The sequence below is a fragment of the Neoarius graeffei genome, chromosome 18, assembly GCF_027579695.1.
Source record: "Neoarius graeffei isolate fNeoGra1 chromosome 18, fNeoGra1.pri, whole genome shotgun sequence".
NCBI lineage: Eukaryota > Metazoa > Chordata > Actinopteri > Siluriformes > Ariidae > Neoarius > Neoarius graeffei.
In genome coordinates, this window is record NC_083586.1 from 33,619,088 (window position 1) to 33,691,176 (window position 72,089).

A 72,089-nucleotide genomic window follows, 5' to 3' on the forward strand; every position below is an offset into this window, starting at 1 on the left:
TATAGCAAAATGGAAAGAATACGGCACCACTCCAAACCTGACAAGAGAAGGCCGCCCACCAAAACTCACAGACCGGGCAAGGAGGGCATTAATCAGAGATGCAACAAAGACACCAAAGAAAACACTGAAGGAGCTGCAAAGATCCATAACGGAGATGGGAGTATCTGTCCATAGGACCACTTTAAGCCGTAAGATAATTATATTTTAAGAACACTATATTTTTAACATAAACGATTATTGTGTGGTAATTTGTGTTTACAGATACCCTTTTTTGAAGAAGCAAATATTTAATTTTCTTAATTATTAGATGGATATACAAAAATTCTTCAGTGATGATTTATTACTTGTGCATGGAGTTTTAGATTATCTGTTTGTTCTAATAGCAGCAGAGAGAGAGAGAGAGAGAGAGAATGAAAGAGGAAGGGAGAGAGAATGAGAGAGAGACATACAGACAGAGAGAATGACAGAAAATGGGAGAGAGAGAGCGAGAGAGAGAGGGAGAGAGGCTGGCAGCAGGTGAATGGTTTATAGCTTTCAATTGAGACGACTTTTGTCATTTAATGAATATTTTATGAACAATACATTGAAAATGTCAGTTTTATTACAGCTTATAAATCCTGCTCTTTCTGACTAAACCAACTAAGTTTGAACAAATCTGTCAGCTGAATAAAATGAATAACATTCGTAGGACCAGTAACTTGCATAAGAAAAGAAATATAAATATTCTTAGGTCACAAAGTCATTGCTCTGTGACTGCTGTAAGCTGATAGACAGCAATGATAAGAGTAGATCCGTGCTCAATAGAAATTATGATGAGATTATGCTCTTTACGCTTAAGCTTAATTTATATCCATAAGGGGTAAGCATTCCCTCAGCCCCCCACCCAGTAATGGCTCAACCCCCAATCATTAATGTCTAGTGCTGTCCTTGAATGTCAGTGTAGTCTATTAGCTTACAAAGCAGTTACAACAATCTTTTTCCCCTTTCTTTTTTGTATTGTATCAGAGATTACAGTGTCTTGCAAAAGTATTCATCCCCCTTTGTGTTTGTCCTGTTTTGTTGCATTACAAACTGAAATTAAAATGGATTTTTGGAGGGTTAGCACCATTTGATTTACACAAAGTACCTACCACTTTAAAGGTGAAAATTGGTGTTTTATTGTGACACAAACAATAATTAAGATGAAAAAACAGAACCGTGGAGTGTGCATAGGTATTCACCCCCTTTCGTATGAAACCCCTAAATAAGAGCTGATCCAACCAATTCACTTCATAAGTCACATAATTAGTTGATTAAGATCCACCTGTGTGCAATCAAAGCGTCACATGATCTGTCACATGATGTCTGTATAAATCAACCTGTTCTGGAAGGACCCTGACTCTGCAACACCACTAAGCAAGCAATATGAAAACCAAGGAGCACTCTAAACAGGTCAAAGTTATGGAGAAGTATAGATCAGGGTTGGGTTATAAAAAAATATCCCAAACTTTGAATATCCCCCAGATCACCATTAAATCCATTATAGCAAAATGGAAAGAATACGGCACCACTACAAACCTGACAAGAGAAGGCCACCCACCAAAACTCACAGACCGGGCAAGGAGGGCATTAATCAGAGATGCAACAAAGACACCAAAGAAAACACTAAAGGAGGTGCAATTTTTATATATATATATATATATATATATATATATATATATATATTTTTTTTTTTTTTTTTTTTTACTTGTGTGACTTGATATGTCCTCTTCTGCTGCTATCCACTGTCCTGCTGCAAACAGGAAATTTCCCCATTATGGGATAATAAAGGTCTTCTTATCTTATCCACAACCGAGATGGGAGTATCTGTCCATAGGAACACTTTAAGCCGTACACTCCACAGAGTGGGGCTTTATGGAAGAGTGGCCAGAAAAAGTCAGCGCTTAAGAAAACGTTTGGAGTTTGCCCAACAGCATGTGGCAGATTCCCCAAACACATGGAAGAAGGTTCTCTGCTCAAATGAGACTAAAATTGACCTTTTTGGCCATCATGGGAAATGCAATTTGTGGCGCAAACCCTGAGAACACCATTCCTACAGTGTAGCATGGTGGTGGTAGCATCATGCTGTGGGGATATTTTTTTACCTGCAGGTACAGTAAAGCTGGTCAGGACTGAAGCAAAAATGGATGGCACTAAATACAGGGCAATTCTGGAGGAAAACCTGTTTGAGTCAGCCAGAGGTTTGAGACTGGGACGAACATTCACATTCCAGCAGGACAATGACCTGAAACATCGTGCTAAAGCTACACTGGAGTGGTTTAAAGGGAAACATTTAAATGTCTTGAAATGGCCTAATCAAAGCCCAGACTGCAATCCAGTTGAGAATATGTGGCATAACTTGAAGATTGCTGTACACCAATAAAACAACTGTGTCACAATAAAACAGTAATTTGCAACTTTAAAATTGTAGGCATGTTGTGTAAATCAAATGGTGCCAACCTCCCAAAAATCCATCTTAATTCCAGCTTGTAATGCAACAAAACAGGACAAACACCAAGGGAGATGAATACTTTTGCAAGACACTGTACATAAACATGAGACATGTGAGAACATTCTCCTTCCTTTCTAACAAATGTCCTGGATCGAAGGAGCACTTTACAACAATTTACTGACTGTAACTTGACTGCAACGGCATACTACTGAAATCTATGAATAGTACAGCGTGTGTTAAAGTGTACCATTCCAAGTTACATGGAACGACCTGCTTGTGAAAAACCTGAATGAACGATCTGACTACTAATATTCCTGCTATATACAATTCAAACCAAAATGGAGTTATCCATTTATATGTATTAACCCCTGCAACACAGTCATCTTTCCCCATTGTTGTTCACTCCTTGCAGCTGTTGTGCCTTTAGGCTCTGAAGGCTCTGAAGTTCTGTCCTGAACTGCTCTTCAAGATCCTTGTGGCTGTTCAGGAATCTACAGATGTTCTGCAGTTTCTCCTAAACGGGAGGAAAATAAATAAATAAATAAATAAATAAATAAATGTCACGGGACTCTAGCTTCAGTGAATTTGCCAACAAGATAAAGAATTTCTTGGAAAAAACACTAGATTTGTATCAAAACTATATAATCAATTAAAAAAAAAAACCACAGGAAGCGCTCATTTTGTTTTAATTTAGTTTGCTGGCACAGAGGTGGTCACTGAGAGGAAGTCACTGTCGTTATAATATACTATAATTATAACTATTATAATATTGATGATTTTTGGTTTTGTAGGTTATGTAGACCTTACCAGAGGTATGAGATCCCCCTGGAGTTCACGGTTGTTTAATAGGTCTCTCAGGGATTCCCTGAGCAATTCCGTCTCACACTGGCTGAGAGATTCAATCAATACTCCTTCCATTTTGGCTCCATCCACACTGTCCACCCCAGGGATGTGCAACGACAGATCAACAGACAACATCTGAAAAACAAAATAAGTTACTAAATGATTTATACTCGAGCTGTCGAAGTTAACATGATAATCACACATTAACGCAAATTCATTTTAACGCCACTAATTTTTTTTGATGCGCGATTAACACATGCATGTTCTGTGCCCCTCCCCCGTAGTTTGGGAAATCAGGAAGTGATGTAGTATGAGTGAGCGATGTAGCAAGTAGCTGGTCGGCACAAGTCGTGATAAAGTGCACTTATATACATACAGAATCAACTTATATTGATGCATTCTGACTGTTTACATAATGTATTTTTTTAGGAGCTTTTGATGGTCCAGAGGGAAGAAAAGAAGACGTGTGAAGGTCCAGGTGTGTGTGTGTGTCTAAGCACGTAGGCTGCACACTGGAGTGAGAGAGTTTATTTTATTCTGAGAAATTTGTGAGTGATGTAAAAGTGTTTATAAATGCAGTTTTTGCTCATGAACATACTGTATATTTAACAGTGAGTTTTTGCATTTTACTGGAAAACATCTTTATGAGCTGTGTGCCTTAAATGTATTTATTTGGGGTTTTGTATTTTGATTTTCTTTATTTAAAGATAGCCACTGCTGTTGTCCAGAGTCCACATCACCGAGTTTGTTTAGTTCATTTTATTGCATAGCTTGAGGCTGGAAGTTAAGTCCGGAACTCGAGGAAAATACTGTATTGTTTTGTTCACACTGAATTATGCTAAAGCCTCAAAATTATACAGTTGAAGCGACTTTGTTTTTTTAAAATGCAGTAGTGGAATAAAATACCCACAAAAATAATTTTTGCTGTGTCCAGCATTATCTTTCCTGACCTGGCCACATACATTTACATAAAGCAAGCAGATTTGTCCACTCTCACTCCCCAAAAACTTGAAAAATATCCCTTTAAGGTACATTTAGAACAGATTTTTAAAAAGTGTGATTAATTTGCGATCAATCGTGAGTTAACTACAGATAATAATCAAAACCAAAGTCCTTCCCACGCCATGTGGTGCATAGGGCGGCGCCGATCTCCGTTTCCGTAGCCCTCTGCCTTTCGCCTATTACATAGCTAGGGTTACAGTGGGGGATGGGTCCTCTGGTAACCGCGAGAGTTTGACTCCCCACTCACATCTGTATTGCAGCGTACCTTGCCAGACAGCAATAGGTACCATTTTTATGATGGTCTTTGGTATGACCTGACTGTGAGTAGAACTCGCTATCTCCCGATCGAGAGGCGGACATGCTAACCTCTAGGCCAATTCGTGGTACAGATAATAATATTAAATATTTTAATCGATTGACAGCCCTAATTTATACACATGACCTCATTGTAAATTAGCCTGGTCAGTTAAACAATTTAAAGTGCATATTCTGGACCAATTTCAGTTTTTTTTTTTATCTGAAAGTATGTCCCTTTACACATTCATCCAGAAGGGTAATTTTGCACAAGGCCATCTGTCTACGGCAGAAAAAAATAAAATAACAAAACGCATCTGGAAAAATCCCAAGGAAGTCTGGAGCCAGATTCGTGACGTTACCTGCGGAAGCGCCAGCAGGCTGCGTGAGCTTTGCACGGTTTAAGTACACAGTCTGTGTAGACCAAGCGCTCCCATTTCTCTCTCATTGTCCGGTCTTTTGGAAAACGATGAATACTAATCCCATCATGATTGGTGTTGCTACACCCTCCTACGATACATCTGTTAACCATTTTAATAATTACGCGATAACGTTGAAGAAATTTGCAGAAAACCACCAGGTCGTTTTCTCATAAACAAACCAGCGCTGACATAGGATTCAGAGGGAGGCGTCCTGCAGATGACGTCATGAAATTCAATGTTTCCCTGGAAATTCAAATGCAAAGTTTTTTCAGAGGCGGACCAATTCGCCTCAAATGGCTTGATTTCAACTGAATTTTTCTGGTATTGCGCAGGGTAAAAAACTGCAGAGAATGCAGAATGTTACAGATATTTGACCAAAGTTTAATATAAAATAGGAGAATTGCATTGATATTGCTCCTGAATTTTCCCATGATATGCACTTTAAAACTTCATCCACCATCATCAGTGAAGTGTGTGTAAGCGCTCTTCTGTGTTTTGAGGAAGACGTGACAACACGGGAGCACCACAGACATTTTGAAAATCTTTATCTGATCACAAGCTAATTTTATTAGGCTTATACCCATTATGCTATGTATGTTCTGTTATGTCCCTGTAGCTATCCAAAAGCTTGAGCATGAGCTAATCTCATTTAGCTAGTGACATTTTAGACATTTGTTGGAGGAGGTTATGTTTTCGCTTCCGTTTGTTAGCCTGTTCCCAGCATAACTCAAAAAGCAGTAAACGGATTTTGATGAAATTTGGAGGAAAGGTGGGCCATGGGCCAAGACATTTATTAGATTTTGATGCAAATGTAGATATGTATGCAAATCCAAGATTTTCTTTTGTCTGTTCCCAACGTAACTCAAAAAGTAGTGAACAGATTTGGATGAAATTTGGTGGACAGCTTTAGTATTATCCAGGCTTGTCGTACTCGAGTCCAGGACTTGGACTTGAGTCTGACTCGTGCCCTAATTTTAAGGACTCGTGACTTGACTTAGACTTGAGCACTGATGACTCGGACTCGTGCATTAACTGCATTCGGACTCGTAAATTGGAGACGAGGATTCTGATTTTTTCTTTAATTTTTGTAACATGCCGTAATAATTTGGCATAAGATATTGATATCTACATTAATTTTTATGCTAATGTTGTGCAAGAGAATGCACATTCACCTGTTCATACATCATGTTCAGGAACAAACTAACGTTAATGGTGCTAAAATGCCTGGAGAGAAGCCCCTAGGATTGTCCGCTTTGCTTATACAGACTTCTCGTGCAGTGGGAGAAAATGCACTGCTGTGTGTTCAATATGTAGAAGAACTATCAAGGAGACGACGGGGACAACCTCGAACTTCGATCGTCATTTGGTAAGACTCCACCCAGAGAAGTGAGTGACACGCTATGTTCATTGCTCTATTGATAGCAGGGCTTGCTGACTGATGAACTAGCTCGTGTTAACCCTCTCTCATGTTATTTGCCCTGTTGATAGTGGGCGGGGCTTGCTGAGTGATGAACAAGCTTTTTATCTGTAGCCTGTTAACTAAAATGGGGCAGTCAAACAGTAACGTAGTCCAACACAGTAGCAGAGACGCTTTCACATAAAGGCAGCAACAGCCACCGTCAAATGGTGCGGTTGGAGTCTTATTCTCGGACTCGACTCGGATCAATAGTGGACTTGACTAGAAATTTTCTTTAATGACTTGGACTTGAACACTGGACTTGAGTCTGGACTCGGACTCGAGGTTTAGTGACTCGACTACAACATTGGCATTACGCGTACATGTTCAAGTGATTTGATGTTGATAATATGTGGCCTGATGGAGGTATGCACTCTGCCAAGTGCCCTTCTCGTTATCACCGTTTCTTAAGTTGGCTTCTTGCCCAAGATGATTTTTGCAGGCATCATTTACTATTGTAATTAACAACATACTTTTTAGTTGACCAGTTATACTTTATCAAGAGTCTGACACTGCCAGTTCATTAGCAGTATAATAGTATGGATGATAACACTCCAACATGTACACATAAATGGACGATTATTTCAAAGGGCACTGCAGTGTTATTTTACAGCACCTTTGAAAATGAGCTGTAAGCAGATACTATATGACAGTGGTTTTCAAAGTGGGGGCCGCGGCCCCCTGGGGAGGCGCCAGGGGGCGCTAGGGGGGGCCTCAGAAAGTTGGAGGGACGATAACAAAAAAATTGCGAAAAAAATATATCCTTTTTTTTAAATAATTATTATTAAATATATTGTAATTAGTTTTTTAATCATTATTATAAAATATAATTATTAATAATAATACATCATATCGAAACGTTGTTTGCCATGCTCATCTCTCTGATTGCCTGTGATGTTGCGGTTTGTGCCATTTATCAAGCTGCTTTGCTCATCAAGCTAGCGTATTGCTAGCGCAAAATGGACAGGTTTTTGAAGAAGAGACCGAAGGAACAAACCAACAGCCCTGCTGTGGAGGACACTGCTGCGAAAAAAACTAAGTAGTCCTGGCCAACTAAAATCCGAAAATATGAGGCAGCATACATTAAGTATGGCTTTACAGCTATACAGAAAAATGGCCATGATTGCCCGAAAAGCGTCCTCTGTCTGGAGACCCTGTCAAACGAGTGCTTAAAACCTTCGAAACTTCAGCATCACTTGGTACAAAAACATCCGACAGATGCCGAAAAAACAGTAGATTTCTTCAGACGCAAAGAAGAGCATTTGGTCAGGCAATCTTCTGCATTCACCCAGCAAGCTACTGTCCCCAAGCGGGCCTTGAAGGCATCATTTTTAGCCTCGTACCACATTGCTCGTGCTAAAAAAACCTCACTCAATTGGAGATGATTTGATTTTACCAGCCACCAAGGACATTGTCCGAGAATTGCTTGGTGAGGATGCTGCCAAAAAAAAATCGATGCTGTCCCACTCTCTGATAACACCGTGAGGCGATGGATTGGTGACATGACTCAAGACGTATCTGCTCAGCTGTTGGAGCAGGTGAGAGCCAGCGAATACTTCGCACTTCAGCTGGATGAGAGCAGAGATTTATCCAATGAGGCCCAACTGCTTGTGTACATCAGATTTATTTCACAGGAAAGATTTGTGGAGGAAATGCTATTTTGTAAAGCACTTGAAAGAAGAACTACTGGGAAAGACATTTTTCAAGTTTTGGACGATTACATTGAGTCTAACGGATTGGACTGGACCCGTTGTGTGGGGGCGTGTTCGGACGGAGCCGCGGCAATGACTGGGAAGATCAGTGGAGTGACCGCTCTCATTAAGCAGAAGGCCCCGCATGTAGTGGCCACACACTGCATGCTCCATCGCGGGGCACTGGTCGCAAAAAGGATGGATAACGAGTTGAATCAGGTACTACAGGAGGTTATACAGTTTATTGTTCAGTGCGAAAATATTTGTGTTGAAAACGTTAGTTAATAATATTCTTATGCTAAACAAATGTAACAATTATTGACTATTGAATAAAAGTAAGAGAAAACATTCTAAAAGTTGATGTTTCTTTACATATTTTGTAGCATTGTCTGTGGGTTTGCAAAGGGGGTCCCCAGCCAGAAGCTAATGCTGTTTGGGGGGCCTTGGCATGGAAAAGTTTGGGAACCCCTGCTATATGATACTGGATTGGACTGTAGACTTTTCATACTGATCCATCTTAAACTTTTATTTATGCTGTGTTGTTTTGTCTTATACCTCCTGGATCTGTTGGCCTGCTGCAGCCACTTCAGGGACGTGGCGTAGAGTTAGTAACAACTGTTCCAGGCTCTTCTGAAAATGTGTCATCCACTCATTTGTGACCTGCATCTCACACGAGTGCATTAACTCATTCCTACAGCGTATGACCTGGGGGGGAACAGAGGGATGAAATGTGTACGTCAGCTAAATGGATGAACTGTGTTCGCATGTCTCCACTACAGATAAATGAACTCTCTTTGGTCTGACTTGGAAAAGATGGTTTTTAAATACAGCTTCTCACATCTGGAATAAATTTTACACTAGCTTCAAACTGCAAACCTTGAGGATTTCTTCAGCCATCCTGTTCTCCTGTCATCCTCAGGGTCATTCAAAATCGGCAATTAATTTTAGCCCTAAAATGGACCTCAAATGATCAAAAACAATCAGAAGAGAATTACGAAAGCTTTTTTTGGTGTAAAGTTTTGAAAAACAAAAACAATGAGCACCATGTACACAGACGTTTGCTTTGGACTTTCAATTATATGTCAATTAGGATCTCTCGCCTTTTTTTTTCCTTCGAACTCAGCATCACAGCAAATGAGGCCTTTTCTTCAACATGGTTCCTTATTCTTTAAATAAAGTACATATAATCTGACTTTGCTCACTCTTATTTGTGTGACTAGACGAGTGTCTCGAGCATTGCTTGGGAGTATGTAATACGATGTGCAACAGCGTTTCACCTCTGTGATGAGCCTCTGGTTGATGAAGCTGAAATGGTCACAGAAGTGGAGGAGGTTCAGCAGTGCTGCTGCATCACATTGGTCTGCTCTGGATAAATCTGCCAATCCTCGTGGCATGAAAGCCTACACAATGTAAGCAGAACCAGTAAACACATTAAAAACCAAACGTCCTCGGCTGCTGAATGTGATAAGAGAAGCCACTCCATTTAACAAACAAAGTGCAGTCATACTGGGTCATTTCTGCCAACCTGCTGTATTTCTACAACGGCCTTCTTTAGGTTACCAATTTTTCTATAAACAGACAGACAGACAGACCTACACATAAGGTATAATGCAAACATTAACTTTTGACACCTTAAATGGCCTCAAAAATGTTTTTTTGCCCCCCTTGAATTTCCTTTTGCCCTAAAATTTTGCTGTATTTCAGCAAGTTTTCAAGTACATGGTTCAAGGCAATACGGATACATTTTCTAGGGGTATAATTGAGTTATTTAGACAAAAATACATGTTTTTTAAAAAAAAACATTTAAACAACATTTATTTCTGCAACAGAAGAACAAGACAAGCCCTGAAAACATGAAACAGAAATCAATATCATATATGTAAGACTTCCGTATGGTACTAGTACATAATACGTCTTTTTATTATAGAGTTTAGGACACAAAACACACTTTGTTTTGCCTATAACAATGACTAGCAATATCGCAAAGATGAATTATAAAACTAAAAACATTATAAAACAGGAGTCTGTATTGCAGTACCATCTTATCATTCAGTTTGCCATTGCATTTAGGAGGAAATTAAACAACCTTTATAGTGTGGTTTACTATTCGAGACACAAAAGCATGTCTTAGCATTCACTGAATGTACTTACTACGAGCTTTTTTACATATATATGTGGACGTCCTGAAGTAAACCTGGGAAAACATAGAGGGCACCAGCGACCACTCATAGTGATGAAAAGCACAAATGTGCACGTGCGCCTGAAGTGAGCCAATCAGAATCGCCGTTACAAATCAGGAAGAAAAAAACCAAAATGATGATCACAGGGGAGGCGAGGATGCTGATTAATACGTCTTGTTTTCTGTAATGTACTCGCTCGAAAATCATTTTTGTGCTTAAAGAAGGTGACCATAGGTGCGCCCGAACGGGTCTAACTCACTAAAATATTTCTGCTCGAATGTCTTGGTCGGGCAAATTGGGCATTCGGGCAATACCTGGCGTTGAGGCTTGTAATGTACAGCAAGCCAGTCATTATCATGAAAAGTAAATTCTCACAGAGTGATGCAGGACTGAAGGGGTTTATTTTGTGTTATTATATGGCATGAGCTACTTCTGATAAAATCGTGTTCTCTGATTGGTTCCTTGGCAGGCAGAATTTTCCTGTAATGCCCGTGGGTGATTACGGACTTTCTTTCTAAGGCTCCGGCTTTGAATGTTGTAAAAAATAAACAAAAACAAAATGACAAAGATGACCTGGAAATCAAAACGGAATTAAAAATGGCTGAAACACAAAAGAGTCACCGAGTTATTCAAGAAGTGAGCAACAAAGAGCATTTAGAAACTGCTAACCGCTAACAGAAATTCAGTTTTGAAACTGCTAGCCATTTATTCTGCATGCGTGAGTCAACAACGTTACAAATATGACGTGACTAAAAGCAGCGTCATGCCTCATTATAATGACCGTCTATTTTAATCTTAGAAATAAAAAAGCCTGATAATAAACTCCTTATTAACCTAGCTTGCTTGGTCTTTACAGGGAACTATCAGACTGTGGTCTTGACAGTACGGACCGAGCCCGTACAAAAAGACAGAGGTCTGATATTTTCCCATAAAGACCTCATGCTCAGTTAATAAGTAGTTAATGATGACCAGCTCGCTGTACATTATTCCAACTTATAACACGGCTATAAAGAAATAAACAATTTCACAGAGAATATTGATTTAAAATGATTTTATTGATTAAAAATTATTTTACTGCTTCCAAGAATGTCATGGTCCATAGCAATGGTCTATTATTTATAGCAACGGTCTGTTACACAAAATTAACAGACCATAGAATGCTCTAACTGACCAATCAGAATTAAGTATCCAACGAAGCTGTGTAATAATGAATTATTATTAATAAAAAGAGGAATTGGTGGAAAATAAGTAAAAAAAAACCCAGATTTCTTCTTAATCCATGTAGCTTCCTGTTTGAAGTCACAATTGTAATTTTGACTGAACATTTATTGCAGTCAGTGAGCGAGCCAATCAGTGAGTGAGCGAGCCAGTCATTCAGTGAGCCAGCGAGCGAGCCAGCCAGTCAGTCAGTGAGCCAGCGAGAGAGCCAGCCAATCAGTCAGTGAGCCAGCGAGAGAGCCAGCCAGTCAGTCAGTGAGCCAGCGAGCCAGCCAGTCAGTCAGTCAGTGAGCCAGCGAGCGAGCGAGAGAGCAAGCCAGTCAGTCAGTGAGCCAGCAAGCGAGCGAGCCAGTCAGTCAGTCAGTGAGCCAGCGAGCGAGCGAGCCAGTCAGTGAGCCAGTGAGTGAGCGAGCCAGTGAGCAAGCCAGTCAGTCAGTGAGCTAGCCAGCGAGCGAGCCAATCAGTCAGTGAGCGAGCGAGCCAGTCAGTCAGTGAGCGAGCGAGCCAGTCAGTCAGTGAGCCAGCAAGCGAGCCAGTGAGCAAGCCAGTCAGTCAGTGAGCTAGCCAGTGAGCGAGCCAGTCAGTGAGTGAGCAAGCCAGTTAGTGAGCGAGCGAGTGAGCCAGTCAGTGAGTGAGCCAGTTAGTGAGTGAATGAGTGAGTCAGTCAGTCCCAAAAGAAACTTCAGTGCAGGACTGGAATGCTGCAATACAGGTATACTAACTGTCTTTTTAGATCAAGCTCATCCATGATTATCACCACGGTCAAGTGACCTGTGATACAAAGTGAGTTTGACAAAGAGAGGTGTGAAAACAGAAATATGGGTCACTAATGGGACCAACTCGTCATCTTATAATGATCTTTGAGATTTCTGTAACATTCACTCAAGATCTACAACAATATACAGCTACTTCACACACCTGTAACCTGCTGTAACCTACCTTTGCCAGTTCCCAGTGTTCAGTAGGCCACAGCCAGGGCCTGCAGTTTCCCCAGTTAATGACACCAGATGGTTTTGTGTGGTGTCTCAATATTTCCCTCCTCCACTCATTACAGAGAGGACAAGCAAACTCGAACTGGAAAAGAATATCATGAATAGACAAGTTTCTACATTTACATTTACTGGACAAATCACATGCAGAGCTCTTCCAGTGTTTACTGGTTTAAAAAATATAGTGAGTTTTACTAGCTGTAAATTATTAATTCATATAAAGCCAGAAATGTTTGGGGGATTCTATTTATTTCTATACAGTTTATCAGGGCATAGGGTATTATTATTATTATTATTATTATATTAGGGGAAAGCGGGGAGACTTGGGACAAGTTTTCAGTTTTTGTAGATTGTGTGAAATTCTTTGCAGGTAGCATAACATTCATATTGCATTAGAGAGTATTTATTATACCCTCTTACCACAACATTAGTTTCTCAGTTTGTTACATATCCCGGCTTTCAGGTTTCACTTTTTCTGTCATTATTTTTTGCTGGGAGACATGAGACATTGAGGGGAGACATGGGACATTATGTTGAGAGACATGGAACAAAAATAAAATACCCAGGCCTACATGTTTAATTTTTATTTATTAGTAAAACTTGTAACATACAGGGCTCAATATTAACTTTTTAATCTGCTTGTCCAATTGGACAAACAGCAAGACAAACAGTTGTCATGACTATAACCTTTTTATTACCATGTATTTACTAGTTCAATGAAAGGAAAGTGATAAAGTTTATCAAAAAGCAGGTATAGTTATGATAATCACTATGCTTTCATGATTTATATTTTTTCAATAAAATTCAAACTTTAACTGTAACAATAAACTAAAACTATCCAGTGTCCCCTTATGGTGCGTGTGTTGTTCTAACCCATTACCTGATCTGCAGTTTTAAGAGATAGACTCCCTCAAATTCGAAGCTTTTGGAGGAAATAAAGTTAAATCTTGATTAATCCAGTAAAACTTTAGGTATAAATTAATTTAAAGAAATAAAACTAAAAGAAAACAAGTTGGACATGATAAGGGGGACAGAATCGCATTGTGAATGAAAACAAACCATAAGTGAGTTCGGCACCGTCATAAAATTCCCACAAAATATTTTACGATAATGTGTTAATGTGAACCATACAAAAGAAAAATACAATAAATGTCCAAATGAAATAAAGATTCACCACAGATATTTATTTTATTGAGGTATTTGATTGCCATTTATCCGATTTCGGTGAATTAAAAGTCTGATAACATGGCCGGATCACTGAGGGGACTGAACTACATTTGTTGGAACTTTATTGATGTAACTCTTGAATAATCATCATTAAAAATGGTGATTTTCAACAATCCCTAAAAGATGTGGTCCCAAAGTATAAGGTATCATTACTATATTGCCTGGGGCGGTGATATGTAATACTCTGTTAAGTAATTTTCTCTTGTTTGCAAACCAAATTAGATCAGCCTAGATGTAGAAAATGAGACAAAATACGTAGACTACTTATACTATTTATGTAAACTGATTATTACTATTATAAAACGCATATTTTATATTCTACTGCAACTTTAAGCAAGTCTTCAAGGACTTCAGCCTTATCATGTAGCCTTAACAGCGAGCCAGCTCGTATAAATAATCTGCACATGAACAAATGACACTGTTAAAACTCGTTTCAACGTGTCTTTACAATCGTTTACCCCGCTATAGGCAATGCTGAATTCACTCAGTGCGTTTACATGCACATACAGAAAATCGAATTTCTGCCGTTGCTCGACTGAAATCGAAGTTCTAAATGGCATGTAAACACCTTAGCTAGGCTGAAGTTGAACCGAACTTGATTTCTCGCAATCGAGCTACACGACCTAGATTATGTGATTTCTGCCGAGCTACTTAGTGCATGTAAACCCTATCGAGCTACGTAGTCGAGCTACTTACTTCAGCACTGCCCCTTCCGGGAGTGACGAGACCACAAGCGGGAAACACAACAGCCTCGGTCGGCATGACAACGAATCATGACAACAGCATGAATCTTTTCTTTTTGTGGCATTGTTTGCACTGTTAAAATTTAGCTCACTTATTGTATCACCAAATACATCTGTACAGCTGTTGCATAGCTGTGAACATAAACAAGTCATTGTATTTGTGTGTGTGTGTGTGTGTGTGTGTGTGTGTGTGTGTGTGTGTATATATATATATCTCCAACATCTGAAGAATGTCAATAAAAACAAAACAATTGAACTGTGTGTTTATTAAGACATAAGTTAAATTGTAAGCAAAAAAATGGACTTTAGAAAAATATACAATTGTGCAAAATAAGTTGTCTTACAAAACAGTGGTCTGCGCCGGACAGTTTGTAGCCATACAGTCTGTTAGAGCAAGCCTAACAGCTTGAGCACGGAACTGCCAGTGTTGCCAGATTGGGAGGTTTTAAGTGCATTTTGGCGGATTTGAACATGTTTTGGGCTGGAAAACATCAGCAGTATCTGGCAACACTTTAGCTCTTCTTCATGACGACAACCGGAAGTGTACCAACACGATGGGGCGTTTAGCGCCACCTGTGTCTCAGGTGCACAATGTACCTTACACAATAGCTCGATTTCACAGTTGCATGTAGGATTGGATTTCTCTGGCACCCCTGCTGGGACCCTTTGCTCGATTACCGACAGTAGCTCGATTTGGATGTGCATGTAAACGTACTGACTGTTACAAACAGTACAGCACGCAACACCGGCATTATTTTTATCCCCATTAGGTAAGGGGACACTTTCATGTAGTCTGAGGTGAAGTAGGTTTTGTATTTTTGTTTTTTTTCAGGATGCTCTGCCATGACAGTCCTGGATACACTGAACTGATGGATTCTCGGTCCAGAAAAGAGGCATAAGGCCCGCCCACACAGAACACTGATTGGTCTACTGAGCAAGACAGAGCAATCAGGATGCTCTCTCTCTCTCTAGATTCCGGGATATTGTATCTAATTTGGAGGTATCAGGGAGCTGCGATCCAAGAGACTCCCGGAACTTACGGGAGAGTTGGGAATAATTCAACTTGTCCTGTCAGACAAGCAGATGTGGATTTGCCTTGTTTGCACCAAACATTTGGTTGTCCCGTCCAGTTGGACTAGCGTTAATGTCGAGCCCTGACATATGAACTATATGAACACACAATGCTGGTAGAGCGAGAGAAAAATGTCCATTTACCCAAAACCTGACTCGACAAAACAGTTCCATTCTCAAGAAGGAATAAAATAAGCTTCATCATCATGCAGGTACACTCCCACATTTTTAACAAATATGTTTAAACAATTTTATTGTAAACCACAAGAAAAAAACTAACATGATGAACTGTCCCAACTCTCCCCATCTAGCCATTTTGGGGAAAAAAAATCCTTAAAATGTGTTTTTTTGCCCCCAGAATTTAAGTTTAATAGATACTAGTATATATGGTAACTAAGTTATAAACTTTAATACTAAACAAATTCCAACTTCACCAGCGTACATTACACCATACAGTGGCGCTTGAAAGTTTGTGAACCCTTTAGAATTTTCTATATTTCTGCATAAATATGACCTAAAACATCATCAGATTTTCACACCAGTCCTAAAAGTAGATAAAGAGAACCCAGTTAAACAAATGAGACAAAAATATTACACTTAGTCGTTTATTTATTGAGGAAAGTGATCCAATATTACATATCTGTGAGTGGCAAAAGTATGTGAACCTCTAGGATTAGCAGTTAATTTGAAGGTGAAATTAGAGTCAGGTGTTTTCAATCAATGGGATGACAATCAGGTGTGAGTGGGCACCCTGTTTTATTTAAAGAACAGGGATCTATCAAAGTCTGATCTTCACAACACATGCTTGTAGAAGTGTATCATGGCACGAACAAAGGAGATTTCTGAGGATCTCAGAAAAAGCGTTGTTGATGCTCATCAGGCTGGAAAAGGTTACAAAACCATCTCTAAAGAGTTTGGACTCCACCAATCCACAATCAGACAGATTGTGTATAAATGGAGGAAATTCAAGACTGTTGTTACCTCCCCCCCAAGAGTGGTCGACCAACAAAGATCACTCCAAGCGCAAGGCGTGTAATAGTCAGTGAGGTCACAAAGGACCCCAGGGTAACTTCTAAGCAACTGAAGGCCTCTCTCACATTGGCTAATGTTAATGTTCATGAGTCCACCATTAGGAGAACACTGAACAACAATGGTGTGCATGGCAGGTTTGCAAGGAGAAAGCCACTGTTCTCCAAATGAACATTGCTGCTCGTCTGCAGTTTGCTAAAGATCATGTGGACAAGCCAGAAGGCTATTGGAAAAATGCTTTGTGGATGGATGAGACCAAAATAGAACTTTTTGGTTTAAATGAGAAGCGTCATGTTTGGAGAAAGGAAAACACTGCATTCCAGCATAAGAACCTTATCCCATCTGTGAAACATGGTGGTGGTAGCATCATGGTTTGGGCCTGTTTTTGCTGCATCTGGGCCAGGACGGCTTGCCATCATTGATGGAACAATGAATTCTGAATTACACCAGCGAATTCTAAAGGAAAATATCAGGACATCTGTCCATGAACTGAATCTCAAGACAAGGTGGGTCATGTAGCAAGACAACGACCCTGAGCACACAAGTCGTTCTACCAAAGAATGGTTAAAGAAGAATAAAGTGAATGTTTTGGAATGGCTAAGTCAAAGTCCTGACCTGAATCCAATCGAAATGTTGTGGAAGGACCTGAAGCGAGCAGTTCATGTGAGGAAACCCACCAACATCCCAGAGTTGAAGCTGTTCTGTACAGAGGAATGGGCTAAAATTCCTCCAAGCCGGTGTGCAGGACTGATCAGCAGTTACCAGAAATGTTTAGTTGCAGTTATTGCTGCACATACTTTTGCCACTCAGATATGTAATATTGGATCTTTTTCCTCAATAAATAAATGACCAAGTGTAATATTTTTGTCTCATTTGTTTAACTGGGTTCTCTTTATCTACTTTTAGGACTTGTGTGAAAATCTGATGTTGTTTTAGGTCATATTTATGCAGAAATATAGAAAATTCTAAAGGGTTCACAAACTTTCAAGCACCACTGTAGAATGGAGGCGGAGGCAAAGTAAAAAATACAAGTTTTGGTTGATAAAAATATTAAACTGCACAGATCTTACTGCAATGTCCAGCTTCATGGCTCCAAAGGAAGTAGATTACTCTAAAGGCCTCTGCATGCTCTTGCGACAAGGCTTTCGCAGATAGCTTTTCGCAGACAGTTGTAATTTATCGTTGAGCGGGGAGTAATAGGCGTGCGCGATGTTATTCACCGGCACAATGCAAGGGGGCGCAAAGTTGCTAGGAGTAGTTGGTGGGTGTGGTTAGTGGAGTGTTTATCTTCCGGTTACTTATAATGACTAGAACTTTTTTTTTATAATGACTAGAACTGGAGTCGTATACATGTACGTACTTCCTCAATCAACCGCTCTTCATGCTGCTCCATCTTCGCTCGTGTTTAAAAATGACGGTCGTGAAAACAAAACAAACCGGGAAAGTAGGGAAGCGGAAGTGCGTGTACAGTGGATGTAGAGTGGACCAATCAGAGCCCTCTTGTCTGCGACGCTGTCTGCGGTGGTCACAATTTTTGGGAGGTGCGCGCAGAGTGTCTGCGAAGGGGGGGCTACGCAGACACTGTCTGCGACGCTATCTGCGAGGACTGGGTTGTCAGCATAAATTGGCCTTAAGGGGCAACATCTGATGTCATGTAAAACCTCATCTCATCATCTCTAGCCGCTTTATCCTTCTACAGGGTCGCAGGCAAGCTGGAGCCTATCCCAGCTGACTATGGGCGAAAGGCGGGGTACACCCTGGACAAGTCGCCAGGTCATCACAGGGCTGACACATAGACACAGACAACCATTCACACTCACATTCACACCTACGGTCAATTTAGAGTCACCAGTTAACCTAATCTGCATGTCTTTGGACTGTGGGGGAAACCGGAGCACCCGGAGGAAACCCACGCGGACACGGGGAGAACATGCAAAGTCCACACAGAAAGGCCCTCGCCGGCCCCGGGGCTCAAACCCAGGACCTTCTTGCTGTGAGGCGACAGCGCTAACCACTACACCACCGTGCCGCCCATGTAAAACCTGATTGGTTGAAATTAATTTTTGGGAATACAAACTGTCCCAGGGTGGCACGGTGGTGTAGTGGTTAGCACTGTCGCCTCACGGTAAGAAGGTCCGGGTTCGAGCCCCGTGGCCAGCGAGGGCCTTTCTGTGCGGAGTTTGCATGTTGTCCGCGTGGGTCTGCTCTGGGTGCTCCGGTTTCCCCCAAAGACATGCAGGTTAGGTTAACTGGTGACTCTAAATTGACCGTAGGTGTGAGTGTGAATGGTTGTCTGTGTCTATGTGTCAGCCCTGTGATGACCTGGCGACTTGTCCAGGGTGTACCCCGCCTTTCGCCCGTAGTCAGCTGGGATAGGCTCCAGCTTGCCTGCGACCCTGTAGAACAGGATAAAGCGGCTAGAGATGATGAGATGAGACAAACTGTCCCAAGTCTCCCCGTCCCAACTTTCCCCGCTCTCCCCTATTATTATTATTATTATTATAAATAACCAAGTGGTACCTGATTTCCTCTCGGTCTACAGCTGCTTCTGCACCTCTGTCCTCTCTGTAACACGAAGTTGTTATTGATGACTGTGTTGTGAAACTCCTGCATTTCACTGTCTGCAAATCCACACAATCCATCTTTAACTTTCAGGAGGCAGAAACCTGCTTTTAGCCAGTTCTTATAGCCAGCTTCATTAAGACGGGCAAATAAATCTTCATGAACCATGTCGGTGGGGTAATAAGAAAAAATGTTCTAGAAATGTTTATTTTTTAGTTTAAAAAAACAACCACTCAGGGTTTTTCTCTGTCCTGTGCGTAGAAGGTTTTTGTGTAAACAGAAAGCACTTCCGCGTTAGTAGGAGTGCATTGTGGGAAATGAAGGCAGGACGACTTTTTCCTTTCTGCATTTCACGCGTTCATTGGTTCTGTGGCTCTGGGGTCATGTGACGATATGCTAATTTGCATATGCGTTACGTTATGGTGCTCATTTGCATTTCAAAAGTCTTATATGAGGCTTTTCTGAAGACACTTAATAGAATAGAAGTTTCTTGTTTTTTTTTTGTTTGTTTGTTTGTTTGTTTAATCAGAGTAGAAAATAAAGAATTTACATTATTTCTGATAGAAAGGCACAGGCTCCAACTTGGGAAATTGCAAAGAGGGAGATTCTCCCTCTCTGCGAGTAGCTCGGAGGGAGACAAGTTTGAGCGCCATAGGCACGAAGGCGAGTTTGTTACCTCCACCAAGGAGGTTATGTTTTTGGTAGCGTTGGTTTGTTTGTTTGTTGGTTTGTTAGCAACATTACGGAAAAAGTTATGAACGGATTGCTCTGAAATTTTTTTCCAGAGGTGTGACTGGGCACAAGTAACAATCCATTAAATTTTAGCGGTGATCCGGATCATCTTCTGGATCCCGGAATTTTTGAAAGGATTCTTGGTGGAGGTCTGTGCTGTCCGAGTGCTATATTGCCAAAAGTATTTGCTCACCTGCCTTGACTCACATATGAGCTTAAGTGACATCCCATTCCTAATCCATAGGGTTCAATATGACGTCGGTCCACCCTTTGCAGCGAGAACAGCTTCAACTCTTCTGGGAAGGCTGTCCACAAGGTTTAGGAGTGTGTTTATGGGAATTTTTGACCATTCTTCCAGAAGCGCATTTGTGAGGTCACACGCTGATGTTGGACGAGAAGGCCTGGCGCTCAGTCTCTGCTCTAATTCATCCCAAAGGTGTTCTATCGGGTTGAGGTCAGGACTCTGTGCAGGCCAATCAAGTTCATCCACACCAGACTCTGTCATCCATGTCTTTATGGACCTTGCTTTGTGCACTGGTGCGCAGTCATGTTGGAAGAGGAAGGGGCCAGCTCCAAACTGTAAAAACAGTCTGCATGCCTAGGTGGTTGATTTTATACACCTGTGGCCATGGAAGTGATTGGAACACCTGATTCCGATAATTTGGATGGGTGAGCAAATACTTTTGGCAATATATATATATATATATAGGGGCGGCACGGTGGTGTAGTGGTTAGCACTGTCGCCTCACAGCAAGAAGGTCCGGGTTCGAGCCCCGTGGCCGGCGAGGGCCTTTCTGTGCGGAGTTTGCATGTTCTCCCCGTGTCCGCGTGGGTTTACTCCGGGTGCTCCGGTTTCCCCCACAGTCCAAAGACATGCAGGTTAGGTTAACTGGTGACTCTAAATTGACCGTAGGTGTGAGTGTGAATGGTTGTCTGTGTCTATGTGTCAGCCCTGTGATGATCTGCCAACTTGTCCAGGGTGTACCCCGCCTTTCGCCCGTAGTCAGCTGGGATAGGCTCCAGCTTGCCTGCGACCCTGTAGGACAGGATAAAGCGGCTAGAGGAGATTTTATATTTATATATATATATATATATATATATATATATATATATATATATATACTACCGTTCAAAAGTTTGGGGTCACTTTGAAATGCCCTTATTTTTGAAAGAAAAGCACTGTTCTTTTCAATGAAGATCACTTTAAACTAATCAGAAATACACTCTATACATTGCTAATGTGGTAAATGACTATTCTAGCTAAATTCTACTAAATGTCTGGTTTTTGGTGCAATATCTACATACAGTAGGTGTATAGAGGCCCATTTCCAGCAACTATCAGTCCAGTGTGCTAATGGTACAATGTGTTTGCTCATTGCCTCAGAAGGCTAATGGATGATTAGAAAACCCTTGTACAATCATGTTAGCACAGCTGAAAACAGTTGAGCTCTTTAGAGAAGCTATAAAACTGACCTTCCTTTGAGCAGATTGAGTTTCTGGAGCATCACATTTGTGGGGTCGATTAAATGCTCAAAATGGCCAGAAAAATGTCTTGACTATATTTTCTATTCATTTTACAGCTTATGGTGGTAAATAAAAGTGTGACTTTTCATGGAAAACACAAAATTGTCTGTGTGACCCCAAACTTTTGAACGGTAGTATATATATATATATATATATATATATATATATATATATATATATATATATGAATGATTCACCACATTTCGTGTCAATTAAATATTATTAATAGTAACAGATCTAGATAAATCCAGTGACTACAGACCAAACTTTAATATGCCTAAAGTCAATGTTAATGTCAATTATGACTATTATAAATTGCCTATGGTAGACCCTCTGATGATAATGTTCTCCTAATAATATTCTATTTCTAAGTCTAAGTTAGTAAAAGTCAGACAAACAAAAGTCAGACAAGTTCATTAGAATCTAACGTCTGGTCTGGTGATCTAACCTTGTCAGATGTAGGGTCGTCTTGCTGCTGTCCAAAATAGTCCGCCATTCTTCCCTGGCGACCATCGCGACAGGCAATCCCAACTTTATCTTGGTGATTTTCTGATATTTTTTCTTCGTAGTTTGGCTTTCACCATTTCCACCAACGGAACTTCGTTTCATTATCTCATTCAAGAGAACATAAAGTTAAAGACGAGCAGGTGATAAATGCAGACAAATTGCAGACGCAAAAAAACAAACAAAATGGTTGAGTGTCGTGGGTTTTCTCGTTCTCTCACGCATATCATTAATAGCGCCATCTGTATGCTTTATCGGTAACTGCTAAGACATTGGGTGGGCTCAAGTGTGTAGCCCGTGGCATACCAAATTCCGCTCTATTCATATGCGTGCTTGATCTGCGCGCACATGCCTCTGGCATTCACTCCAATCCCCCCGTTACGCCGATCGGTGTACTGACTGGGGAATCGTCATATACTGTGGGCTACACACTTGAGTCCACCCATACAATATCAGACACACGAAAAGCGGAAAGTCAACTATTAATTTTCGTCAACATAAACATATCAAGTTATATATATTTTTAACTAATCATGTGTAGTAAGTAAGGGCGGGCGGGAGATTTTTATGTTGTCAGCAGGAGGTCGGGAGGATTTTCTAAATGTTCCCTAAAGTGGGAGGTCTCCCGCCCATGGTGGGAGAGTTGGAGCCTCGGGGGGGGGGCTTTGGTCATGGCACCACCAGTGGCGGTTCTAGACCAAAATTACTAGGGGGGCCGAGGTGGGGCCAGTATTTTTTCAGGGGGGCACATATGGGCAAAACATGGCAATATTTAAGCATTCAAAATGTTTTGTTTAGTTTATTTAAAACCAAAACAAAATACATTGAGCATAAATACAATGAGATAAACATTGTCTCCATAGCCTAAACATAAAATAAATTGTGCTTAGTAAATCTTAAAACCATGTTTCTCTTTTTTGTAAAATAAGATTTCTATTTTTGCATACAATGAACCTTTTCTTCAGACGTGGCTGCACTGGAGTGTTGTCCAAGCACTTGCTGATATCTGGAGAAAGATGAATACAGTAAATATGAGAGTGCGACTGAGAACAACATTTATTTATCATTATTCATTTATTAATTTATTATTATATCTCTTATTTGTATTTTATATTTATTAATTATTATTCAGACTTCACACTTTCAGGGTAGGCTATATGAATTGTAGGTCGACACTGCTCACACACATACATTTGTTCAACATCACAAACCTGATGGTGCTGTACTTGATATGCATGGTGAATCTGGTTGTCCCAATGACTTGTTGGGTTGTCCCTCATTCTGTCCCTCAATCTGATCCTGAATGTCTTCATCCTCACTCTCCCCCTGGCCCCTGTTTAAAACCGCCTATGGGCACCACAAAATAACTATTTATGTAGGCTATTAATGAAACACTATGATATAACAAACCAAAATAATGAAGTGTAGTGGTTAGCACTGTTGCCTCACAGCAAGAAGGTTCTGGGTTCGAGCCCAGTGGCCGACAGGGGCCTTTCTGTGTGGAGTTTGCATGTTCTCCCAGTCAAGTTTATTTGCATAACGCTTTTAACAATAGACATTGTCACAAAGCAGCTTTACAGAATTTGAATGACTTAAAACATGAGCTAATTTTATCCCTAATCTATCCCCATTGAGCAAGCCTGTGGCAACGGTGGCAAGGAAAAACTCCCTCAGACGACATGAGAAAGAAACCTCGAGAGGAACCAGACTCACAAAGGAACCCATCCTCATTTGGGCAACAACAGACAACATGACTATAACATTAACAGTTTTAACATGAAGTCAGTTTTGGTGATGTTATAACTCTTCATTGATGGAAATGAAGAGTAAAACACCCCATGTCTGCGTGGGTTTCCTGTAGGTGCTCCGGTTTCCCCACAGTCCAAAGACATGCAGGTTAGGCTAATTGGTGGCTCTAAATTGACTGTAGGTGTGAATGTGAGTGTGAATGGTTGTTTGTCTCAGTGTGTCAGCCCTGCGATGATTTGGTGACTTGTCCAGGGTGTACCCCGCCTCTCACCCATAGTCATCTAGGATAGGCTCCGGCTTGCTCGTAACCCTGTACAGGATAAGCGGCTACAGAAAATGGATGGATGGAAAATGTGGTCTGATGCTGAGAACTTAGAAGTGGGAAGTCAGGACTCAGTTGTTTTCAACCTCTATGTATTCAAGTGGCGGGGAAAAACATGGATTCCTTTATTATCCTCCACCCAAATGAAGTTTGGCAGGGGATATAGAAACAGGTTCCGGCCGGCCAGTCACGTTTTTATTTCTGGGCCATATCTTTAAAACTACTGAAGCTATCTTCATGAAACTTTGTATACATATCAAGCAATGTGTGAATTGGTGCCTTTTACTATTTTGGATTTTTTGGGGGGAAAAAAAAGGATTTTTCACAGTTTTACATAAAAAAATTGATTTTCTAAGAGCAATGTTCATTTCCGGAGCATATATGCAAAACTATTCATGATATGGATTTGAAACTTGGTATACAAGTGATGTAGCTGTGCCTTTTCATACTAATAAATTTCAGAAATTTTAATTTTTCATGTTTCCATGGAAACAATTTCAGACTTAGTTTCTCAGGTTAGTCTGAGGGGTAGGTTTTGTTTCCGGAGCAGAACTTGAAAACTATGAGTGGTATGGTCTTGAAAGTTGGTATATGTGTTGATTAAGTAATGTATATGTGCCTTTTGATACTAAGAAATGTGAGAAATTTTAATTTTTAGCTCACCTGGACAGTCCATGAAACAGAAAGTATAAGGATGAGAAAAAAACAGTTTAAATCGGAAAGCTGCGCACATTTGCGCAGCTTCGCGCAAATGTGCACAGCTTTACGATTTAAACTGTTTTTTTTCTCATCCTTATACTTCCTGTTTCATGGACTGTAACGGATTTGCTTATTTAGTAATTTTAATACAGAATTTACTTTGAAATTATAATCAGACACTCCAACGGCCCCCCCTAAAAAAAAAAAAGGATCTGCGCGATTCAGCCGTGAAAAAGGCGGCATCCGCCAAAAGGCGCGCTGTTTGCATCCCAAACATAAATCAAATCATACAGAATAGACCTAAAATGTTTTTCAAAAATGACCCTTGCATGAATGAAGTGACAAGTGTCAAATAGAAACGTGACAAACGAGCGATATTAAGTGTACATTACAATGTAAACGTACACTCAGCGGTTCCAGTTAGGCATTCTCCAGAGATTATTTACATGATGTTTTGGTTTCCAAAAACAAACTTAAACACAATTGATTGTTTATTTAAACAACTTACCACTTATAAAATGATCAGAGCAGACTTTGCTGTGTTTGGAAGGCTGATAATCCTTGCGGTTGATTCTCGCAAGCCATAGATTTCTCCTTTGTATGCTGAGTTTCTTTGTTTGCCCGCCTTCGTGCTCCCATACAACGGGAATTCCATAAAAGCTCCGCTTGACGTCATCATCTGACCTATTACAACAGCCGTGAATACAACAGGTGTGCACCATTGCTAGCTTTAAATAGCCTGCTTGGGTTCTTTTGAAGACTTTGTACTCGCGCATTACAATGTGTGCTCAGTGACCCGTACGGTAAGCTTGACCCACAAGATGGCCGCCACTAGGGAATCCCCGACTCTGTGACGTCATGTGAAAACTATCTATAGGTAACCTGATTATTATGCAATTCAAACAATATACTTTATGTATTTTAAATAACTACTCTCATTATTATTCATCTAGAGTAGTTATACTTTATTAATATTAAATACGTAAACCTGAGGATTATGCATTCAAAATATATAATCTTTATTACACTAATGAATATGAATCATGTAAGGTTTATTTGGTAGGTTTGTGTTAAAATTATCTAAAAAAAAGTGAATGGGAATTTGTCATTTAATAAAATTACATAAATCTTAAAAGTTAGGCTTAAATATTTCTGTGAGTGCAGGTGAAATGACTTAGCCACTTACCTTCCCTGGCCCCGCCCTCCATTTGCTTGGCCACATCCCCATCACTACATACCCCCACTGCCCAACTCAGGCCGGGGAGCCGTCCAGCCTTGAAGCAGACTCCCCCACCCCACCCCCACCAACAGGACAAGAAATCTGCCACCACCATCTGTGCCCCCGGCCTGTGGACCACCTCAAACTTAAACGGCTGGAGGGCGAGATACCAAAGGGTGATCTGCACATTGGCATCCTTCATGCACTGGAGCCACTGGAGGTGGGCGTGGTCTGAACAGAGAGTGAAAGGGCGCCCCAGCAGGTAGTATTGGAGAGCGAGGACCGCCCACTTGATGGCAAGACACTCTTTCTCGATGGTGCTGTACTTGCTTTCACGTGAGAGTTTATGGCTGATATACAGCACGGGGTGCTCCTCACCCTCCACCTTCTGGGACAAAATGGCCCCCAGCCCTCTGTCCAATGCATCAGTCTTCAAAATAAAGGGGAGACAGAAGTCAGAGGAGTGCAAAAGTGGCCCCCCACACAGTGCAGTTTTTACCTCAGAGGAAGCCTGTTGGCACTGCTCCGTCCACTGGACCGGATCTGGAGCCCCCTTTCTAGTGAGGTTGGTGCAGGAAATTATAAAAGAGAAGAGGCTAGCAAAGAAAAATTGGGATGATCAGAGAGATGAGGAAAGCAGATGGTTATACAGAGAGATGAGACAGAAGGCAAAAAGAGCGGTAGCAAAGACGAAAGCAGATGCATACCAGGAGTTGTATGAAAGACTGGAGACCAAAGAGGGAGAAAAAGACCTGTACAGACTAGCTAGGCAGAGAAACAGGGAAGCAAGGGATGTACAACAGGTAAGAGTGATGAAAGATGTAAATGGAAATGTGCTGACAAACAAAGAGAGTGTATTAAGAAGGTGGAAAGAGTACTTTGAGGATTTATTAAATGAGAAGAATCCAAGAGAGAAAAGGTCAGATTCATTGGAGACAGCAAATCAGGAAGCAGAGTTGGTTAGTAAGGATGAGGTGAGGGCAGCCATGAAAAGAATGAAGACTGGGAAAGCAGTCTGACCAGATGGTATCCCGATTGAGGCTCAGAGATGTTTGGGTGAGATGGCTGCGGAGTTCCTAACGAGATTGTTTAATAAGATCCTAGAGAATGAGAAAATGCCAAATGAATGGAGAAAGAGTGTGCTAGTCCCAATATACAAGAATAAAGGTGATGATACACGGGGCAACTTTTTGGGCAATGTTGCCGAGCAATGTTGCTGGCAACGGGCAACTAGGTGAGACACAGGGCAACTTTTCAGGGCAACTAACAATGGGCAACAACAGTTAGCAACGGCAGTTTACAGTTAGCTAAAAAAAAATCGATGTCTTAATTTTTGCTGTGACCATTTAATCAAGCTGTCTGTTGTTTTTTAGAGCTTTGGTGAGGTAAATTCCTCCATATAGAATATTAAAATAACAACTTACCGGCATAAAAACAGATGAGGAGTTTCTCCATCTCTTCACTCCACTGACACTGAGCGGCCGCCGTATTTGTTTGAAATTTCTGATCCGAACCTCACCGGAGGTCACATGACTCGATACTCGCGTTCTGATTGGCTTATCTCAAAAAGTTGCCAGAGATTATCAAAACCATTCAGAAAGAAACAATGTTGCCCAATCTCAATAGAAAAGAGTCAAAACGCAATTGCCCAGCAACATTACTTGGCAACATTGCCCAAAAAGTTGCCCCGTGTATCATCACCATAAGGGACATGTACAGAGCTGCAGTAATTACAGAGGAATAAAATTGATGAGCCACACCATAAAGCTATGGGAAAGGGTATTGAAGGCGAGATTGAGAAGAGAGGTAGCAATCTGTGAACAGCAGTACGGGTTTATGCCAAGAAGAGCACGTCAGATGCAATTTTTGCTTTAAGAATGTTAATGGAGAAGTACAGAGAAGGCCAGAGAAAGCTACATTGTGTGTTTGTAGACCTGGAGAAGGCATATGATAGAGTGCCGAGAGATGAGTTATGGTATTGTATGAGAAAGAGTGGGGTGAATGAGAAGTATATTAGAGTGGTGCAAGACATGTATGAGAACAGTGAAACAGCAGTGAGGTGTGCAATTGGAATGACTGAATGGTTCAAGGTGAAGGTGGGACTCCATCAAGGATCTGCTTTGAGTCCTTTCTTGTTTGCCATAGTGATGGATAGCTTGACGGACGAAGTGAGACCATGGAACATGATGTTTGTGGATGATATTGTGATATGTGGTGAAAGTAGAAAGGAGGTTGAGTTGGGTTTGGAGAGATGGAGGTATGCATTGGAACGAAGAGGAATGAAGGTGAGCAGTAGCAAAACAGAATACATGTGCATCAATGAGAATGAGGATGAGTGTAATGAAGATGCAAGGAGTAGACAAAGAAAGTTGGTGAATTCAAGTACCTGGGGTCAACTGTACAGGAAAATGGAGGCTGCGATAGTGAGGTGAGAAAGAGAGTGCAGGCAGGGTGGAGCAGTTGGAGAAGGATTTTGGGAGTCATTTGTGATAGGAAAGTCCCAGCAAAAGTGAAAGGTAAGATGTATAAGACAGTGAGACCAGCTGTGATGCATGGATTGAAGACCATACCCTTAATGAAGAGACAGGAGGCAAAGTTGGAGGTGGCGGAGTTGAGGATGTTAAGGTTTGCGATGGGAGTGACAAGGTTGGACAGGATAAGGAACGAGCACATCAGAGGGACAGCACATATGGAGAGCTTGGGAATTAAGCTAAGAGAGATGAGACTGACATGGTATGGGCACATCCTGAGAAGAGATGTAGAGCATGTGGGAAGTATAATGTTGAGGATGGAGCTGCCAGGCAAACGAAAACGAGGAAGGCCAAAGAGGAGATACATGGATGTGATGAGAGAGGACATGAAAGTGGCAGGTGTGGTAGAGAAGGATGCAGAAGACAGGGAGCAATGGAGATGAAAGATCCGCTGTGGCGACCCCTAATCAGGAGCAGCCAAAAGAAGAAGAAGGTTATCGGGCTGGTGACATCCAAATAATTGGGAATAAACCTATGATAACAGCCAGCCACAGGAACTGTCTCACCTCCTTTTTGGTCTTGGGCAGGCCGCAATCACTGCAGTCTTGTTAATTAGAGGACGCACCTGCCCATGACCCAAGTGGAACATGGGAACCCAAGTGAGGCCCACATGCCTCAGCAACTTTAGAACGGCCCTCAGATGTTCCAAGTGCCGCGGCCAATCATGGCTGTAGATTATTATATCATCTAGATATGCAGCCGCGCAGGCAGCGTGAGGGCGGAGGACCCTGTCCATGAGCCGCTGGAACGTAGCAGGTGCCCCAAATAACCCAAAAGGGAGTGTGACAAATTGGTGTAATCCAAACGGTGTGGAAAAGGCCGTTTTCTCTCGGGATGGAGGAGTCAAGGGGATCTGCCAATATCCCTTTGTTAGATCCAGTGTCAATTAAAAGTGAGCAGCCCCTAACCGATCAAGCAACTCATCAATGCAAGGCATTGGGTATGCATCAAATTTAGACACCGCGTTGACCTTTCTATAATCCACACAGAACCGGACCGACCCGTCGGTCTTGGGAACCAGGACCACTGGGCTGCTCCAGTTACTGTGGGCCTCCTCAATTATGTCCATTTCGAGCATGGCCTTGAGTTCATCCCAAACCACCTTTTTCTTGTGTTCAGGCAAGCAGTAAGGGCGTCTACACACTACCACCCCCAGGGGTGTTTCGATGTGGTGTTCTATGAGGTGGGTACAATCAGGAAGGGGCAAGAACACATCTGAAAATTCCTTTTGCAACTTGGCCACCTCCGTGAGTCAGGCCGGTGAGAGGTGGTCTCCACAAGGGACCAGAGTGGTTCGAGATGTTATCTTTTTTACCTCTGGCCCCAGCTCTGCCTTCTCCGGGACTACCAACATCAACGCCACAGGGACCCCCTCATTCCAGCATTGTAAAAGGTTGAGGTGGTAGATTTGCAATGCCCCACCCCTATCCATTCGCCTCACCTCATAGTCGATGTCCCCGAATCACCGTGTGACCTCGAAGGGCCCTTGCCACTTGGCTATTAATTTAGAACTCGACTTGGGCAATAATAAGAGCACTTTGTCTCCCGGCGTGAACTCTAAGGTGCTTGCCCCGTCATACAGCCAGATTTGATGTTCTTGTGCCTGCCACAAATTCTCCTGGGTTAAGTGCATGAGGGTGTGGAGTTTTGCGCGCAAGTCAAGAATGTACTGAATTTCATTTTTGCTAGGCGAAGGTCCCTCCTCTCAGTTTTCTCGTAGCACATCCAAAATGCCACACGGCTTACATCCATATAATAATTCAAATGGAGAAAACCCCGTGGAGGCTTGCGGGACTTCTTGTACTGCAAATAATAGGGGCTTGAGCCATTTATCCCCAATTACATGCATCTTCACTTACGAATTTCCGGATTATATTTTTGAGGGTTTGGCTAAAACGCTCCACTAAGTTTGTGGGTGATAGACACTGGTGCGGATAGACTTAATACCCAGTAATCCATACAGCTCGCGTAGTGTGCATGACATAAATGTAGTGCCTTGGTCTGTCAGGATTTCTTTCGGAATCCCAACCCGGAAGATAATATGGAAGAGTGCTTCCACAATACTGCGTGCTGAGATATTGCAGAGAAGCACTGCTTCCAGATATCACATTGCATAGTCCACCAGAACAAAAATCAAGCAATATCCTCATGCTGACCGATCTAATGGCCCGATGAGATCCATCCCAATTCGCTCAAACAGGGTCTCAATTAGAGGGAGAGGGCGCAAAGGTGCTTTTGGAGTGGCTGCGGGATTTACTAATTGGCATTCATGGCATGCCACACACCACCAATGGACATCCCCGTGAATCCCTGGCCAATAGAACCGGGCCATTATTCGGGCTAGTGTTTTATCTTGCCCCAAGTGTCCAGAAATGGGATTGAAGTGAGCCGCATGGAAAACGAGTTTCCTACGGCTCTTTGGGATTAATAATTGGGTTATTCGTTCCCCAGTTTGAGTGTCCTGCATCACTCGGTACAATCTATCTTTAATAATAGCAAAATAAGGGAAGGCCGGTGTCATGCTTGACTGAAGAGTTTGACCATCAATTACTCTCACTTGGTTAAACACATACTGCAGAGTCATGTCTTATGACTGCTCTAAAGGGAAATCCTCAAGGGAATCCCCAAGAGAGGGAGGAGGAGCAGGCTGCTCCTCACTCTGACGCGGTGCTGACATAGACGGCTCTGTGACAGCTTCTCCAGTCAACACCATACCAAGATCTTCCCACAGGACCCACTGTGTGTTAAATATTCCATCAGCTTTTTAAACCCTGGCCAATCAGTCCCCAAAATCAAAGAGTGAGTGAAATGAGGATTAACCGCAGCCTTTATTCTATGCATTTGGCCCCAGAATAGTACACGGACAGACACTAGGGGATAAATGTGAACATCCCCGTGCACACACAACACTTTCACCGCTTGTGCTCTCCCCAATGCCTCACCTTGCACCAGGCGTTGCTGAATTGAGGTTTGATTACAACCAGAATCCACCAAACATAGGGGGTAGGGGAATGGGGCAAGAGGGAGAGAGAGAGGAGAGAGAAGAGAAACGAGAAGAGGCACCTTCGCCTTGTCCGCCTGTCATCGGAACTGCCACCAGATGGTCCTCTGCCAACTCAATGGCTCACTGGAGTGACGCCAGGCGGTGACACTGGACCCATTCTGCTGTTCCTTCCAGAAGCCGAGAGATGAACTGTTCCAGTGCCACCAGGTCGATGAGCTGGTCGGCATCGCAATCTTGCGCCCTTGTCCACCACTGGCAGGCATCCCGGAATTTAATTTTTTTTTTTTTTCTCCGGTTGTGAGTGAACGCCGGCGCGTTTGGCTGCCGCTACTCCCCGGGTCTGTTTGTGGTTGACCTCTGCCTATCTTCGTCTATTCTGCCTAGTATTTATTGTCATGTCAGTTTAGCCATCCGAATTCAATTAACTTTCTTACTAAACGTACGTCTGGGTCGCTGACCGTTTGATTATTTTATTGGATGCGTGTTTGCTGGCCTGTTTACCTGTGCGCTAAGCATCAGGCTACCTGTTTGACCCACACCCCCGGATGTTTCAACTCTGCCTGGGGTTACATGAGTGAACTGTCGGAAGGCATAGGCTACCCCCACTATAACCTGTGGATTGAGTTGGCCAACTGGACCAAAAGGGTCTCCCTAAATCCAACATTATAACTTGTGGACCCTACCTTCTCCATTGCTGTACGTGTATTACGCCACTGGTGAGCAAACATTTTCGCTAACCTCAGGGCTACCTGTGATTCTACTCTACTACGAGTGGCCTTAACTGTTTGGATTACCTACAGATTGTATCTGACTTTGGATCATCTGCTGGGTGGAGTGTTGCGGACTACCTGTGGATTGTATTTGACTCCGGATCAACTGTCATCGTGGGATGGTCTGTCGGTGAGTGCCTGTTGTGCCACGTTTCTGTGCGAGCCCTCTCAGGGGTACTCTGCTGACATGGTAAGTGTCTTGCTTGCTATTTAGTGAGTAGGTCCCTTATACATGCCAGTGGTTACTCTGCCTGGCTAACGTACTAGATTCATGTAGGCTTATCTGTGCGAGCCCTCTCATCAGTAGCCCGGGACAACTTAGTAGGTGTCTTGCTTTCTGTTTCAGTGGGTAAGCCCCCTTACTTATGCTTGTCGGTGGCCGCTCTTGTTGGCTAACGCACTAGATTTCTCTAGGCCACCACTGCAGATTATGCCCCTGCCGTGAACTCGCGGCGATACGAGTCATTACATCTGCTTACCTCTGTCTCCCACTCCTCCCGATGCGACATATGGTGGTGCTGCTCTGGAGCCTTGTCCAGGGGTTCTGGCTGCTGTCACCAGTGCTTTGTCAATTCCCGCATGAACTGTTGCATTCAACGATGGCCTTAAAATATTCAGCAGCATTCCTGCACAGCCTACGCAAGGACTCGTATAAAATCCCCGACGCCCTTAAAATACACCAACACCTTGGCATTCTACGTTGTCGGCCGAAATACATCCATAGAGGCTCTCGTAGGTCGCTTTCCCGTTTCTCCCACTCCAATAACATTGATTCTATCTGGAGTCAGTATCGCAAATACACCGGTGTTGTTGAGGAACGCTCTGTAAATGTGGACAATTTATGTACTGCAAAATTATCTGAGCCATCTCTAACACATGGCTCTACCACACTGTCGTCATTTGCTCTTTTAAACGTGCGATCCCTTAATAACAAAGGGCCATTCATCAACGATTTAATAACAGATGAAGACTTGGACTTTATGTGTTTAACAGAGACTTGGCAACTTCCTAATGAGTATATGTTGCTAAATGAAGCTGCGCCTCCAGGTTATACTTTCCTTGATAAGCCCCGCCTGTCAGGGCGCGGGGGAGGTCTGGCTGTAATACATCGCTCTTGTTTTAAAGTTGTGTCTGTGCCCCTGCAGGTTTTTACATCTTTTGAGTGTCTTGCTTTAGGTTTTACTGGGAGCCTACCTTTACTCATTTTACTGATATATAGACCCCCAAAGGCATCTTCTGTTTTTATAACTGAATTTACTGAAATGCTCTCTTCTCTATGTCCCAAGTATTCCTCCATTCTTGTTCTGGGTGACTTTAACATACATGTTGACTCTTACCATTGTAACTTTGCCCACCAATTTTTAAACTTTTTAAACTGCTATGATTTTACTCAGCACATACATTTCCCTACACACTCAAAAGATCACACTCTTGATCTTGTATGCTCCAGTGGAACATCCCCACATGACATTGTCCCTAAAGACCTCGCTATCTCTGACCATATAGCCATTCTTTTCCATCTTGCTGTCCCTGTGTCTCAGTGCCGCCTCCGCCCCCCTCGCTCCATCACATATCGGAACACCAGAAACATCAACACGGCTGAGTTATCTGACCTACTACAATCCCGACTTTCAGTCCTACCACTCAGTCCGTCCTCTGATGACCTTGTAACATCCTATAACTCCAACCTCTCCTGTACACTCAACAAACTTGCCCCCTTGAAAACACGTACCGTCTCCTTTTCTCACTCAGCTCCGTGGTTTACACCTGAGCTGAGGGCAATGAAGGCAGCTGGCCGTAGGCTTGAGCGGCTCAGTAGAAAGACTGGGCTAACTGTCCACTTACAAGCCTATAAAGACCATGTTCTGGCCTATAAGGAAGCCCTAAACAAGGCTAAGTCCTGTTATTACAGCGCGATCATCAGCAAAGGTCAGAGCAACCCCAGAGCTCTCTTCTTCACTGTGAACAAAATCCTCCAACCTTCAAAACCCTTCCCACTTACACCATCAACAGATCTTTGCTGTGAGTTTCTGAACTATTTCGGAAACAAGATCAGTACCATCTATAACCTGCTACAGTCTCTCTCTTCTCCCACTTTGAATGATGGCCCATCTCTCCCCATAACCCCCCCTCAACTGCTGTCTTTCTTCTCTGCTATTAGTGAAGAAACTGTCCACAATCTTGCCACCAAGGCCAGGCCTACCACCTGCCTTCTGGACCCCATGCCCACCCCTCTAGTCAAAGCCTGCCTGCCAACTCTCTGTCCCCTCCTTGCCAACATTATCAACACTTCTCTCCAGACAGGCATTGTTCCTAATTCTTTAAAAACTGCAGCCATCACGCCTGTAATAAAAAAATCTGGAGCTGCAGTGGATGATTTTAAAAACTACCGCCCTATTTCAAACCTTCCCTTCATCTCCAAGCTGCTAGAGCGTACTGTGGCCTCACAGCTCCAGGACCACATGATGGCGTGTAGCCTGTGGGAGGAACTGCAGTCTGGCTTCAGGGCTAAACATAGCACAGAAACGGCCCTTGTGAAGGTTGTCAACGACCTACTGATAGCTGCTGACACAGGACACTTCAGCATCCTCCTGTTGCTCGACCTGACTGCTGCATTTGACACGGTTTGCCACAACACTCTACTTGCACGGCTAGAAACTCTTCTGGGCATCACTGGCACTGCACTTTCCTGGTTTAGGTCTTATCTCACGGGTAGAGAACAGTTTGTCTCCATTGGTGATTTCCGGTCCCCTAGTGCACCCCTCCTCCATGGTGTTCCCCAAGGTTCTGTTCTAGGCCCCTTGCTCTTCATCATCTACATTTTCCCCCTGGGTTACATCCTCCGCCAGCATGGCCTACACTTTCACTGCTATGCTGATGACACACAAATTTACATTCACTCTAAACCCTCTCACTCACTTCCCCTTTCACATCTGTCCACCTGTCTCAACGATATAAGCAACTGGATGACACATAATTTTCTAAAACTCAACCATACCAAGACAGAAGCCATAGTCATCGCCACTCCGGCATTGCTGAAAAAGTTAAACACTACACAGTTTTCCATTCCTGGCTACTTCACCACTACCTCATCTGAAGTAAAAAACCTGGGTGTCATTATCGAGTCTGTTCTCTCCTTTGACTCACATATAAAACATATCACTAAAACTGCATTTTTTCATCTTAAAACCATCTCCAAACTCCGCCCTTCTCTCAGCCTCACTACTGCAGAGACCCTTGTTCATGCTTTCATCACCTCTAGACTTGATTATTGCAATGCCCTGCTCATTGGTCTTCCGGCTAAATCTATCAACAGATTACAATACATCCAAAACTCTGCAGCTAGACTACTCACACACACCAGACCTTGGCATCACATAGCACCCATCCTCCATCAATTACACTGGCTTCCTGTTCAATATCGCATCCAATTCAAAATTCTCCTGCTTGTCTACAAGGCCCAACACAACCTAGCACCCACATACCTCACTAGTCTCCTTAACCCATACCTACCCACTCGCACTTTATGCTCCTCTGACACGCTTCTTTTGTCCATCCCCTCCACGAACCTCCGCTCCATGGGTGACAGGGCATTTAGTGTTGCCGGCCCTAAACTCTGGAACAACCTCCCACTTTCACTGAGACAATGCACTTCCCTTTTGTCATTCAAATCCACGCTCAAAACTCACCTCTTCAGCCTTGCTTTCCCTGCACAATGATATCTTATTGATTTTTATTATTTTATCCCATTTATTTTATTTTATTTGCTTCTTTCTCTGATTTTATTTGTATCATGATACAATGCCTTTTACCATGTACTTATTGATTTTTATTTGTTTCTTTTCCTTTTACATATATTACTGACCTGTATTTTTTATTGTTTTATTACCCATCTTGCTATTGTTTTAACATTCTAGTATTTTAACATTCTGTACTGTAAAGTGTCCTTGGGTACCTTGAAAGGTGCTACAAATAAAATTAATTATTATTATTATTATTATTATTATTATTATTATTAATATTTGGTGTGAGACGACCCTTTGCTTTAAAAAAAAACTATAGTAGTCTCAGGTCAAATTAGTGCAGTTTTATAAGGAAATGAGATACAAATACTTGCAGGGTCCGTGTATCATCCGATCATTACAAGCTTTTTTTTTTCGCAACATTTAATTTTGTTCTGGAAAACGAACATTTGGAACTCTAAAATGGTTTTTGTACTGACTTGATTATGTAGAAGTCCTAAAATAGAAATCTGTAACAAAGTTTGTGTGAAAAAAATAAGCAACCTAAGACTTTTGCACAGTACTGTATATTCATTTTTCCATGACAAGAGACTAAAAAATGTTAATTTTTAACCATTAATACTGTTTGTATCATGCATGTAATAAATTTACTAGCAGATGTACCCTAATGCAATAGCTATAATAATAACAACTCATTCAATAGCATGAGTAACCTTGGAGAAAGAAAACTCAGCGAATTCAGGCCATTGATTTCATTCATTTATTCAAAATTACACTAGAAATATATACAAGGTGTCAATAAATATGAGATATTTTACATGCAGGTATTTACATAAGTTATTTACATAAATAAAAAACCAACAATTCCTATATGACAAACTACATCAGATTAACTGAGTTACTGCGTTGACCTTCCTACAGTATTTAAAAAACAGAGAACAAATAAAGCAGACAATACAGGACTAATACAGGACTGCTGAAAAAAATGGATTCATGAAGTTCAAATTAAGGTTCTTTAAACAAGTAACATCATGTGAAGTTCATGTATGTGATTAATTTTTTTTAAAAGGATGCTACAGGCATGGTGGTGATGTCTGGGATCAGCTCTCTGGGAGATGCGGCTTGTTTGTCTAACTGTCTGTGTATGTGATGCAGATAGGAATAGGAGGGTTGTGTCCCCATCCTGTGAAACACAGGGGCATGTGGGTAATCTTTGGTTTGGCAGACGACTGTATTACAACTGTAGTCTCTGACAGATGGCCCTTGGTTGGAAGCAGCTGGATGGCGGGTATAGTCCAGTGTCCGATATGCCACAGTGTACCCAGTGTTGCTCACATGAGTGCTGCTAGTGTGTGTTGGAATCTCTCTGGTTCTGCATACTCCAGCTCCATCCACTGGTCCAGTGTACACAGAACCTGAAATTTGATTAAAATACACAAGTTATATTCAGATTTAGTACATTTGAAATATTTGAAAGCTGAAAATTAGCTAATATACTGTAGTATTATATCCACATTCACTGGATATGAGCAATCACATGCTCTGATTGGCTACTCTACTATTAGGCTATCAGCTCATATACCATGGATAGAGAAAAACAAAATGGCAGAGCATGTTGCTGAACCAAAATAAAAACTCTACTTGAAAACAAAACCCCAAAATTGTATGGAATCAATTTTGTGCCAAAATGTTCATACAATACTTTTGAAATATCAAACAAAAACGACAAATAAAAAAAAAAGTCAATTTTTTTAGACTGGCAAACAAATTATTTGTGTAATCGTGCAAAATATCAGTCTATTACTCTTCAGAAACAATTTATTTTTGTTCCGCGTCTTTCTCAGTTTTGTTTGGCGTAATTTATTTTGGTTGCGATTCTAGCTTTCTCGTTTGCGCTCCCTGACTTTCTGCTTGCAGTTTTGGCACAAACTTCACGTGTGGGTGGGCTGTCCAGGAACGCATTCCCATTGGGTAACTTGTGTTTGACTGACAGCTATGCTCAGCCATTCCCCCGGAGGCTGTTGCAGCCATTCCCTACTCGGATTCTGGCGGACTGTTTGACGAGTGGCCGATCCATTGACGGTAAACAAGGATCGAGTGGACTTCAGTGGCGACTATGAAATTGAATTTACACTTTGTTGAATTAATTCAATATCATGGTCGCCACTGAAGTCCACTCCATCCTTGTTTACCGTCAATGGATCGGTCACTCGTCAAACAGTCCGCCAAAATCCGAGTAGGGAATGGCTGAGCATAGCTGTCAGTCAAACACAAGTTAGCCAATGGGAATGCGTTCCTGGACAGCCTGCCCACACGTGAAGTCTGTGCCAAAACTGCAAGCAAAAAGTCAGGGAGCGCAAACGAGAAAGCTGGAATCGCAACCAAAATAAATTACGTCAAACAAAACTGAGAAAGGCACGGAACAAAAATAAAAGGTTTCTGAAGAGTAATAGACTGATATTTTGCACGATTACACGAATAATTTGTTTGCCAGTCTAAAAAATTGACTTTCTTTTTGTTTTTTTGTATTTTGATTTGTCGTTTTTGTTTGATATTTCAAAAGTATTGTATGAACATTTTGGCACAAAATTTATTCCATAAAATTGTTGTCGAGTATTTAAAAGAAACAGAAATAGCTAAGGCGGCACGGTGGTGTAGTGGTTAGCGCTGTCGCCTCACAGCAAGAAGGTCCTGGGTTCGAGCCCCGTGGCCGACGAGGGCCTTTCTGTGCGGAGTTTGCATGTTCTCCCCGTGTCCGCGTGGGTTTCCTCCGGGTGCTCCGGTTTCCCTCCAAAGACATGCAGGCTAGGTTAACTGGTGACTCTAAATTGACTGTGAGTGTGAATGGTTGTCTGTGTCTATGTGTCAGCCCTGTGATGACCTGGCGACTTGTCCAGGGTGTACCCCGCCTTTCGCCCGTAGTCAGCTGGGATAGGCTCCAGCTTGCCTGCGACCCTGTAGAAGGATAAAGCGGCTACAGATAATGAGATGAGATGAGAAATAGCTAAAAAAAAAAGCCCCCCCCCCATAGCTCCTGTTCCAGACTCCAGCCCAGTCGGTGGCAGTAATGCACCTTTAAGTTGGTTTGCCAACCGTCAAAAAAAAAACCTAAAGAAGAAGACCCCAAAAATATAAAAAAAACAACAAAATATAAAAGTATTTGATGGTAATAACGTATTTTTTTTTATTTTTCAAGAATTATTATTATAGCATTTTTCACAAATTGCTACTGTCATTTCGCCGGTTTGTTTACATTCTAAGCGGAAACGATTTTGTCGGACATTTTGTATAAAGTTTTTATTTATTGAATTTGCAAAAAATAAAAATGCTCTGTTTCTCAAAATCCAGTCAACGTGGATAGAATAAAACAGCTATTCCACTCAATCTCATCATACATAGCTTACAGCCGACTCGGTGCTACGTGCCTTGTCGGCTATCAGTTCATGTACGACTCGATTTCATGGAATAACTGTTAAATGTTCATGTTATACTAATGCATAAAAATTACTTTCAAATTTTATCCTGTGAATTCAATGTCCTACACAATTTGATTTTTTATCTGTTTTTACAACACTCAGTCAAGCTAATTAAAGGTTTGATAATTAATTAGGTGATGAAACAAAGCCAGCATATTTAGACTATAAATACATAAAAGGATAAAGCACAACTTACTGCTAGCTCGTTGGTGGCTAATGTTAGCAATTTTCAAACTGGCTTTTCCGCTGTCAGAATCACTGTCATTGGAGTCGCTGTCTCCTTTGCCACTGTCCTTTATGCTCGTTTGATCAACAGATTCGATTTCACTGTGAATTGATTCACAAAATAAGCAGAATGCACAGACTTGCAGTGATGATCGTGCCAAAGGATATAATTTGTATGTGTAGTATATGTGTAAAAAAAAAATTCAACAAACCTTCTCTGAAGTGTGAATCTGTCTCCTTGCCAAAGAGAAACCTGCTCAAAATTATCTTTCGGAAGAAGAGGTCGAAACATCTAAGGAAAGGAATTGACAGTAATTACTTGCATTTTTTCCCATACTTTTCTCTGAATAAATAAAACTGGACCTTGATCTTATTCATGAGTGTACTACTTACCTTACTGTCAGAATCTCTGCTTTGCTCATCTTCATAAGAGAAAGACGATTCATCCCTTGAAGATGAAATCTGCTCAGTGACTGTAACACTTCCTCCAGAGAGGCTGCTGGAATCTGTTGAGTCAATGCTGTGTGTTGGCAGTTGACTTTTTCTGAAGTTTTCCGCAGATATTTTGCTGATGGAGCCAGCATTCCTCTGGACATTCCTGCGTGACAGCGCGACAGCCACAATGGCGACCAGTAATACAGCACAAGCAGCAACCAGAAGCCCAATTATGATGAAGGAAGCATCAAAGTTAGGCTCATTCTGTTTCTGACTTGCCTCAAGAACCACCAACATTTGTTCTTCTAAGGGCATAGCATCCGAAATCACAAAACGGATTGAGGCTGTGTGGAAAAGAGGTGTCCGGCCATGATCGCTTACTGCCACTCTGACATGCAGTGTGTCTCCAAATACAAGTCCCAGGTCACGCTTTAGTGCCATCTCACCTGTATTTTCATTTATAACAAACAGGAAAGCCTCATCCTCCATAATGGTGTAGGAGAGCTTGGCGTTCATTGCATCATCATCATCATCATCATCACGGCCCTCTAGTTTCAGGGCCATGTAACCAGCAGGAGCATTGCATGGTAAAGGTATGTCTGCCGAGCCATTGATGAGGATGGGGTGAACAAAATAGGGCGTGTTGTCATTCTCATCCACAACCCTGACCTTGACCAGAGCTGTGCTTGAGAGAGGTGGGGAGCCACCGTCTGTGGCTTGGATGGCCACTTCGAACTGCTTGACATATTCATAGTCCAGAGGCCTCATTGTATAAAGAGTCCCAGAAGCTGGATCAACTGTGAGAAAAGAACTCAACGGAACTTCTTCAACTTCATTTTCAAGAAGCTTGTACGTCACCTTGCCGTTGGCTCCTTCATCAGGATCACGAGCTACCAAAGAAGCCACATAGGATCCTGGTGCTTTGTTTTCCATCACTGAAATTTCGAAGACGGGTTTGCTGAACGATGGAGCATTGTCATTCACGTCACTCACTCTGATTGTGTACTGGGTGAAAGTCTTAAACGGCGGCGAGCCGAGATCTTCTGCTATAACAGTGAGGTTGTATTCAGGAATCTTCTCCCGGTCCAAACCAGACGTGGTGACGATCATGAGTGTGTCTCCATACGCCTGCTGGAGTTTGAAGTGCGCGTGCCCGTGCAGACTGATGCGCACGTAGCCGTTTGCACCCGAGTCCCTGTCCATGGTGCTCACGAGCGCGACGAAACTTTCCACCGCCGCCGCCTCCGTGATGTACGCCATGTCTCCATGCCTTGAAGCCATCGGCTTGATCGTGACTTCTGGTGCGTTGTCGTTCACGTCCATGACTTCGAGGCTGACCGTGCAAGTCGAAGGAACCGAATCGGCGCCTAGATCATACGCCTTTACGTGCAGCTCATAAGATTTTCTCACTTCGAAGTCGAGTGAAGATTTTAAGGTCAGTGCCCCACTAATGGGATCAACACCGAAGGTGCTTTTAATCTCGCTCCATTCGTCCTCTCCGAGATCATAACGCACGTCCCCGTTTTCGCCGTGGTCAGGGTCGAATGCTTGGACTCTGAGCAAAAGAAAACCAACAGGTGCGTCTTCGGGCACCTCGACTCGAATGGTGTCATGCTCGAACCGCGGACTGTTGTCATTAGAGTCCAAAACTTTTACACGCACAGTCATTGATCCGGACTTTGGTGGACTTCCGCCATCACTTGCGATAACTTGGAGTGCGTAAGAATCTTCAAGCTCCCTGTCAAGCTTTTGCGCAAGCACGAGCTGAGCAAACTTCTTGCCATCTTCATCAGTTCCTACCTCAATATCAAAATGGCTACTGTTGATGAGCTCATAACTTTGGATGTAATTGTTTCCGACATCCAGGTCGGTGGCGACTTCGATGGGAAAGCGCGCGTCCACGGCTGCGTTCTCTGAAATCTCGAGCCGGGTCTCGTCACGTGGAAACACCGGAGCGTGGTCGTTAATGTCTCTGACGTGGATCTCGACGTGGATCAGGTGGAATTTTTCTTTGGAGAAAACCACCACGTCCGCGGTGATCATGCAATGCGTAAACGAGCCGCACAGACTCTCCCGGTCAATGCGCGTTCCCACCGTGAGCAGCCCGTCGCTTTTCCGCATGCGTATTAGTGATGCATTGCCCTCTTGCATGAACCGAAAGCTCGTGTGCGGGTCTTCAGACAGGTTGATCTTCAGATCAGTTGAAAGATTTCCTATAACGGTTCCTGGTGCGTTTTCTTCATACGTGTAATACTTGGTTGTTGTGCTTCTCGCTGTCCACGCAGCAAAGATCACGACTAAACTCAAACTTAGTGGCACCTTTTTAATCCCCATCTCTGCCTAAGATTTTAAATAGCCGAAATAAACACCCCAAACTAGTCATAAACCATTTAAACACCTTCAGATCTCACGCATGCAAACTCCTTCCCCGTTCTCCAAAGTGATGTGTCCAAGGTGTGCGCAAGCGCTCTGTTTAAACCCGCACTGTATGCAAATGAGCTGTCCTACTGACCAATCAGCTCGCTCTGATCCACCAAAAGGTATTCGACGTCATGTCCAAACTTTTAGGAGCGAAGACAAATGTTCAACTTTTATTCTTTTACAAATAGCCTCCTTATGTTGGAATGGCAAATTGGAGTGCCAGAATTAGGCTGCACTTGTTTTTGCATCATCTGGCTCGCTTTAACCAGATTGCAAACTTTACTGAGGCTACTTTATACCCTAATACAGTATTATCATCACTCTCCAGCCACAGTATTATATACGAGCCATACATGCCTCAAGGGCAATATGACTTTTACGCACAGATTTGCCTAAACATCTGTTTAAAAAGTCTCGACTACTCTACATTTCATTATACTCACGCTATTAAAGATAAGTTCTACACAGTCTACACATGTTTATGAGGAAAAATAGCCTGTATAATAATGAATGCATGCTGAAGATTTAAGATGTCTAGATTTAATCTACCTGTCTAGAATTATTATGGAACATACTGTAGAATATTATTCTAGTTGGGGATCAAAAATACTCCAAAATGTCTTTATAATAGAAAAGGATAATATTTATCCTATTGAGGTCTATGGCCTAGTTTTGTGTGTGTGTGTGTGTGTGTGTGTGTGTGTGTGTGTGTGTGTGTGTGTGTGTGTGTGTGTGTGTGTGTGTGTGTGTGTGTGTGTGTGTGTGAGAGAGACAGAGAGAGAGAGAGAGAGAGAGAGACGAAATTCAACACAAGGGCAGACTGGTTATTATTATTATTAGTAGTAGTAGTAGTAGTAGGAGGAGGAGGAGGAGGAGGAGGAGGAGGAGCATTGTTGTTGTTGTTGTTTATTTCACTGAACAAATTGTCACTTGTTTGTATGTCACTATTAGAAGTATGGAGCTGGTTGAATATGATGAATGTTATAATAATAATATGCTCGACTAATCTAGTACTACGGGACTCATTTAAACAGCCTCAGCCTTAATATTTTTGAGCTATGAGTTAGATCTCATGCTGGGACAAAACTTTTGTGCACATTTTAAGGCCAACAAATGGATAGGTGACAAATGAACATGCGTGTATTGGCAGAGGAGGAGGTTTAGCGCCGTGTGTGTGTGGTAGGTGCCATCTGTCAGACGGGTAAAGCATGAAGTGTGAAGAAGTTGCGCCCTGTTGCTCCTCACACTTGAGATTATTGAAGCGCAGCCCCTTAACAAGATTTTCTCAGACAGACTACATCTTGGAGAAGCAGGCGTGCGGAAGCTTATTATAGACTGACTGATTTAATTAATGTTCTGGTGTAAAATAGTTCATAGCCTAATCAACATACTCACAAATGAATCCGATTCGTCCAAGAAATGCCAGATTTTCTCATTGCCTTCTGCAGGGGTCAGAATCCTCCCTTCTTCCTTCTGCTTTTAGTAAACATTAAAGTGAAATTAAGTTTACCAGATCACACAAGACTAGAACAACCACTTCATGTTACTTCAACTTAATTTGGGATTTTGTTTGATTTGCTTGGATGAGTGCTGCTTCTTTGACCATCCAAAGAACAGAACACCAACAACTGATTTGTTTCCTAAATCAGCTACATATGGCTTTCAGGAATGCAAATAGCCTGTTTATTGGGACTTGTACCGGTATATATCGGGGGTGGTGGATAGTGCTGTCGCCTCACAGCAAGAAAGTCCGGGTTCGAGCCCCGTGGCCGGCGAGGGCCTTTCCGTGTGGAGTTTGCGTGTTCTCCCCGTGCCCGTGTGGGTTTCCTCCGGGTGCTCTGGTTTCCCCCAAAGACATGCAGGTTAGGCTAATTGGTGGCTCTAAATTGACCGTATGTGTGAGTGGTTGTTTATTTATATGTCAGCCCTGTGATGACCTGGCGACTTGTCCAGGGTGTACCTGCCTTTCGCCCATAGTCAGCTGGAATAGGCTCCAGCTTGCCTGTGACCCTGCAGAACAGGATAAGCGGCTACAGATAATGGATGTGTATATATATATATATATATATATATATATATATATATATATATATTGGGAAGCCATATGAAACGGGAAAATTCTGGCTGGCCTTCAGACTCCCTCCTAAGGTCTGAAATAATTAATTAATTAATTAATTTCTGAGCCAATTAGTTTAGAGAAACCTATAGAATGACACTGAGACTTTGGAATGTTGACTTTTTATTAGCACAAGTGAGTTATGGTACTGAGCCACAAAGATGTTTTATTGAACCATTTAAGTGCATCTTTAGTTTTGTCTCTTTGTAATAATATGCCTAATAAATATGCAGATGCATGGAAAGCAGAGAGATCTTTAATAAAACATCACAATCATCAAACAGTATCTCTAATAGTTCAACCATTTATATTAAAAGTTATTGTTTATTTACACACTAATAGAGGAGAGCAAGAAGACTTGGGACAGTTTGTATTCCCATAAATTAATTTCAACCAATCAGGTTTTAGATGACATCAGAAGTTAGATGTTGCCCTTTAGAGTAACCTACTTCCTTTAGAGCCATGAAGCTGGACACTGCAGTAAGGTCTGTGCAGTTCAATATTTTTATCAACCAAAACTTGTATTTTCTACTTTGCCTCCACCTCCATTCTATGGTGTAATGCACACTGGTCAAGTTGGGGTTTGTCAGAAATTAAAGTATGCAGCCTAGAGTTACTATATAGTATTATTTATTAAACTTAAATTCTGGGGGAAAAGTATTTGAGGATTTTCTTTTTCCAAAAAGGCCAGACAGGGAGAGTTGGGACAGTTCATCATGTTACAAGTTTTTTTTTGTGTGTGGTTTACAAAAATAAAATTGTTTAAAAATCTTTGTTCAAAATATGGGCATGTACCTGCATGAGGATTAAGTTTATTTCATTCCTTCTTGAGAATGAACTGCTTTGTCAAGTAAGGTTTTGGGTAAACGGACATTTTTCTATTGCTGTACCAGCATTTGTGTTCATACAGTTCATATGGTACAAGTTTTGATAATAAATACAAATTAATCATGTAGGATTAAGTCTAGATATTTTCTATTTGTTCCATGTCTCCCTGCTATGTCCCAAGTCTCCCAACATAATGTCCCATGTGTGGGGTCCTCAGTGTTCTCAGTGTCTCATGTCTTCCCTCAGAAAAAAACTCCAAATAAACAAATAAATAAACAATAATAATAATAATGACAGGAAAAGTGAAGCCTGAAGGTCAGTATATGTGACAACCTGAGAAACTAATGTTGTGGTAAGAGGGTATAGTAAATACTCTCTAATGCAATGTGAATGTGATGCTACCTGCAGAGAATTTCACACAATCGACAAAAGCTGAAAACTTGTCCCAAGTCTCCCCTCTCTCCCCTACCCATATTAAATAAAGGAACTATGAATGCAGCATACACATAGAAATAAATCACTTGGAAAAATACAAAAAGATAGATATGGTGTTTGGAATGAAATTCAAAATCTGTCAAGATGTCAAGAAACCTAGATGTCGGTGCTCTAAAATCAGCTGCACTTAAACACAGTGTTAATTTAACACTGAGGATCTTCAATAGACACAACTGGGACTAATTGGCAAGCCTGAGGAACTTCCTGGACACAAAAGCATCTTCTTAATGGAATTAGTGAGCGCAAGCCAAGTCATTCGGAAAGACTGCTTGAGTGCTGGCCTTTAACTAACACACACACACACACACACACACACTTCACTGAACCATAGGTACTCTTTGGACATTCCTTTACTTTTCAGATCTAAAGCTCTATTGTCTGTGCACATCTCACCCGACAGGACAAAGTTAAGGGTAATTGCTTCTAAATGGTTCAGCCCACTTTAAACATGCTCAACTGATTCAATTCTGTCTGCCACCTGTTACTAGCTCGCCATACGGTGTCTGAGTGTATATTAGATTAGATTAGATAAAACTTTATTGATCCCTTTGGGAGGGTTCCCTCAGGGAAATTAAGATTCCAGCAGCATCATTACAGATAAACAGAGAAAAGAAATAGAGAAAACTTATAGATAAATTAAAATAAATTAAGTATTTACATATACAAATATAAAAAGAATGATATGGGGAAGAGAGGAAGGGGGGAGAGAGGAGGGGAAAAAGGAAAAAGGGGGGCAGCAGGAGAGATATTGCACTTTATATTGCACATGATAATGCACATTGTCCGGTATTGCTTATTGTTAGGCTAGGCTACTGCTCCTTCCCATCCTCTGTCCTCCTGTTACCCCTCCTCCCCCCAGAGAGGAGTTGTGCAAATCCGTTTCTGTGTTTTGTTGCCTCACATGCAGCAAGTCACACTGAAATACAGGAAACACCCCACAACCTAATTTTGAGTGTTTTGCATTGAGTTCCAATTCGTAAAACAAAGTGAAGAACCAATCCAGAAATATTAAAATTGTTCAATTCTTGCGACCTAGTACAGAAGGAGGAAATGACATGAGAAGAAGAAGAAACCTTTATTTGTCACATGCACACTTCAAGCACAGTGAAATTCATCCTCTGCATTTAACCCATCTGAAGCGGTGAGCACACACACCCAGAGCACCGGGCATCCACACTAGAGCACCCAGGGAGCAGTCAGGGGTTAAGTACCTTGCTCAAGGGTACCTTAGCCCACGTTAACCTAACCGCATGTCTTTGGACTGTGGGGAAAACCGGAGCACCCAGAGGAAACCCACACAGACACAGGGAGAACATGCAAACTCCACACAGAAAGGCCCTCGCCGGCCGCTGGGTTTGAACCCAGAACCTTCTTGCTGTGAGGCGACCATGCCACCCTGAGAACAACAGATTTACATAATAATGAGTCCCAGGGTGGGTTATTAAATAAATAGAAATTACATTTCTATTTCACTTTATTTATTCTCAGCAGTAAGTCAGGTTGTTCACCTCAGACAGTACTTTGTTTGTGATGTTTTGGAAAGTCTGATATTTTTCGATTCAGACTTTCTTATGTTTAACCTCAAACTTTGCATAAAAACTGATCACATTACAGGGAACGATTTCAGTGTTTCACAAATGCATAGTGTATTGGAGCATGAAATGCATACTGGCAGCAGACTATATATTTTTTAAATATCTGAAAAATATATCGACTGTATGGCCAAAATTTGTGGATACTTAACCTTCTTCCCCAAACTGTTGGCACAAAGGTAGAAGCACACAATTATTTTAAATATCTTTGTATGCTGTAGCATTAGCCTTCACTGGAACTAAGAGGCCCAAACATATTTTAGTATGACAATGCTCCTGTGCACAAAGTGAGCCCCATGAAGACATGGTTTGCCAAGGTTGGTGTGGAAGAACTTGAGTATCCTGCAGTGAGCCCTGACCTCAACCCCACTGAACATCTTTGGTATAAACTTTAACACTGACTACATCCCAGGTCTCCTCACCGAACATCAGCGTCTGACCTCACTAATGCTCTTGTGGCTGAATGGGAAAATCCCCACAGCTATGCCGCAAAATCCTGTGGAAAGCCTCCCCAGAAGAGTGGAGATTATTATAATAGTAACAGGGGACTAAATGTGGAATGGGATGTTCGAAAAGCACATATGGGCCAGTGTTGTATTCGAGTCACTAAACTTCGAGTCCGAGTCCAGTCTCGACTACCCACTGTTCAAGTCTGAGTCAAGTCCAAGTCATTAAAAAAATTTCATGTCGAGTCCAAGTCAAGTCCACTATTGATCTGAGTTGAGTCTGAATCGAGTCCGAGAACAAGACTCCAACCGCACTATTTGACGGTGGCTGTTTTAGTTCCATTAACATTAGTTTGTTCCTGAACATGACGTATGAACATGTGAATGTGCATTCTCTTTGTCAGGGAGTGTGAAGTATTCTGTTAGAGATAGTTGGGAAATGGATGTAATTGCAGAAGGTGTGTTTATTAATACAAGTGAAGACAGGTGAACAATCCAGAACGGCAGGCAAAATCATAAAACAGTGAAACAGGCAAAAGGTCGAGTGAGGCACAAACAGGCTATCATAGAGTTGGCAGAATCAAAGACAAGAAACAGGAAATCAGGGATCAGGAAACTAAACAAGGAAATAAAGTTTGGTAATGTGTCAGCAATGCAACTCAATACTTCGTAAAGTAACTGTGTTTTCACTGTTTTTATATAGGCATGGTGATTGTGCCTTAATCCTGTGCAGGTGTGAGTCGTTTACGGTGCGCATGAGAGTCCGCTTGGTGTGCACGCTGTCCGGAGCGCACCCGAGAGTCTATCTAATGCATGCGCCAAGGCACGCAGGTGTGACACTCTTGCATGAAGTTAGTATAAAAATTAATGTATACAGTGGTGCTTGAAAGTTTTTGAACCCTTTAGAATTTTCTATATTTCTGCATAAATATGATCTAAAACATCATCAGATTTTCACACACGTCCTAAAAGTAGATAAAGAGAACCCAGTTAAACTGTTGATCAGTCCTGCACACTGGCTTGGGGGAATTTTAGCCCATTCCTCCGTACAGAACAGCTTCAACTCTGGGATGTTGGTGGGTTTCCTCACATGAACTGCTCGCTTCAGGTTCTTCCACAACATTTCGATTGGATTAAGGTCAGGACTTTGACTTGGCCATTCCAAAACATTAACTTTATTCTTCTTTAACCATTCTTTGGTAGAATGACTTGTGTGTTTAGGGTCGTTGTCTTGCTGCATGACCCACCTTCTCTTGAGATTCAGTTCATGGACAGATGAGCTGACATTTTCCTTTAGAATTCGTTGGTATAATTCAGAATTAATTGTTCCATCAATGATGGCAAGACATCCTGGCCCAGATGCAGCAAAACAGGCCCAAACCATGAAACTACCACCACCATGTTTCACAGATGGGATAAGGTTCTTATGCTGGAATGCAGTGTTTTCCTTTCTCCAAACATAATGCTTCTCATTTAAACCAAAAAGTTCTATTTTGGGCTCATCTGTCCGCAAAACATTTTTCCAATAGCCTTCTGGCTTGTCCACATGATCTTTCACAAACAGCAGACGAACAGCAATATTCTTTTTGGAGAGCAGTGGCTTTCTCCTTGCAACCCTGCCATGCACACCACTGTTGTTAAGTGTTCTCCTGATGGTGGACTCATGAACATTAACATTAGCCAATGTGAGAAAGGCCTTCAGTTGCTTAGAAATTACCCTGGGGTCCTTTGTGACCTCGCCGACTATTACATGCCTTGCTCTTGGAGTGATCTTTGTTGGTCGACCACTCCTGGGGAGGGTAACAATGGTCTTGAGCTTCCTCCATTTGTACACAATCTGTCTGACTGTGGATTGGTGGAGTCCAAACTCTTTAGAGATGGTTTTGTAACCTTTTCCAGCCTGATGAGCATCAACAATGCTTTTTCTGAGGGCCTCAGAAATCTCCTTTGTTCGTGCATTGATACACTTCTACAAACATGTGTTGTGAAGATCAGACTTTGATAGATCCCTGTTCTTTAAATAAAACAGGGTGCCTACTTACACCTGATTGTCATCCCATTGATTGAAAACACCTGACTCTAATTTCACCTTCAAATTAACTGCTAATCCTAGAGGTTCACATACTTTTGCCACTCACAGATATGTAATATTGGATCATTTTCCTCAATAAGTAAATGACCAAGTATAATATTTTTGTCTCATTTGTTTAACTGGGTTCTCTTTATCTACTTTTAGGACTTGTGTGAGGGGGCGGCACGGTGGTGTAATAGTTAGCGCTGTCGCCTCACAGCAAGAAAGTCCTGGGTTCGAGCCCCGGGGCCGGCGAGGGCCCTTCTGTGTGGAGTTTGCATGTTCTCCCTGTGTCCGCATGGGTTTCCTCCGGGTGCTCCGGTTTCCCCCACAGTCCAAAGACATGCAGGTTAGGTTAACTGGTGACTCTAAATTGACCGTAGGTGTGAATGTGAGTGTGAATGGTTGTCTGTGTCTATGTGTCAGCCCTGTGATGACCTGGCGACTTGTCCAGGGTGTACCCCGCCTTTCGCCCATAGTCAGCTGGGATAGGCTCCAGCTTGCCTGCGACCCTGTAGAAGGATAAAGCGGCTAGAGATAATGAGATGAGGACTTGTGTGAAAATCTGATGATGTTTTAGATCATATTTACGCAGAAATATAGAAAATTCTAAAGGGTTCACAAACTTTCAAGTACCACTGTAAATATCTTTTGCCAAATTATTATGGCATGTTACAAAAAATAAAGAAAAAATCAGAGCCCTCTTCTCCAGTTTACGAGTCCAAATGCAGTTAATGCACGAGTCTGAGTTCAAGTCCGAGTCATCAGTGCTCAAGTCCAAGTCAAGTCACAAGTCCTTAAAATTAGGGCACAAGTCAGACTCGAGTACTACAAGCCTGATATGGGCATAATGGTCTGGTGTTCACATATATGCAGTTTGAAATATTGTCTATGTGGACTTCCTGTCTCCAGGTTTCCATCGGTTGCCTCTAGGTTCTCTAGTTTCCTCTGACAGATGATCAGCTGCAAAACCACCGTTCCCCTACAGGCAACACCTCCCTCAGCCAACACACAGCTTAGACAAAGTTATCTCTGACCCAGCTTTTGGTGATCTTTTCAAAGCTGCAACCAATAAGATGAGGCCTCATACAGTATATGACATAGCAAAAAACAAGTATTTTCTCCATCTTCTCCAAACAATGACCTCTCTAAAGCCAGAACCTTTTTTTTTAATTCAAATGCATGCTAGATTGACATATATGTAGAATGGACTCGATCTGTGAATGATCCATGTTTCAAACATGTTTTGAATAAGTAGAACCACTTAACCTTTACTTTAAACTCATTATTTATACAGTAAATTCACGGTGAGCAAAGTGCAAAACACTGATTATCCATAGCCACTCTAACTGTGTGTGTGTGTGTGTGTGTGTATGTGTGTGGGCATGGTCCCTTGAAATTATGGCTCCGAGTAATACAGTGGGGCAAAAAAGTATTTAGTCAGCCACCAATTGTGCAAGTTCTCCCACTTAAAAAGATGAGAGAGGCCTGTAATTTTCATCATAGGTACACTTCAACTATGACAGACAGACTGGGGGGAAAGAATCCAGGAAATCACATTGTAGGATTTTTAATGAATTAATTGGTAAATTCCTCGGTAAAATAAGTATTTGGTCACCTACAAACAAGCAAGATTTCTGGCTCTCACATACCTGCAACTTCTTCTTTAAGAGGCTCCTCTGTTCTCCACTCGTTACCTGTATCAGTGGCACCTGTTTGAACTCGTTATCAGTATAAAAGACACCTGTCCACAACCTCAAACAGTCACACTCCAAACTCCACTATGGCCAAGACCAAAGAGCTGTCAAAGGACACCAGAAACAAAATTGTAGACCTGCACCAGACTGGGAAGACTGTATCTGCAATAGGTAAGCAGCTTGGTGTGAAGAAATCAACTGTGGGAGCAATTATTAGAAAATGGAAGACATACAAGACCACTGATAATCTCCCTCGATCTGGGGCTCCACGCAAGATCTCACCCCGTGGGGTCAAAATGATCACAAGAACGGTGAGCAAAAATCCCAGAACCACACGGGGGGACCTAGTGAATGACCTGCAGAGAGCTGGGACCAAAGTAACAAAGGCTACCATCAGTAACACACTACACTGCCAGGGACTCAAATCCTGCAGTGCCAGACGTGTCCCCCTGCTTAAGCCAGTACATGTCCAGGCCCGTCTGAAGTTTGCTAGAGAGCATTTGGATGATCCAGAAGAGGATTGGGAGAATGTCATATGGTCAGATGAAACCAAAATAGAACTTTTTGGTAAAAACTCAACTTGTCGTGCTTGGAGGAGAAAGAATGCTGAGTTGCATCCAAAGAACACCATACCTACTGTGAAGCATGGGGGTGGAAACATCATGCTTTGGGGCTGATTTTCTGCAAAGGGACCAGGACGACTGAGCCATGCAAAGGAAAGAATGAATGGGGCCATGTATCGTGAGATTTTGAGTGAAAACCTCCTTCCATCAGCAAGGGCATTGAAGATGAAACGTGGCTGGGTCTTTCAGCATGACAATGATCCCAAACACACCGCCCGGGCAACGAAGGAGTGGCTTCGTAAGAAGCATTTCAAGGTCCTGGTGTGGCCTAGCCAGTCTCCAGATCTCAACCCCATAGAAAATCTTTGGAGGGAGTTGAAAGCAGGGCTTTGAACCGGTTCAAGGAACGAAAACGAAAACCGGGAACTTTTTCTATTTCACATGGAACAGAAACGAAACCAGAAACTTTATTATTTTTTATGTTCCAGAACAGAAACGCTTATTAAAAATAATGGTAACCGGTTAATACCGGTTTTTATTTCGTTCCTCAAAGTTTCTGTAGCCTACAAATAGTCATTCTTCTCCTGCGCAAGTTTCTATGACCTGCTGGGGTTCACTTCCTGTGTGACGTTCGCTGATTGAATGGAAAGAGCGGGAAGGTGGACTACTAGTGAGTAATTGCATTACTGAGTGTCTGAGCAAAGAAGAGCCTGAACATCATCGCGGGCTCGAGAGACGAGACCTGACGAGTTAGTTCGTTGGTAGCAGAACAAAATGCCTGGACACAAATCGGGTTTTCAGAAAAGGAAAGAAAATAAACGGAGGGTCGAAAATACAAAAAAGGAGGCAGAAAATGCAAAACGAGTTTTAAGGTAGGACAAATGGTTAGTTTTCTGAGGCAGCCCGCTGTGGCTGCAGGCTTTCAGTTGTCATTGAATGGTTACTTTTCTGAGGCAGCCCGCCGTGGCTGCCTGCAGGCTTATTTATTATAGCCCATTTAGTTAAAATAGTTGATATAAAATGTTTATAGTTATAGTTATGTGATGGTTGTCCTGATTTAGACTGGTGTTTTTTTTGGGGGGGGGGGGGGGGTTGCGCGATGGTGCACCCGGGTCCAGATTAGGGCAGAACCGGCCCTGGCTACATTTCAGGTGTAGTTTGTTTTATGAATGTATGTACTTGCATAGATGTGTACTTGGTCTTCCAATATGGCGCCTAACAAAATCTCGCGGCGCGGTGACGTCATGCGGTAGCCCTCTATAGGGCCTGACTAGCCTTTGGTAACACACTAAACGAATTCTCTTTCATTTTTGGCACTTTTTCTGTTTGTGTAGATGGGAAGACATACTGAGAATCCAAATCGCCAACATTTGAAATAATAATTGTTTTGAATTATTTCTTGTCTTATTTAATGAAGGTTGTAATAGAATTAGCCTACATTTGGCTTAAGCTGGATGAGACAGAGACATAATTTTATAGCCATTTGTTAAACAGCTGACAGGGAACGTAATTAACCGTTCCGGGAACGAAATTTTTTTGTTCTAACCGGTTCGGGAACGTCTATTTAATGGTGGAACCCAAAACCGAAAACGTTAAAATTCCGTTTCTGTTCGGAACGAACCAATAGGAAAAAAATTCCGGTTCAAAGCCCTGGTTGAAAGTCCGTGTTGCCCAGCGACAGCCCCAAAACATCACTGCTCTAGAGGAGATCTGCATGGAGGAATGGGCCAAAATACCAGCAACAGTGTGTGAAAACCTTGAAGACTTACAGAAAACATTTGACCTCTGTCATTGCCAACAAAGGGTATATAACAAAGTATTGAGATGAACTTTTGTTATTGACCAGATACTTATTTTCCACCATAATTTGCAAATAAATTCTTTAAAAATCAGACAATGTGATTTTCTGGATTTTTTTTTCTCATTTTGTCTCTCATAGTTGAGGTATACCTATGATGAAAATTACAGGCCTCTCTCATCTTTTTAAGTGGGAGAACTTGCACAATTGGTGACTGACTAAATACTTTTTTGCCCCACTGTAACTATTGTTAACGTAAAAAGAAAAGGTTTGACCGGTGTTTGGTAACCTGTTTGTTTGTTCCTGTATAATAGTACATGTCTAACGGACAGTTGGGTTCCACTGCATTTTGAGTCTAGTGTTTGCATTCTGCATTTTGATGTTGAATTTCTCATTAATATGTAAGACGCTCTTGCTCTTTTTTTTGTTTTTAGGAGTTCTAACAGCAAAAAGCAACCATTATCACTTACGTTTGAGATAAAATTGAGCAATGTCATCGTGTACCATCAGCAAATAACCACTAACTATAAATAATGAAAGTACAGCACCAATGAACAAATCTGCACCAGACTCACTCATCATATTACAAATATTTCAGTATGAACATATCAAAAGCATTAACACTTTGTTCTTAGCATTAAAATAAATCACATTGTGACATCTTTTTTATATCGATTATGTACCCCTGACATTTGTATTACAAATGCTGTGCGAAATTAAGTAAAATCAAGCTTACTTTGTCTTGTTCTTTCAAATACTTCCTAGGATTGTTATATGTGTCAAAATCAATTTGCATGCCTGTTTCTGTTGAGGCTTGGAAGAAGTTCGGCATGTTTTAATCCTTGTAGACATCCTCGAGGAATAAATAAATAAATAAATAAAAACAAACTTAAAAGCCTGTGAGAATTAAGCTCAGGAGGGGAACAAACAAGGCTTTGAGATAAAAGATGAAAAAGGTCTGAATTTGTCTGTTCTGATTAAGGAATGTAGGCTTGAGAGAGAGAGAGATTAACATGCTTGTTCTTAGGTAGAGCTTCTGTTGCAAAGCTTAAAGAGGTTAATTGTATTACATTAAATTAATTATCCTCCTATCAGGTGAGGATATTCCTGTGTGTAACCTTAGCCAGGACAATAGGAAGTGTAAGTCAGGTGAAAATGCCCAACAATTTAATACATTTAGAACACACTGATTTTTATTTAAAGCCGTTACATTTAATGCTAATTAAAGCTGGTAATTAAGGCAATGGGGCTGCCACTAAACCGCAACTGTGGGTCTGAGGATAATCCTGCAATTAAGTAAGCTGTCTTAAAAGATTAATTTGCCATTTTTTATCAGTCTGACTGAAAATGTCCAAGGCCTTTACTAGCATCAGCAACAGATGTTAAGCCATGCCACCTCTCTGATCCTTGGAGATTGAACCATGACAGGATCCAGCTTTCAGTGGACTAGATATAGTGTGAAGGAGTGACATGTAAATGTTATATGTGGAACTATACGTATTGATGATGTGGAATCTATTTTGGGATTAAAGCTAGAGAATTAGACAGGAGTTTGGATCCTGGTGGAGGTTTCATGTGACCTCAAATTGATTGTGGTTTAACACGTCGGCAGGGTGCTAAAGCCAGATCACAGACGTCATTACAGCCTTCAGTGGTGGCTCTAAGAGCATTAGCACTTAGTCAATCAGGATGAGCCAAGTGTTTAGGTGTGAGAGCAATCAGATGTGTTGTTTTGAGGAACTGAGGTGCTGAAAAAAGTAGATGGAAAAGGAGAAACTTGCCATCATTTGTGAAATAGAACTTGATGCAACTTCCAGATGAGATTTGCAACAAATTTGTCATCATTCTACAAAAATTAATTTAAAAAATATAACAAGTAAGGTAAACATATTGGAATATTGATCATCTTTGGTGATGTGGAGTGGTACGCACAAACAGTTATAGCTTTCTTTAATATTTTTCTATTAAGTTATTTTCAATTTCAATGTATGACTTCACTTATAGTTCCACTGCAAAAACTAGTATCCATCAGAGGTGGACAAAGTACCCAACTTCATTACTTAAGTCAAAGTACAGATCCCACTGGTCAAATGTTACTCCGATACAAGTGAAAGTTGTACAGTTAAATTTTTACTTAAGTTAAAGTACTGAAGTACTTGCTTTTAAAAATACTTAAGTATTAAAAGTACATTTGCTGTCAATGCATCGTTATATTATTGCCACAACGCTTACAAAACCTAATGCCTCTGAAGTAACTGACTGGATTATTTTGTGAATTCACAAAATGAACGCATGCTGTGCCATCATGGTGGTTTAACGTTAAGCTAGCTAGTCAGTGAAGCTCCATCTGACATACTAGCAAACTCTTTTTAAACTCAAAATCATATTGGATAGCTAATGTTACTAGAAAAGAAAGATGTCTCCATTCTGTTTATTTGGCAAGATTTTGCGAAAACATATTTCTGAAAGGACTTCAGATAAGTTAACGTTATTCATGTTAGCGTAACTCTGTTTTTACACGCTAGCTAACAGTGTCTAAGTTAACTAGCTATGTGTTAACGTTAGCCATGGACAAGGCTACAGCAACTTGGCGGGCAAATCCATAGAAAGTCATTTGATTAACCAGACTGCATAGCTATTGCAACGTTATTGCTAGCTCTAAAAGCACAGACAACTTCGTTGCAAGCTTTCTCTTGGAATAAAATGTTTACATACCTCATTATGCTTCTGCAAGTTGGATGGCAAGTTTTTGTAGGCCATGATGTGGTTCGTTTTCAGCAAACAAAGTAAACATTTAAAACGAAATGAATTTTTAATCCATACAGAAAACTGAAACATGGGTTCTAGGTATGGCCATGAGTGGATGCATTCCCCAGAAGAACCGCCTCCTTCCATTCAGCCATCAACTGATCGTGTTCAAATAATGCTGCTGAGAAATCACTGAACTTGATTTTATACAGTCTATGGACGTGATGTGACCCTAGTGATACTGATAGGTTGTCTCAGTGTCACCTGTGAAAAAATCAACCACGTTTTACAAAAAAAGAAAAAACATCCACTTTCAAAGTCGCTTCATAGTAATGCGTAATGATGACCTTGACAGAAATGTAGTGGAGTGAAAAGTACAATATTTGTCTTTCAACTGTAGTGAAGTTAAAGTCATAAGTTTAAAAAAAAATTCTTAAGTAACGTACAGATACTCAAAAAGTGTACTCAAGTACAGTACTCAAGTAAATGTACTTCATTACTGTCCACCTCTGGTATCCATGTACAATCTGGTACAAATGTCAGCTACAAGCACTGCAAACCAAAGAACTAAGCCCTTTTTTATATTTTACGTCAATTTGTTACACACTAAATATTTTTTACAGTTTAACCATTTTACAAAAAGATATTGGTTACCCTAGTAACACAGTAAACCACTGGAAATTTCAATCTAAATTATAATTCTAGGTACCAACAAATGCACAGGCAAAGGGAAAAAATTGCAGTACTATAATAAAGAGAAATTCCCTATTAACATTATAAAGAGGAATCATTTTACTAAAGTCTCTAGAGGATTAAATAATTAATTGAACACTATCTATACTTTCATAACATCTTGCACAAAATGGATATTCATATCTAATGTGTTTTTTTGTATTTATACTGTATGTATAGTTTTAGAACATTACATTTCACTGCTTTAATATGTCTTACTAAGAAAGCTTTGTTTAAAGTTTTATATATGTGGCTTCTTAAGGAGTGATATACATGTCACCTCAGGGGTGGTGAGAGGACAGCTGCAGTTTTGCCAATGTGATACATCATTTGGGCCTTTTGTGCTGATCTGTAAAGCTGGATTAGTTTGAGTAGTGGACTAACGTGACAAATGGGAGGGTGTCAGTATATGTGGGTGTGTGTGGACAGCAGATGGGAGAATGACATATCGTGTGTGTGTTTAGACAAGGAAGCTGTGGCAGGGTATAAGGATACAGAAAGAGACAGAATGATGAGCTTCTTTGTTGCCTTGCCAGTGCAATTGTGTGTTGTTTTACCCGAAGTGAAGCACCATATGAAGAACCTAAATGTAGATTTGAGCATTACAGGGGCAGTTAAGTTACTGTACCATGGACATCTTTAGCTGATGACATGCCATACATGCCTAATATGATCTTGATCATGTTTTATGGATGAGCTAGAACATTTTTCAATTGCTATTTAATGTTCCTGGGTTCCATGGGGGCGGCATGGTGGTGTAATGGTTAGCACTGTCACCTCACAGCAAGAAGGTTCTGGGTTCGAACTCAGCAGCCAGCAGGGCCCTTTCTGTGTGGAGTTTGCATGTTCTCCCCGTGTCTGCGTGGGTTTCCTCCGGGTGCTCCGGTTTCCCCCACAGCCCAAAGGCATGCAGGTTAGGCTAATTGGTGACTTTAAATTGACCGTAGGTGTGAATGTGAATGGTTGTTTGTCTCTGTGTGTCAGCCCTGCGATGATCTGGTGACTTGTCCAGGGTGTACCCCGCCTCTTGCCCATAGTCAGCTGGGATAGGCTCCAGCTGGCCTGTGACCCTGTACAGGATAAGTGGCTACGGATAATGGATGGATGGATAATGGATGGATGGATGGATGGATGGGTTCCATGGGTCATGAAGGCACACTTTCCGGCTTCATCATTGTTATACACTTCCTGACCAAAAAAGACACTATTTTGATTTAAATAAGCAAATACTTAAGAGCTTTTGACTGCAGTAATTATGCAGTGATTAACAGCTGAGCTCCCCATGTGCAAAGCGTGCGGAGCAGAGCTCCATACTTAAGAGAATATGGTAATGCATCGACCTGATTTTTGATGGCTTTTGCAACCGTACGACATCCACATGTATGATGAACGTGTACCACCACAGAGAAACTAATCATAAGTACAAGGCAACATATCTCATAAACACTTGACCACTGGACACAAAATTTGTATCTTTATTTTCATGAGATAGATGGGTTTGGGTATTCAGAGTGTATTCAGAGAATTAAATTTACAAAAAAAAAAGAAACCTCTTTAGCTAATTTTATATGAACCTAATGTTAGTGTGTAGTACTTTAGGTAGTGGGCGGCATGGCAATGGTTAGTGTAATGGTTAGCACTGTTGCCTCACAGCAAGAAGGTTCTGGGTTTGAGCCCAGTGGCTGACGGGGACCTTTCTGTGTGGAGTTTGCATGTTCTCCCCAGTGTCTGCATGGGTTTCCTCCAGGTACTCCAGTTTCCCCCACAGATTCTACTAGTGAGCCAACATCACCATCCAGGCATGTCAAAATAGTGCAAATTTTTAAACTTATCTGGTGATTTTGTCAATATCTTGAATTCTGTTGATCGTTCAGACATCAGATGATGATACAAAGTCAATGAAATGTACAACCCCAATTCCAAAAAAGTTGGGACAAAGTACAAATTGTAAATAAAAATGGAATGCAATGATGTGGAAGTTTCAAAATTCCATATTTTATTCAGAATAGAACATAGATGACATATCAAATGTTTAAACTGAGAAAATGTATCATTTAAAGAGAAAAATTAGGTGATTTTAAATTTCATGACAACAACACATCTCAAAAAAGTTGGGACAAGGCCATGTTTACCACTGTGAGACATCCCCTTTTCTCTTTACAACAGTCTGTAAACGTCTGGGGACTGAGGAGACAAGTTGCTCAAGTTTAGGGATAGATAGGAATGTTAACCCATTCTTGTCTAATGTAGGATTCTAGCTGCTCAACTGTCTTAGGTCTTTTTTGTCGTATCTTCCGTTTTATGATGCACCAAATGTTTTCTATGGGTGAAAGATCTGGACTGCAGGCTGGCCAGTTCAGTACCCGGACCCTTCTTCTACGCAGCCATGATGCTGTAATTGATGCAGTATGTGGTCTGGCATTGTCATGTTGGAAAATGCAAGGTCTTCCCTGAAAGAGACGTCGTCTGGATGGGACCATATGTTGCTCTAGAACCTGGATATACCTTTCAGCATTGATGGTGTCTTTCCAGATGTGTAAGCTGCCCATGCCACACGCACTAACACAACACCATACCATCAGAGATGCAGGCTTCTGAACTGAGCGCTGATAACAACTTGGGTTGTCCTTCTCCTCTTTAGTCCGAATGACACGGCGTCCTTGATTTCCATAAAGAACTTCAAATTTTGATTCGTCTGACCACAGAACAGCTTCCCACTTTGCCACAGTCCATTTTAAATGAGCCTTGGCCCAGAGAAGACGTCTGCGCTTCTGGATCATGTTTAGATATGGCTTCTTCTTTGAACTATAGAGTTTTAGTTGGCAACGGCAGATGGCACGGTGAATTGTGTTCACAGATAATGTTCTCTGGAAATATCCCTGAGCCCATTTTGTGATTTCCAATACAGAAGCATGCCTGTATGTGATGTAGTGCTGTCTAAGGGCCTGAAGATCACGGGCGCTCAGTCTGGTTTTCCGGCCTTCACCCTTACGCACAGAGATTCTTCCAGATTCTCTGAATCTTTTGATGATATTCTGCACTGTTGATGATGATATGTTCAAACTCTTTGCAATTTTACACTGTCAAACTCCTTTCTGATATTGCTCCACCATTTGTCGGTGCAGAATTAGGGGGATTGGTGATCCTCTTCCCGTCTTTACTTCTGAGAGCTGCTGCCACTCCAAGATGCTCTTTTTATACCCAGTCATGTTAATGACCTATTGCCAATTGACCTAATGAGTTGCAATTTGGTCCTCCAGCTGTTCCTTTTTTGGACCTTTAACTTTTCCAGCCTCTTATTGCCCCTGTCCCAACTTTTTTGAGATGTGTTGCTGTCATGAAATTTCAAATGAGCCAATATTTGGCATGAAATTTCAAAATGTCTCACTTTCGACATTTGATATGTTGTCTATGTTCTATTGTGAATACAATATCAGTTTTTGAGATTTGTAAATTATTGCATTCCATTTTTATTTACAATTTGTACTTTGTCCCAACTTTTTTGGAATCGGGGTTGTAGTAGCTTGTAGTTTAAGCCAAACTATTACTTTTATCACCATTGTATTTTAAAGTGGGCTCTGTAAGCCTCTATCATTTGCATTTGGATTTTTTTTTTCCCATGTCAAAAACCCCATAATAAAAAGTCTGGCCTTCTGCAGTGAGTTTTAGACAGATAGTAAACAGGTTTGTCTTTATGTCTGCCAAGTTTCATGTAGCATAGAACGATATTTCTGGAGATATTAAATCCTAAACATGATTTAGCAGATGTCTTTTTAATTAGAAAACATGATCTTATTTTCAGGGACGTAAAAAAAAATGTGATGCTACAATTCAGCCAAAATACATTACAGACATTAAAGGAGAACTCCAGTATTTTTTAACCTGGGGTCATCTTTCCCCTCTTTTTGGGTTCAAATTTTTTCTGACCAAAATTAGACCAGTATTGAGTTAGAACACTATAAATGTAAACTGTCTATACATTGTAACTCTAGGGTGGTACAGTGGTTAGCACTGTCGCCTCACAGCAAGAAGGTTCTGGGTTTGAGCCCAGAGGCCGACAGGGGCCTTTCTGTGCAGAGTTTGCATGTTCTCCCCGTGTCTGTGTGGGTTTCCTCCGGGTGCTCCGGTTTCCCCCACAGTCCAAAGACATGCAGGTTAAGGGGCGGTCACACAGCACTCCGCGTCTATATCACGTACAAAAAGATACAAAAATCTGGTGGACGTGGTCGTAAGTGCTAATTTTTGGTCAATTTTGGCTTTGCCGTGCTTTGTACGGGGTATGGCCGTCGGCGGCTGTTTCACTGCTGCAGCACTGCCTAAGCACAGCTAACCAAGTCCAGCCACGCACCCAGATGTTCCATACCACCCTCCTCCTCCTCCTCCTTCTTCTTCTTCTCTCAGCAAGGATATGTTGAGCCTGTATCAGTTGGTTCTGTTGGTGCTGGAGCATTAAGATGAGGACATCACAGCGTTGAGGGTTCATGTTCACCCCTTGACATCTAGACTGCAAGTGCCGAGGTCTCAGAAAATTACGGTATTTATACATGCCGCAAATCAGAAGTGATGCAGAAGTGATTAGACAGTGATCAATCGAATTTAGAACTTGTTTGAGACGTCGTTTAACGGGCTTAGACAGTGCTATGTACGCGGAAAAATCCATTTCTCAGTGATAAGCCGCTAAACACACGCTATATCCCGTGATACCAACGCGTAACACCCGTCCGATGACCGTGCTCTGCCCGTGATAGACCGCCAAACTTTCGCGTCTTACCACGTCTCCCCAAGTTTTAATAACGGCCGGGACACTGATTATCACGTGTTTTTCACGTGTGTTGCACGTCTTTACCACGTGTGCCGGCCGTGGTTGTCCGCGGTCTAAAGTTTTGAGCAGTCCAAAACTTTTTACTGCGTCCGACGCCGTTCCGATTTTCCCCTGCGTCCTGTCACGTCTGTATATCGACTGTAACACGTCTTAACTTCGACATCAACACAAACAACATCGTCTGCTTCACGGGAGAGCACTTTTTGATGGGTTTTGGCCGTGATAAAGCCGTAAAGCGCTGTGTGACCGGGCCTTTAGGCTAATTGGTGGCTCTAAATTGACTGTAGGTGTGAATGTGAATGGTTGTTTGTCTCTGTGTGTCAGCCCTGTGATGATCTGGTGACTTGTCCAGGGTGTACCCCGCCTCTCACCCATAGTCAGCTGGGATAGGCTCCAGCTTGCCCATGACCCTGCACAGGATAAGCAGTTATGGATAATGGATGGATGGATAGATGGGTTTTTATCTGGCACTTATTTTTAATTTACATTTTAAAAAATTACATGGGATTATTTACTAACACATTTTACAGAAAATATTCATGACAGTATCATATAAAACTAGTTAAAACAGTTTTATTAGTCCACTAGCTTGTTGGACAGTTGACGGTTTCTGTCATGTCAGGGTGAGAGATGGCTGTAAGTGCATAAAGAGTTTTATTGAAAGCACACAAGCACATCAATCCAAAACGTAGAGAAAGGCAGAGTCAAAAAAAACAAGCAGTGGTCCAGTGAGGCACAGACAGGATATCAGAGGTAATACAATACTCAGTCCAAAAACACAAACAGGGTCAAAACCAGAAAAGCAACACAAAATACAGGGCTTGGTAACATCAGATGCAGGGTACAGAGCGTATACTTCGCAAAGTGTGTGGCTGTGTCCAAAATCGCTCACTCATTCACTCCTCCCTACTCACTATATAGGGAATTCTATATAGAGGACTATATAGTGAGCTCATTGGTAAAATGATAAAACACTTTTGGACATGACTCCCTCACACCGTTATTTACATCATTACTGTCACACAATTAAAACGTGCCAGATCAGTCGGCTGGTGGGTTTTCAAAATAATAAATGCACACATGCTTCTGTGATAAATACATATTATACTGAGCATATTTCCCACATTAATCAATACAAAGTACTTTGTGTACTGCGTCTTTCAGTTCTTTTAATTCAAAGCTGAATACTTTCGTTTTTGCCGCTGCCTTTTATTAAATCAAATTTGCGGCTTTTGAATAATTCCTCACTCTGCACTCTAACTTTTATTCTTGTATTTTATCTGTCCTATTCTATTTTAGCTTTTTTCTATTCTCTTACTATTTTTAATTTGTACTTGAATGTCCGTTTATAATGTGTTTCTTCCTCCATCCATTCACCCCAACACACTAGTTTTTTCTTTCCACACTACCGCAATGCATGATGGTATATATTGCTTTGTTAGTGACCATTGGTTGTACACTACTTTTCATGATGCACTGTGGGATACTATGAGTGCACTATATAGGGTGTAATCATTCTCACTCTACATTCAAACAGCACTACAAAATGGTGAACTCACTATATAGTCCACTATATAGTGAGCAGTGAGTGATTTCAGACATAGGGTGTGTGTTACTGAGAGTCCTTATATGTATGTGCTGTGATTGCACTCTAATAAGGAACAGGTGCATGCTAATTAGTCCTAATGGCGCTGCATACGCGTTGCAGTCTGCGGCTACGCGTTCCAAGTGGCAAAGAACATGGTCATTGATGTTTGACACATCAAGTCTGATATTGGATCATAACTATATTGTAATGATGTAAAGTGAAAGCGCTGGTTCACTACTGTCCACCAGGCACCCAGCAGAGTCACACCATAATAAATGTCGTAGTGTTGTTTCTGGTGCATGGCATGCAATGTCAAAGAAAGGAATGAATATGTATTTGTAACTGCGATGTGTATCCCATTATTGGTATCACTGTCACAAGACAATGCAGTAATTTATTAACATGAAATACACGACACTACACAATTTGATGGGTCATATACTATAATATTATTATTCTATTCAAGTTGATTTTGTGCCCTTGCAAATATTTTGCTCATACATTCTTCAGCAGCTTTGCATTGCATATATATATATATATATATATATATATATATATATATATATATATATATATATATATATATATATATATATATATATATATATAATATGCAATGCAGAAAACATTATATATATATATATATATATATAATGTTTCAGCTGGCAACAAGTCTTTTAACCCTAACTGATGCAGTGAGTAACTTCTTTTTTTCTGAAACAATCATATCAGAAGGCATATCCTGTGATCCTGGAAAAGATGTTACCATGTTTCAGAAGGGTCGAATTAATGACCTGCATCAAGCAAACAACTAAGGAGATGACTGAAATTACTGGAATTGGGTGAAGAACTGTTCAACACATTATTCAAACCTGGAAGGATAATCATCAACTTCACAGAAGAAATGTGGTTGGAAAAAAATCTTGACTGACCCTGATCAGAGATCACTTAAATTTTCATTTTGTTTCCCATGATACCACATCTGTTTCACATCTCATTAGTATAACGCTTAGTCTAGAATATAAAAAAAAGACATTTGTACAACAAAGAGTAATTATTAAAATTAATGCTTAGACAGTTTGTACATATCAAATACTTCTTGCTCTAACGTGAAAAATTAATTTGTGTTTTAGGATGCAGATTGCATACATATCACTATAATTAGCTCCCAGTGGAATTGAGTTCAAAAAAGACATCTCTGTGTGTGTGTGTGTGTGTGTGTGTGTGTGTGTGTGTGTGTGTGTGTGTGTGTACTCTAAATTAACAAGAAATTGAGAGGGACACCACAATAAATTCAGCACAGGATCACAGCAAAGGGAGATCAAAAGAAACATTAGCATGCCAAAGTGCAGCATATACAACCCCATCCACCACACACACACACCTCTCAAATCCTTCCCCTGTGAGGTTGAATGAACACTGTGACCTTGTTTATTCCGTTATCTAAAACTCTACTCCTCAAAATGGTGTTAAATTGATATTTAAATATGCATGTGTGCAACTCTACCAGCAAATAGATCACAACAGAATGCTGAATTAAAGTGCTGAATCATCCAAGGTATCCAGTATATCTGAAAATAGGTTTGAGATTGCTCACACGCCTGCAAATATAGGACATAAGACAACAATGTCACTGTGATAGAAATGTAGGGTTTCAAATTGCCAGTGTTTGTCATAGAAAACTGTTTTGAGCTCTGTGAGACTGAAATGATGACAGGCTTACACATTTATCAATTCATATAGGAAATCAAATCAAATGGATTTCCAAAGTCTTGAATAAATTATATAATAAATTTACCAGATCTAATAATAATACCTAAGCTACTTTAGGCCAAGGTCATATAACAAATCCTTCACAGAATAAATGAACTAGCAGTGTACTACAGTTAAATTCAATCTGCAATACATAATGATTTTCAGTTATAGCTCTACCAAAACATGCAAACAAAAGTTGATAAATTGACAGTATTCATTGACAACAAATTGTTTACGGCATGGGATTGCACATCAGTTTTGATTTGTCCAGTATTATCCACAAAGGTCCAGTGTCTAAACGAAGACCATAAACAAGGCATGCATCTGCTTGGTTGAAGCCGAGAAGCCAAGAAGCCTTTATTGTCACATACTCAAGCACAGTCTTAAGCGCACAGTGAAATTCCTTTCTGCATTGAACCCATCCGAAGCAGTGAACACACGCATGCGCACACATGCAAGTGAGCAGTGAGCACACACACATACGGTACCCAGAGCAGTGGGTAGTTATGCTACAGCACCCAGGGAGCAGTTGGGTGTTACCGTAGGTACCTTGCTCAAGGGCACTTCAGCCCCAGGCCGCCCCATGTTAACCTAACCACATGTCTTTGAATTGTGGGGGAAACCTATGCAGATAGGGGGAGAACATGCAAACTTCACACAGAAAGGCCCCCGTCGGCCATTGGGCTCGAACCCAGAACCTTCTTGCTGTGAGGTGACTGTGCTAACCACTGCAACACTGTGCTGAAATAAAAAGCTCTAACCAAACCAAGTCTGCTATATATGATGTGGACATATGATCATACGAATGTATCACAAAGTTGAATTACTATCACATTACAAATAAATAAATCCAGCAAACTGGAACCAAACCAGACCTTGAAAATCCTCCCTTCTGAAACCCAGTCTTGATAGTTTATTAAATAAAAAACTTCAGTAATTAAATTCACTTCTTTTTAATAATTCAGAAACCAACAAAACTATAGTGAATTCCCGTAAACCTCCCCTTGATTTGGAAGCAGAATGCAGAGTAAAGAAGGATGAAAGTGTCCTTTTGAAGGCCCATTTCTGCCCATATGAATATGCAAATGCATTCCTCATCCTGCGTCTTCCTCACAGCTATTTCAGTGTTGTGTTGACCCAATTTCATAAAGCATATTGCATTTTGTCACCTGAAGCAAGAGGTGACAGCAACTCAGAGTGACAAGTAACCCTTTCCCTAAAAAAAAAAAATTAATATATATATTTTTTGCCAACCAGATGCATTTCATACCAAAGCACATATTTGTATGAGTGTGAGACAGCAGGTGCACTCAAACATCTGCGCATGAGCAAAGAAAAGATTGCACCATTTCATGCAACTGTGGAGACTCAAGCTCTCAAGGTCACACAGTGGATGCATCTTAAATAAACATGCTACCACACTATAGAGCATGCATCTAGCTTTCTCTAGCTTTCATGGCATGGATGAGTGAGTCACTTAATTGCTAATTATTTAGAATGAATCAAAAGATGAATACAACAAAATATTACAAATTATCACCAGTGGGTGAAAACAGTATCCTACCTACAGTATGTACTAAGGGGTCAGACACTATACCACCATAACCTCTCATCTCATCTCATTATCTCTAGCCGCTTTATCCTGTCATTCCTACAGGGTCGCAGGCAAGCTGGAGCCTATCCCAGCTGACTACGGGCAAAAGGCGGGGTACACCCTGGACAAGTCGCCAGGTCATCACAGGGCTGACACATAAACACAGACAACCATTCACACTCACATTCACACCTACGGTCAATTTAGAGTCACCAGTTAACCTAACCTGCATGTCTTTGGACTGTGGGGGAAACCGGAGCACCCGGAGGAAACCCACGCGGACACGGGGAGAACATGCAAACTCCACACAGAAAGGCCCTTGCCAGCCACGGGGCTCGAACCCGGACCTTCTTGCTGTGAGGCGACAGCGCTAACCACTACACCACCGTGCCGCCCACCACCATAATCTAAAGAATGGTAATGTATGCCACCTATATTTTATTAAATTGTAACCTAGTGTATATTCTGAAATGCTATTTGACACATTATTCTATACTGTAGTAGGTTCACAGTCCTGGCTTTGTCCAACACCATACACTCACTGGCCACTTTAATAGGAACTTGTTCATCCTGTTCTTGGCTGCAGGACTGGAACCCAATGTGGTCTTCTGCTGTTGCATGCTGAAATGCTTTTCTGCTCACCATGGTTGTAAAGAGTGATTATATGAGTTACTACTGTATATCCTTCCTGGCAGCTCGAACCAATCTGGCCATTTTCCTCTGACTTCTCTTATCAACAAGACGTTTCCACCCACAGAACTGTCGCTCACTCAATGCTTTTTGTTTTTCGCACCATTCTGTGTTAACTCTAGAAACTGTTGTGTGTGAAAACCCCAGGAGATCAGCAGTTTCTGAAATACTCAAACCAGTCCATCTGGCTCAAACCAACACCCATGCCACAGTGAAAGTCACACTTTGAGATCACAATTTTTCTCATTCTGATGTTTGAAGTGAACATTAACTGAAGCTTTTGATTTATATCTGCATGATTTTATGCATTGTGTTGCTGTCAAGGGATCGGCTGATTAGAGAACTGCATAAAACAGCAGGTGGATGGGTGGGGTGTTCCTAATAAAGTGGCCAGTGAGGATATCTCACCATACTAAATAGTACTTTAAAATTTTCAAGGCTGGTCTACAAATTCCTAGTCTCTGAGTTCCCAATTCCCATTTCTTGTCAATTTTAGTCTAAGCCCCTAGAGGGCCTCCTCTACCTCAGGGCCCTAGGTACTGTAATTATTCCATTCCATTGCGATCCATGTCGCAAGCGACAATTGGAGACACCAGATTCTTCTGACTATCTCTTTCAATGAGCGCGTCTAGCCGCCGCTCTTTCCAGAAGACTGGCATCAACCAAAGCCCTTCCACGTCTTATTTTGCACCACCATGTGTCACGATCAGCTGTCAGATCATGCCAATTGTCCGGGAAGCCGCAAAGTCTCAGATCATCCTTTGCGCAATCTTTCCATCGCTTCTTCGGTCTTCCTCTAGATCTTTTACCTTCGGCTAGTTCTCCAAACAAAAGCTGTTTAGGGATCCTGTTACTATCCATCCAGCAGACATGACCAGGCCAACGTAGTCGGTTTGACCTGATGATTTCCTCGATGGTGTTACAATTGGCCCTCCTTAGCACTTCTGTGTTTGTGATGTGCTGCCACCATCTGATCTTGAGGATGCAGTGCAGTGAACGTTGATGAAAACATTCTAGCGAGTGGACCTGGTGAGCTAGTGTGGGCCATGTCTCACTTCCATAGAGTAGCGTTGGTAGGATAATAGCCTTGCAGACTGCAAGTTTGGTGCTTATTGGTATCCCTTTCCTATCAAAGCAACTAGCTGCCAGTGAGCGGAAGGAGCCAGCTGCTCTGCTGATCCTCTTTTTTATCTCAGGCTCGAGATTTCCATCATCGGTCAGATCACCACCAAGGTAGGTGAATTTGTGTGCTTTCTTTAGTGTAAAGTCATCAATGGTGGTAGCAGGTGGATCTAGACAGTTAACATGCATGACTTCGGTTTTTGGCTTGCTGATTGTCAGCCCAAAGTCTTTGCAAGTCTTATTGAGCACATTTATACCATTTTGCAGTGACCTGTGGTTGTTGGTACCGAGTGCTGCATCATCAGCATAGAGAAAGTCGCTCAGCTGTGTTACTTTTGCAGACTTGGTCTTTAGTCTACAAAGGTTAAATAGCTTGCCATCTTGTTTGTGGCGGATGTTGATGCCAAAGTTGGGCATTGACTGGTGTGCCTTTCTCAACATGTAAGAAAAAAAGAGAATGAATAGGGCCAGTGCCATGACACAGCTTTGTCAAAGGCCGGATGAAACTACGAATTCCTTGGAAAGCTCCCCTGCAACAGATATTTTGGCTTGCATACCCTCGTGGAAGCTCTTGATGATGTTCACAATCTTTGGAGGTATCCCAATCTTGAGCAGAAGGTTCCACATGAGAGGCCTGTTGATGGAATCGAAGGCTTTCACAAGATCTACGAATATTACGTGGAGCTCCTGGTGTTGCTCGCGGCACTTCTCAATAAGCTCGTTTATATTAATGCATAATGTGAGTGTGAATGGTTGTCTGTGTCTATGTGTCAGCCCTGTGATGACCTGGCGACTTGTCCAGGGTGTACCCCGCCTTTCGCCCGTAGTCAGCTGGGATAGGCTCCAGCTTGCCTGCGACCCTGTAGAACAGGATAAAGCGGCTAGAGATAATGAGATGAGATGAGACTTTCGAGACATATTGACCTGTAAATATAACATCAGTGAGACACAAATGGTAATCTAAAATAAATGAGAGCAGAGTAGGCTACATATAATACACTATCCTTTCTTAAATGCATAAAAGAATGTCAGAATGACCTCTGCGGCTGAATAAATAAAGCCTGTAGCCTCGTATAGCCACTAGATGGCAGTAGCGAGCAAGTTATTGGCCCACTAGGAAGACAGGAAGACAAAGACCAGCAGCAGTGAGATGTTGGACTATACAGAGAGAATAAATGAGTGAATAACATTAATAGCAGGGGTGGGGGTGAGGGGGGAGTACGGTTCCCACTTTTCATTTTAGGCTCATTGATTTAATCAAATGCTGTGTATGATGGATTTCTGCATTTTACTGCTTTTAAAGCTAACACAGTGACTTTTCCAGACACAAATTTGACATAATTACAGTTATTATAGCAATTTAAGAAAAATCATAACAATTTGACTGATTTCCAAGGCACAGAAGACAGGGATTGTGTTTTGTAGCACCCTGCTGGAGTAACTTGAGGCTGCATATCTTGCTCAAAATTTCTACATTCATTCATTCATTCATTCATTCATTCATTCATCTTCAGTAATTACTTTATCCTGGGTCACTGTGACCACTGGACATGTGGCAGGTACTTCTTGAATGGGACATCTTGGTACATCTTCGCACACATTCACACCTAGGGATCTATCTATTATTCATTGAATCCATCTGCTGGCATGTTTTTGGAAGGGAGGAGGAAACCAGAAAACCCAGAGGAAACCCATGAGTATATGCAAAACTTTATAAAAGCATTAATTCAAACTCAAGATTCAACCCAAGAGTCTGAAGCTGTAAAACTTGTCAGCATGCCTGGTGCCCATTTTGAGATAATCTAGACTCCAAACTAGTAAACATTGATCTTCACTATGTTCTGTTCCCTTGGTTGGGACTGTAACCTGTTCCTGTATCCAGCTTGGAGAAAAGCCTGCCGCAGCCTTAAATATGCAAAAGCATATCACAGCCATCATTCACAGTGATTTCAATATCTGCACCTCTAGTGCCTTGGGGTCTTATATATCCAAGAAACCCTCCATTGAATTTTAAGGCAAAACACATAACCTCTCTTTAAACCTTCAGAAAAAAAATAGTCAGACAAATTTGTCATGAAAAATTTTTCTCCTTGTGTTAAAGTGTTGTTAATGTAAACCACCTCACAAAAAAAGAGTACTGACTCTCATTTACCCCTTTGTTGTCTGCCAACAAATTCTCTCATCACTAACACCCTTACGTCCCTGAGGGCTAGCTAGCCACCACCTTTGGCCAATGGCTCCATTTTCCCCTCTGCAGCTCGCTGCTCATGGCACGGAGAGCACTGCCAGAACATCATGGCATAAATCCTTTCTGTGGCCCATGGTAGCCACTCCATCTTGCAAGCATCCCCGGAGACTCCGCACCTGCCACAACAATGGATGATGCTGTCGCAGGCTCTCTGTAGCACAGCCAAAGAGAGCTGGAGGTATGGTGTGTGAGAAGCAGAAGTGTTGTTTCATTGTTAACATGCTCTCCTAAGGGCCTTCACTGGAGGGAGGTTGAATGTTGCTTTGTAAAGGTGAGGACAGGCTTTGTGTAAATGCTATCCCATGGCACAGAGCAGCAGATGTGATGCTCTTATCGGCATCAGGAATTTTGTCAATATGCATACAACAAGGTGGCAAAGCAGATCATCAAGAAAAGTCAGCATACATTTGACATATTCACGTTCATGATATACATATACTGTAGTATATATGATTATACATAACAGAGCAAGTACAGGCATCAATTGTGTGAAAGACTTGTCTGCAATACCATCTGATTGAGTGTAATACAACAGAAAGTTGTATGAAGTACTTGGAGATTCAGTTTACTGTAGAGTGTTAAACAGTAAAGTAAGCATATTGCACACAATAACTACTCTCATCATGATTTTCG

At 41.6% G+C, this 72,089-nt stretch overlaps 2 protein-coding genes across 2 annotated transcripts; both read right to left on the bottom strand.

Moving 5' to 3' along the window:
• Positions 1-1,078: 1,078 nt before the first annotated feature.
• On the bottom strand, positions 1,079-19,487 carry LOC132866131 (uncharacterized protein CXorf38 homolog). Its single transcript, XM_060898721.1, has 6 exons — positions 19,156-19,487; positions 12,516-12,650; positions 9,456-9,578; positions 8,734-8,883; positions 3,278-3,448; positions 1,079-2,984 (listed from the first exon to the last, which is right to left on the bottom strand). Exons 1-6 carry the CDS (start codon positions 19,363-19,365, stop codon positions 2,850-2,852), a joined length of 924 nt encoding a protein of 307 aa, XP_060754704.1. The 5' UTR covers positions 19,366-19,487; the 3' UTR covers positions 1,079-2,849.
• A 17,569-nt stretch (positions 19,488-37,056) lies between these two features.
• On the bottom strand, positions 37,057-42,464 carry pcdh8 (protocadherin 8). Its single transcript, XM_060899496.1, has 4 exons — positions 40,089-42,464; positions 39,908-39,987; positions 39,667-39,797; positions 37,057-37,409 (listed from the first exon to the last, which is right to left on the bottom strand). Exons 1-4 carry the CDS (start codon positions 42,462-42,464, stop codon positions 37,057-37,059), a joined length of 2,940 nt encoding a protein of 979 aa, XP_060755479.1.
• Positions 42,465-72,089: the final 29,625 nt, after the last annotated feature.

Excerpts from the sequence above, each read along its gene's own strand:
- pcdh8 (XM_060899496.1), bottom strand. The coding sequence starts at position 42,464 with ATGGGGATTAAAAAGGTGCCACTAAGTTTGAGTTTAGTCGTGATCTTT. Across the intron at positions 39,988-40,088 it reads GCAGAGATTCTGACAGTAAG|ATGTTTCGACCTCTTCTTCC; the intron begins GTAAGTAGTACA and ends TCCTTTCCTTAG. Across the intron at positions 37,410-39,666 it reads TAGCCACCAACGAGCTAGCA|GTTCTGTGTACACTGGACCA; the intron begins GTAAGTTGTGCT and ends ATCAAATTTCAG.
- LOC132866131 (XM_060898721.1), bottom strand. The coding sequence starts at position 19,365 with ATGGTTCATGAAGATTTATTTGCCCGTCTTAATGAAGCTGGCTATAAG. Across the intron at positions 12,651-19,155 it reads GTAGACCGAGAGGAAATCAG|TTCGAGTTTGCTTGTCCTCT; the intron begins GTACCACTTGGT and ends ATTCTTTTCCAG. Across the intron at positions 2,985-3,277 it reads AGGGGGATCTCATACCTCTG|GAGAAACTGCAGAACATCTG; the intron begins GTAAGGTCTACA and ends CCTCCCGTTTAG.